This window comes from Sardina pilchardus, chromosome 15 (genome assembly GCF_963854185.1).
Source record: "Sardina pilchardus chromosome 15, fSarPil1.1, whole genome shotgun sequence".
NCBI lineage: Eukaryota > Metazoa > Chordata > Actinopteri > Clupeiformes > Clupeidae > Sardina > Sardina pilchardus.
The window spans coordinates 2,308,925-2,379,010 of record NC_085008.1 but is presented as its reverse complement, the minus strand read 5'-3'; the positions used below and the strand labels follow the sequence as shown (position 1 = coordinate 2,379,010).

General features: G+C 45.7%; 6 protein-coding genes across 9 annotated transcripts in view; 3 read left to right on the top strand and 3 right to left on the bottom strand.

Annotated features, from left to right (window-relative positions):
* The window catches only part of LOC134102549 (mediator of RNA polymerase II transcription subunit 26-like), a 3,820-nt gene extending 3,546 nt beyond the window's left edge, over positions 1–274 (top strand). The window contains exon 3 of the mRNA XM_062556681.1: positions 1–274. This exon is cut by the window's left edge and continues 1,802 nt beyond it. The gene's annotated coding sequence lies outside the window, so the exon portion shown is untranslated.
* A 1,128-nt stretch (positions 275–1,402) lies between these two features.
* On the top strand, positions 1,403–7,889 carry slc35e1 (solute carrier family 35 member E1). Its single transcript, XM_062556325.1, has 6 exons — positions 1,403–1,810; positions 2,541–2,611; positions 3,312–3,449; positions 5,096–5,221; positions 5,957–6,202; positions 6,724–7,889. The coding sequence occupies exons 1-6, from the start codon at positions 1,483–1,485 to the stop codon at positions 6,949–6,951; spliced, it is 1,137 nt and encodes a 378-aa protein (XP_062412309.1). The 5' UTR covers positions 1,403–1,482; the 3' UTR covers positions 6,952–7,889.
* A 2,656-nt stretch (positions 7,890–10,545) lies between these two features.
* LOC134102349 (uncharacterized) lies at positions 10,546–13,278 on the top strand. Its single transcript, XM_062556431.1, has 4 exons — positions 10,546–10,745; positions 11,385–11,410; positions 11,601–12,855; positions 12,895–13,278. Exons 1-4 carry the CDS (start codon positions 10,560–10,562, stop codon positions 13,201–13,203), a joined length of 1,776 nt encoding a protein of 591 aa, XP_062412415.1. The 5' UTR covers positions 10,546–10,559; the 3' UTR covers positions 13,204–13,278.
* Positions 13,279–14,015: 737 nt separating this feature from the next.
* On the bottom strand, positions 14,016–31,649 carry mknk2b (MAPK interacting serine/threonine kinase 2b). Its single transcript, XM_062556324.1, has 14 exons — positions 31,500–31,649; positions 30,305–30,516; positions 30,023–30,113; positions 29,728–29,829; positions 29,085–29,182; positions 26,736–26,815; positions 26,523–26,596; positions 26,268–26,372; positions 25,722–25,777; positions 25,501–25,596; positions 19,612–19,806; positions 18,140–18,304; positions 17,829–17,866; positions 14,016–17,639 (listed from the first exon to the last, which is right to left on the bottom strand). Exons 2-14 carry the CDS (start codon positions 30,353–30,355, stop codon positions 17,348–17,350), a joined length of 1,443 nt encoding a protein of 480 aa, XP_062412308.1. The 5' UTR covers positions 30,356–30,516; positions 31,500–31,649; the 3' UTR covers positions 14,016–17,347.
* A 4,906-nt stretch (positions 31,650–36,555) lies between these two features.
* On the bottom strand, positions 36,556–41,226 carry mob3a (MOB kinase activator 3A). Of its 2 annotated transcripts, none has more exons than XM_062556779.1 (4): positions 41,018–41,226; positions 38,867–39,437; positions 37,403–37,605; positions 36,556–36,854 (listed from the first exon to the last, which is right to left on the bottom strand). In XM_062556779.1, the coding sequence occupies exons 2-4, from the start codon at positions 39,282–39,284 to the stop codon at positions 36,825–36,827; spliced, it is 651 nt and encodes a 216-aa protein (XP_062412763.1). In that variant the 5' UTR covers positions 39,285–39,437; positions 41,018–41,226; the 3' UTR covers positions 36,556–36,824. The 2 variants fall into 2 exon arrangements, with proteins under 2 accessions (XP_062412763.1, XP_062412764.1); XM_062556780.1 differs by having other exon boundaries at positions 41,033–41,226.
* Positions 41,227–41,725: 499 nt separating this feature from the next.
* Positions 41,726–63,065, bottom strand: LOC134102510 (tyrosine-protein kinase ZAP-70). Of its 3 annotated transcripts, none has more exons than XM_062556630.1 (12): positions 62,856–63,065; positions 50,061–50,613; positions 48,211–48,371; positions 47,931–48,069; positions 46,931–47,018; positions 46,408–46,473; positions 45,921–46,113; positions 45,255–45,461; positions 43,859–44,051; positions 42,974–43,114; positions 42,379–42,491; positions 41,726–42,093 (listed from the first exon to the last, which is right to left on the bottom strand). In XM_062556630.1, the coding sequence occupies exons 2-12, from the start codon at positions 50,460–50,462 to the stop codon at positions 41,976–41,978; spliced, it is 1,821 nt and encodes a 606-aa protein (XP_062412614.1). In that variant the 5' UTR covers positions 50,463–50,613; positions 62,856–63,065; the 3' UTR covers positions 41,726–41,975. The 3 variants fall into 3 exon arrangements, with proteins under 3 accessions (XP_062412614.1, XP_062412616.1, XP_062412615.1); XM_062556632.1 differs by lacking the exon at positions 62,856–63,065 and adding an exon at positions 60,900–60,916; XM_062556631.1 differs by lacking the exon at positions 62,856–63,065 and adding an exon at positions 55,525–55,654.
* Between the last annotated feature and the right edge of the window lie 7,021 nt (positions 63,066–70,086).

Sequence of the window (70,086 nt, the reverse complement as noted above, 5' to 3'; positions counted from 1 at the left end):
TATACATATATATATATGGTTTGGGTTGACATGCGTGTTACCTACGACATTCCATTCTGCCTCCTGGTTGGTCTCTCTGTTCAATACCACAGTTTCTGACAGGGAAACAAAACTGCAAAATGTACACATTTTGACATGTGTATGTTCAAGTGTTTTATTAATTTATCTTTTGTTGTAAAAAAAAAACATAAATTAAAATGGTAAATGAGGCTATTTAGTTTCAACTTTGTACTGTGAGTAAAACAGAAGTGAATAAATTGTTTATATGCTGAAACTACACTTGTTTATTATTCCACCAGGAACATATTTTTGTTTAATGAGCAAGGCTATGAAGAGTCAGGTGAGAGAAATGCATTCTGTGGTTCTTACAGTACTGTATACACCTGCTTACTCAAGAACATATTTTTGTTTAGTGAGCAAGGCTATGCAAGGCTTACAGTACTGTATACACCTGCTTACTCAAGAACATATTTTTGTTTACTGAGCAAGGCTATGAAGAGTCAGGTGAGAGAAATGCATTCTGTGGTTCTTACAGTACTGTATGCACCTGCTTACTCAAGTAGTAAGGGAGGTGTTACAATTAGTCGTTTATCCAACTTGCATGATACTGTGCCATATGTGGCTGAGTGGTCCATGGCCCAATACATCCATAGATAGATAGATAGAAAACTTTAATGTCCTTAAAAAGGCAATTTGTTTAATCGGGGCTTCTACCCTTACCATGCAGGGGCACAAAGTGGAGTGAGGAAGTGTGCAGTAAGAGGAAACGGAGGATCTGGCTCGCTCAGCTGAGAGAGGCTGACTTGTGTCGGAAAGGGGCGTGTTCATTATGGACACCCTGTGCCATCACTACCAGTACCACATGATTGTGGCCCCTTTCTTCAATAATTTGAGCTGAACTAGTTTTACAGGTCAAAATAGCAACTGTATTATTATTAGTAGTAGTAGTAGTAGTAATAATAGTATTTATTCATTCATTCAAGGGCTTGACTATTATCCCAAAGTTGTTGTATGCCACTTGTTTGCCATCTGACCATATGGAATGCTCTTATACCCTCAAACGTCATTGAAGTTTACTGCGTCTTCTGTGGTTATGGTATTAGACAGACACATTTGTCCAAAGTTAAATTTGTCCAGTAGTTGAAAAAAAAAGGTTTCAAATGAAGTTGAAAGAAAATATATTAGCCTATCGTTGTATAACCATCATTGGATGAACAGGAAACTATTGCCTTTGGGCGTGTCCATTCATAACATATCATAGGTCTACCTTACGTTATGGAAAGTCTTTTTTAAAAGGTAATCAGTGATGCGCGGCACACTAAGTGATTAACCACATAAAAGATGTTACGAACAAAGGAACCTTCTACCTCGAGGCGTAATTCGCAGGATCCTCTTGAACACGCCCCATAACTACGTAGTTTCTGAGGACGTAGTCCCTCCACGTCTCACTGGCCCTGCCACAGCCGGTAACGAAATAGGAAGATGGCTGCGGTGGAGCGTCCGCCAGTGAAAGAGGGAGTACGGATTGGGCTTCTGTGTGTTTGCTGGTATACAGTCAGTTCGGGGGGCAACGTCGTCAACAAAATAATTTTAAATGGATTCCCTTATCCCGTCACCGTCTCTCTGTTCCACATTTTCTCCATTGTCATTTTCTTGCCCCCGCTGTTGCGTGCTTGGGGTGTCCCGAAAACAGAACTACCAGCCAGATACTATCGGTGGTATATCCTACCACTGGCCTTTGGGAAATACTTCGCATCTGTCTCTGCCCATTTCAGCATATGGAAAGTGCCCGTGTCCTATGCGCATACTGGTAAGTATGTTTTTGAGTCCATCAGACCTGTGCTTTAAAAAACACCAGTATGTATTTGGTGGCTAGCATGTTGCTAACTACCTAGCGTTAGTTACTAACCAGCTGCATCATCCTCAATTGGTAGCTCCTGCTCCCTATTTTAAGATCAGGCAAAATTAGCTTAACGTAGCAGAGGTAAGTGGTTAGATTCAATTATCCACGATGAATGAGTTCATATGATGCTTGCGGATTGTAGATCTCAGTGGCTTCTTGCAGAGCAACCGCTACATTTCTAAAATACTTACTTCTAAGTTGCTTCAGTCACTATGAAGAACCAATCCAATAAGCGGCAGCAATGAATCTTTTCCTCGACTGATAACTTAGGCTACTAGTTCCAACACAATTCGCCATCTATTAGGTGGAATTGAAAGTTGCTACAGGTTATCGAATAAAACACAGTAACGTAAGCCAATCCCTTATTGTACCCATAAATCATTACTCTAACTCAGAGGAGATGGCTTAATGTTCACACCATAAAAGTTTTACACTCCCCCTTGGTTCAGAGCAGATCAGGCGACGTGACAGAATTCTGTGGCAGCTTGAGGGACAATGATGCCATTGTTGACTGATTGTGGCATAGTTTTGACTTCACATGTGAATGGATAGTCAGTCCATGTCTGATTTCATGTTCTCAAGTGGATTAAGTGATCATCCATCCGTCTAACACAAATCTCCACCTCTTTCTCTGCAGTCAAGGCCACCATGCCAATCTGGGTTGTCTTGCTATCAAGAATCATCATGAAGGAGAAGCAGAGCACCAGGGTTAGTCATTTGATACGCCTCCAGCGGCCTCATTCACTGTGCTCTCTGCAGAGCGCTTTAGAATGAGCATTTGGTCTGCACCAGGGGTCTCCAACAGGTACCAGTAGCTCCCCACCTGTTTCTAAGGGCCCTTCTCATTCACCCTTTTTATCTATCCTCCCTTCCTTCCTCAGTCCTCGTTCCCACTGATCTAGATACAGAATGATGGGGCGACAACAATGGGATAGCCTATCCAGTGTTCTTTATAGATCAGTGGGAATGAGCCGGAGGACCGAGGTTGGAAGGAAGGGAGGGAGGATGGATAAAAAGATGAATGAGAAGGGCCCTATGTAGCTCTCCAAAAGCTTGAAAGAAACCTTGAAAAAGCATGCACATATTGTTCAGCGGTTTTGGATGGAGATCAGCTATGTGAATACATGGCATGCTACTGCTAACAAGAAAACTCTCGGCCGTGTCCATTTAGTCAAAGTAGCTCTCGGAGGAAAACATGTTGGAGACCCCTGGTTTACACTGTCCATGCCATCCTAATAGTGTGTTTTATTTGTGAGCTGTAATCAATTTACTTTAAGTAAGCAATGTGGGCAATGGCAGATAATAGCAATATGGATAATATATTGCCTGCTAATCATTATCAGAAAATAAGTCCCGATGTGAAGTCATTCTAGCGGTGTGTGTGGTGTGTGTGGTGTGTGTTTTTCAGGTGTATGTGTCGCTCATCCCGATCATCGGCGGGGTTCTGCTGGCCACGGTCACCGAGCTCTCCTTCGACCTGTCAGGACTCATCAGCGCTCTGGCGGCCACCCTCTGCTTCTCCCTGCAGAACATCTTCTCCAAGAAGGTGTGTGTGTGTGTGTGTGTGTGTGTGTGTGTGTGGGTGGGTATGTGGGTGTGTGGGTGTGTGGAACAGGCACCGTGCATATCTGGTGCTTATTATATCCGTAAAGTAGTACTGATTATTCAAACACATGCCTGGCACTTATTCTATCCATAAGGTATCCATAATGATTATACACATGTCTGGCACTTATTCTATCCATAAGGTATCCATAAAGATTATGCACATGCCTGGCACTTATTCTATCCATAAGGTAGCACTGATTATGCACATGTCTGATACTTGGAATGTAACATGTAAATGAAAACAAAATAAACAGCACACAAAATGTAGAAATAGATCAGTTGTACTACAGTATCTTAAGAAAAATACTCATTTTGAATTTGATGCCTTTAGTCAACTTCCGATAGTCACTATTTACAGTATGAACACTGTTCAACACTCCATCCACTGATGTTGGTTAGAATATGTAGTCACCAAGTAACCATATCCTGACATGATTCAGAAATGTCACCGTCGTATTTGGGCCCGAGCCCATGTAAGGACCACGGGGAAGTGGAAAACTGCTCTGTGGTCAGACTAATCAAAATGTTTTATTTGTTTCGGACATCAATGACTCAGGGCTATAAAGGAGAACGAGCATCTCACTGGCTATTACTAGTGCACAGTTCACAAGCCAGCATCTAGGATGCTATGGAGTTGTACAGTATGAGTGCCTATGGCATCTATGATGCTATGGAGTTGTACAGTATGAGTGCCTATGGCATCTAGGATGCTATGGAGATGTACAGTATGAGTGCCTATGGCATCTAGGATGCTATGGAGATGTACAGTATGAGTGCCTATGGCATCTAGGATGGTTTGGAGGTGCAGAAGTGCCTATGGAATGGGCAGCTTGTGCATCTGGAAAAGCCCAATTAATGCTGAATGATGCATACAGGTCTTAACCCGTATACACTGCCATCCAGACAGTGCCTTTTTCAGGGAAGGGCCTCGAATTCTTCAGGAAAACAATGCAAAACTGCATTCTGTGCAAATTACAAGAGTGCAGTTACTATTACGACCTGCCTGCAGTCCAGAGCTGTGACGCATGGTGCATCATGGAACGAAAAACACAATTAACAAGAAAATCCCGCACAGTTGAGCAGCCGAAAATCCTGTATCAGGCAAAAATAGGACGTAGCGTTTCATTCTTAAAACTCCAGCAAATAGCTTCCCGAGTTCCCCAAACCTTTACAGACTGTTGTTGAAACAGAGGTGATGCAACACGGTGGTAAACATGCGCCTGTCTCTGGCCTGATATGATGTGATATGACCTGATATGCTGTCAATGTTCCTTTTCCAGCTAAATATGGCTTTATGTGATTTATTTGAGATGATGAGACTCTATTCATTAACATTTTACACAGCACCCTAACTGTTTCTGGAAATGAGGTAGTGATCTCTCTAGTAAGGGAGAGAGCTCCGTGACTGATGCACCAGCACAGGAGTTATTTCCATACAGATTTACAGAGTGGATTTGGTATTTCTCTGCTTTGCATGTTTATGCTGCCGTGCAGTTGTGCTGATAACGCAGCAACTGTCTTGTCCTGCAGCGTCCAGTCCAGTTCCAGGTGTGAATGTTTGCCGTGTGTCTCCCCTCTCTCTAGGTTCTGCGGGACACAAGAATCCACCACCTGCGACTGCTCAACACCCTCGGCTTTAACGCCGTCATGTTCATGCTACCCACCTGGATCCTGGTGGATCTCTCCTCCTTCTTGGTGGATAACGACGTGGTAAGAAAGGAGAAGCATTAGCATGAGGAAACAAGGTTTTTGTCCTGCAAAAATAGGACAGGGTGACTAGACGTTGGTTGCCTGTCTCCGGGAAAATACAGAAAAACACCTATGGCCCTGTTTTTTGATCAAGTCAAACTGAAAATGTCCCCGTTTTTCCCATTTTTACATTTTTGGATCCCCAGTTTTGATCTCGGACTTCTGGTCACCTTAAAATAGGAGGACTGAAGCAGTGATAGTGGAAGTGTTTGTTTTTCTGTTTGCAATGTTGGTCATATGAGATCACATCAACTCCCTCCTGAAGGCAGAGCCAGCTATACAAATGGATCTTTCATAATATTTCTCACTTTTAATGAGAGAGAGAGAGAGAGAGAGCGCGCACGCACACACGTACGTTCGGGCTGACATGAGCTGATCTTAATGTGGTGTGTTTTTCTGTTGCACGTTCGGGCTGACATGAGCTGATCTTAATGTGGTGTGTTGTTCTGTGGCACGTTCAGGCTGAAATGAGCTGATCTTAATGTGGTGTGTTCTGTGGCACGTTCAGGCTGAAATGAGCTGATCTTAATGTGGTGTGTTCTGTGGCACGTTCAGGCTGAAATGAGCTGATCTTAATGTGGTGTGTTCTGTGGCACGTTCAGGCTGAAATGAGCTGATCTTAATGTGGTGTGTTCTGTGGCACGTTCAGGCTGAAATGAGCTGATCTTAATGTGGTGTGTTCTGTGGCACGTTCAGGCCGAGATGAGCAACTGGTCGGGGACCCTGATGCTGCTGGTGATCAGCGGCTTCTGTAACTTCGCTCAGAACGTCATCGCCTTCAGCGTCCTGAACCTGGTCAGCCCGCTCAGCTACGCCGTGGCCAACGCCACCAAGAGGATCATGGTCATCACCATCTCTCTGCTCATGCTCAGAAACCCAGTCAACTCCACCAACGTCATGGGCATGCTGACGGCCATCCTGGGCGTATTCCTCTACAATAAGGTGGGTTTCAGGACAATCTCTTTAGACTTGATGTGGTACTTCGTTCAGACTTCGGGCAGCCGTGGTGTACTGGTTAGCGCATCGGGCTTGTAACCGGAGGGTTGCCGGTTCGATCCCCGACCAGTCCACCACGGCTGAAGTGCCCTTGAGCAAGGCACCTAACCCCTCACTGCTCCCCGAGCGCCGCTGGTTGGGCAGGCAGCTCACTGCTCTGGGTTGTGTAATTCACCTCACTGTGTGTTCACTGTGTGTTCACTGTGTGCTGTGTGTTCACTAATTCGGTTAAATTGGGTTAAATGCAGAGAACTGAATTTCCCTCACGGGATCAAAAAAGTATAGATTCTATTCTATTCTATTCTATTCTATTCCTGTAGTTTCAGGTTGCTTATTGCCAATGGTGAATAAAATCCATCAGGAAAGTGTGTCTGTTTGTAGTATGCTACAGTATGTATTGTGTGGCTTTGGCAGTGGGCACTCAAATTCAATATCTCTTATTCTCTCTCTCTCTCTCCCTCTAAAAGGCGAAATATGATGCCAACAAGGAAGCCAAGAAGTTGTTGCCCGTGTCCAAACAGGATATGGGAGGGTTTGACCATATAGGGGGGGACAAGCCCCTGTCCAACGGTTCAGTGCCTTTCACACAAGGTTCAGACTCGCTGTATGGACGCAGCAACGTACTAACTGACCACTTTCAGTACAGCCGACAGGCCTACACGACAAACTACGCAGCCAACCAGTACGTTGTGTGATGTCTGACGGACGTACCTTTCAGCACAAGCTACTGACGAGATGCCCTGAAGGGGGCGCTCTTTTCAACATCCTGCTTTGTATAAAGAGGGGTGGCACTGCGGGGAAAGGCATTGGCCTTACAGCATGGGGATACTTAGACTTCACTAGTCTGCAAACTGTAACATTTCCTAAGGTTTATTATTTATTTATTGTACAATGGACATTTGGTTTACTTTTATCTTAAATCTGTGTGCAACATAATTGTTACAGTGGGGGAACGGTATGTAAGTGGGAGAGACTTATTTTAACGTCAATAGAATGTAATTAATCAAGGATTTTTTGCACCTCCACATTTCTGAAGGCAAAGACAAAGCCATGCTGAAAATGACTGACCATTTTTGTAAGCGCTGTCCCATAGCTGCAACAGGAATGTTGTCCGTCTGTCCGCCGGTTTTGTCATGCTAACACGAAAGACTGCGTGTGGGTGTAGCTCTGTGCTGCTCTCACTCCAGTATAATGTTTCTGATCTCAAAAGCTTGTTAAAATATGCTTGATAATGTCTTTTTTTTGTTTGTTTGTTTGTTTGTTTGTTTGTTTAGTTGGTTGGTTGATTTTGTTCATTTTGAAAATTGTAAGCGGTACAGAGGGTATGTAATTAAATGATCCTGGGTGGGTTTTTTTATAGGTCTGCTTATCTGTAATTCGGAACACTTGACTGTAGATATGCGGCCGTGTTTGTCGGGCAACGCAGCTTTAATATCACCTTGTGACGCGCTCCACCTGTTGGGCGTGGAGTGTGTCCAGGAAATGTTGACGTGGATAAGCTCAGTTTCTTCCCTCTAGACTCACTTTTTAATTTGTGCCAAGAGTGTTTCTTAAGAAGACTTGTAAATTCACAATAAGTCGTAGAACTTGACATTATAAAGATGGAACTATGTCATCCTGCGTCATAGCCATATCAAGTCAAAAGTCCAAAGTTCTCAAGTTAAAACTGAGAAATCAGTTTCTAAAGACTGCTGGGGCACATTCTGCCTTTGAAGCATTTATATGAGGGGAGATCCAATCAGACGTGAGAAAGCCCTCGGCATCATTTTTAGACAGTTGTGACATATCCCACAGTGTGCGCAGACCTTCTGAGCCGAATCCCTCGTGTTTGGCTTGTGACGTCGGTGTTGGTCAGCAAACATGGTGGCGTTGTGTTAGTTGGTCATCACCGCCTCTCTGACTGTTGCGGGACTTTTCCATCCCTGGACACACACTTGTGAGCCCTCTGCTGAATTTGCCGTCGGAATGAAGAGGTGCGGCGTCCTTCGGAAGCTGCACAGCAGACTTCAGGTCAGCAGGGCTCGGACCGACCGGCAAGAGTAGAATGCTTACTAACCCCGCATCATCATCATCATCTTCATCGTCACGGCGAGTCATTGGCGAGCACTTCCTCCTTCGCTTCTCCATGTCAGTGCAGATTGGAGTGTTTTATTCAACACCAGCATGTATGAGGACGAGGAGGGGTTTTATCCTTGTAGCTGAAAGGCAGTGGAGAGAGATGCAATCTCGGAAAGTCTTAAGAAAGTACACTTCCCCATAGATTGCAGTTATCTCTCTCACACTTCTCTTTGTCACACACACACACACACAAACGTAATATGTTCTCTGTAAAAATTTGATTTTTTTGAGTGTTTGCACAAATGACCTGTGCATAGACCATGTTCAGTCTGTGCTGACTTTTGCACCCATCTCTGTCCAACTAAAGGGATACTCTATCAATGTAATCACTGTTTTTATTTGACCCTCACTTTAGCCCCTGAACTACAGCGTGTATCAACCTCAAAAGATTGGAGAGATGACGGATGACAATGAGCTCCAAGGATGCTTCAGTGTAGCCTGAGCCTTTATTTTGTACTGTGAGACTTTGTTGATGTGTGGAGGTTTGCCTGACGATATGATTGGTGTGTGTGTGTGTGATCCCTGGGGCTGCCCCAGCTGGGGTTCAGCCCAACCAACTCTGGTAGATCCTGGGGGAACCCTTGGAGCATCTTGTGTTTTAAGCCCTGAAGTTGTACGTACTGTTTAAGTAACCTAGTGTTCCCTAAGTCTCCTATATGATGTGTTAGTCATGGACTAAGATCTTTAGTCCCAGACCAATATGGCCTAAGTTTCACAAGTAAGAGTTTTGGTGCCTTTCCACGTTAGAGTTGATTTCCTTGACCCGTCTCCTAAGAGTTAAACAATAACATCACACCACACACCTTGGAACTATAATAGCATTTGAATTCTTGGCAAGTCTGATGATCTGGTGTTGAATAAATAGTGATGTATCACCTACTGAGAGGTGGGAGCATGGGCCTTTTGAGAGTAGGATTTTTTTTTTTTTTTTTTTTTTTTTGAAATGATGAAAACTAACCCTTTTTTTTGTTCATGCATAGACATAAAAGGCAGTTTGGAAGTTTCCCCCCCCAAAGATTTTACCTTTCTAGCCGTCAAACAAACATCACAAACAGTTTGGTTAGGAAATCAGTTGTGAATAGCAATCCATCTTGGTGTCTTTGGGTGTGAAAGGTTACTGCAGTAATGGAACTGAACTAGCTTTGTTATTCACACACTCCGTGTGTCAGGGGGTTGTAATTCCCTTAGTTGGGACAATAAGGGGTTGGGGAAATAAATGTTTTTACAAAAAAAAGAGAAGTTTGTACATTTGTGGGCTGTTGGTATTTTAATTGTTAGGCTAGATTTGTTCATTTATAAACTATCACCTCACTATTATTCACCATTGGCACCATTCTCATGGGCCTGCCTGCTTGAATATTCTAATGGCGGCCTATAAATGTCCCCATTTGCTGATTCACTTGTGCAAAGTCAGCCTTACTAGTCTACACATAATACTTTAATTAGACCAATTAACGGCAGGTCTGTCCGTTTTTATTTCCCTATGTGCGAATAAAAACATATTATTTTCACCGAGAAGCAGGATACTGGGGGTTGGAATAGCCTCCTGCAGTTAGGATGTTCCCTAAAACAGCTAACATATGGGCCTTATATTCCGCACACGTGCTGTTGACACAACTTCCTGACTGTCTTTTTTTTAATTATTATTGTTTACAAAAATCAGCATACAGATTATAACAAACGGGGTACAAATCATCAGCACAAAGAGGACATTATATCAGTACATATACATATAGTTCTGTCAGCTTTTTGGCTGTTGAGTCCAATATTAGTGTCCATATAGAATTTGACTTCGTGTTTAAAGGCTGCAAAACAAGGTTTCCCTCCCAACCATTTACGTTTATGGATATGAAACTTTCCCAGTAGCAAGAGTAGATTTATAGTGAAAACACAATTTTTATCAATGTCTGCAGTCTCATAAAAAAATATAACATGCTTTTTTTGAAGGGTGACATTGCATGACCACACAGTATTAAACATATTTTCCAATTCTACCCAAAAAAACCTTGAGTAGATACATTCGTAAAATAAATGACATACAGTTTCAAGCACAAACTTCCTGACTGTCTTTAGAATATCTTCTCATATTGTGACGTAAAGTGGCCCATCTGGCAGGCGGAAGGGTCTTCATTTGGTAAAGAGTGTGTTTAGTCTGGCAGGCCCATGTCTCTGCCCATACCAAGAGATGCGGGAGCGGAGTGTTGGCTCTGGCTGCGCTCAAAGACCTCCACCTCCTCCGAGCTCCTGCTTAGGCCTACTGACTGAAACATTAGTCATCGTGCAACCTCTTCTGTGCTTACTGTCCTTGGTCCTCATCTTGTCATGGTTAATTCGGCGATGTAAGGTCAAACGGCGTCAGAGCGAAAGAAAGGTTAGTTGAGGTTTGTCGTCAGAAATTGTTTCAAGGTCTCGGATTCACTTTCAGTCGTCAGCTCTTTGCAGGCCCACGCCAACCGCTTTCTATTTCGGAAATTAGCATGATATTTTAAAAAGCCAACACCGCAAAAACGACAGTAGGCTAGACTTATAACGTAGCATTTGCTTCCAGAGCTCGGATTACCCCCAGATAGCGACCATAAATAGCAACATGGCAAAAAGGCCTATTTTAATAAGCCTTCACCATATAAGGCATATAGGCCCCTTTTACAAGAGCGCCACCTATTGGAAGAATTGGCTAAAGCCAGAAGTATGGTCAAGGTTGGCAATGTGGTGTCTGGGACACATGCAGAATTTCAAAACTGTGTAAACAGTGCTGACCACAGCTCACTGGTCAGGACTTTTGCAACACTGTGCTATTTCAAAAGTAACTGGGGAGAAAAGCACAGTATTGGGAAACATTTAAAACCAACTGCCACTCACTCAGTCAACCCACCATCTCCACGGAATCAAATGTCACAATGTTGGATCACATTCTTGTTTGTTCATTTCTTGTTGTAGGCTATGTACCAGATAATGTGGCGAATGCATGTCAATATGTGTTGCTCTTCTGTTTGCTTCCAATTGTTAAAAGGGTGAAGACTCTGTGAATCAAACTGTGTAAGTAAACAAGCATCTCACTGTCTTATTGCAAAAGTTTAGAAAAACAATTGACCCACAATAACAAAAAATGTAATTATATTTTGACTAATAGCTATTAGTTGTTATAGGAGTATTATTATTATTATTATTATATAAGGACTAAGGCATATCTATATATTAAGGTTTATTTTCTATTTAACTACACTAGAGTTCACCCAAAAGAAAATCCTGAGAAGACCTATTGCTACACTTTATGCACGTGTGTCCAGCGCTGCTCTGAGATAGCGGAGACTCTTGTGCTGCAGAGCGACACGCATGGGCAGGAGTATTGCCCGTGCCAGAGCGACACACGCGGCCAGGAGTATTGCCCGTGCCAGAGCGACACACTTGGGCAGGAGTATTGCCCGTGCCAGAGCGACACACTTGGGCAGGAGTATTGCCCGTGCCAGAGCGACACTCGTGGGCAGGAGTATTGCCCGTGCCATTTACGCCACCTGCACCATGAGGACCCCGACACTGCAGGTCCTCTCAGTGACCCGAGCGAGTCTGGACGTCTCCAACGCAGCTCCAAAGAGGAGCGTATCCTCCCCCACACAGGCCATCACCACGGTTACCTCCCCCACACAGGCCACCACCACGGATCTGCTGCCTGCAACATCACTGATAATGAGGGATCTGTAGAGAGGGATTTACCCAACGCATCCTCTAACTCAGTACCCTCTTCTTCTTCTTCTTCTTCTTCTTCTGGCGCTGAGTCATCGGCTCAAAGTGGTCTAAGTTCGGAGTGCAATTGCACGCAGGCTTGTACATCAGATGGAAAAACCCCCATCATTCCAGGTGGTGGAACACTCGGAGTGTCTGATAACAGAGACGTTTCTTCCGATGTCAGTGACGAGGACAATGTTCTGAGGAGGCTGGTATGCACAGTATGGAGATACATCTTACAAATCCTTCACACTATGATTGGGACACTCCTGTGGAGGATGTTACCTGCCTTCACTCACTCTGCTTCAGGGACTCTGCGCACGAACACAGGTGCTCCTGAGAGGGTAAACACCACAGTGTCTGGTGACAGGAGTCCCAATCTGATTGTTGAGAACTACGGAAGCCTGGAGGTCAAAAAGCCGTCAATAGAGATGAACTTAAGACAGAAGCATCTGGAGAACCTTTTGGGGGCGTTCACGGCCTTTAAACAGTCCGTGGAGCGTCTACCGTCTGATCCGTGCAGCCCGCCATGGCTGAGGAGATCCCAAGAGGAGCTGGAGTCGGAGCTGGCGGGTGCAGAGACTCTGTTCCTCAGCCAGGAGACCCGAGACAAGCTGGAGTTCACCGTGAAGAACAAGCTCATGCAGCGGCTTTGGGGTCTCCCTGCGCTCGTGCAGCGTTCCCAGCGCGCCTCTATTCCCGCGGCGCCAGAGCTCTGCGTGAGGAGGATGCTTCCCGAGCCAGCGTGCGGCGTCCAGGTGAGGAGGACGCTTCCCGAGCCAGCGTGCGGCGTCCAGGTGACCAGGTGTCCGGCTCCTGTGCTGACGGAGGAGCAGCAGTGCGCACTGATGAGCTGCGTGAGCCGCAAACAGGACGTCCAGACGGAGGGGTACCCCGAGATAGTGATGGAGGCGCCTCAGCCTTTGGAGATGCCGGAGGCCGTGGCAGAGAGGCTGAGGCAGGGAGACCTGACCGGTCAGGCTAAGGAGGACGCTGCTGAGGCGACTCCCGTAGTGAAGAAGAAGGGAAGATGGAGGGAGGGCAAACGTGGTTCTGCATCGCATCAAACAAAACCAAAGAAGCGTTCACAAAGTGGACAAGACTGACACCTCCTCTCCCTCTCAGCAGCCACTACACTTCACCCAAAAGTTCCTATAAGTCAGTTATTTGCTTCATTTCCTTCTGCCAATAATCAATCTGAATAAAGGACAGTACAGATGCTATGGAATTGGGTCCTTGTGTGTTTACTAGTGGTGCTGCCTGTAGCAGCAGAGGGCGCCATGTGCTAAAGTTCCTCAGAGTTGGTGCCTGTCCTGAGTCACCCAGTCAGGCCACTGTGAGGAGCACTACCTGAGGGCGATTCACCAGCCGCGTCATTACCTGATGACGTGGAACCCTCCAATGAAACATTTAGATAACTAAGGAAGTGTGTGTATTCTTGGGACGTTTGGGTTGTAAAGATTTGGCCTAACTCATAACTTTGGCATTTTGAGAAGCAGCAGCTCCCCTCCCCCTCCCCCCTCTCGAAGAGTGGCAGCTATTTCAAGGCAGTTGCATCAGTGGTCTTGTGACAGGCATGGCCCAGCCAGTTAAATCAACAATCTTTTTTTCCCTTCCTTTACTTCCGACAAGCCTCTTTCATACTGTGAAAGCAAGGGTCACATGTGTTTTTGGCTTCTCCTAGGTTTACTTAGGCTGCTTGGCGTTTGTTTGCAGGTGACACCTAAAGGTAACCTTCAGTAAGAGATAGCTGGGAAATTTACCACTGGTGACGAATAGGTAACACGTGCTTGTCTGATTACCGGAAGACAGTGTAGTCAGATAAGGGTCAGGGCTTGGTCAATGGATAGATAAGTACTCGATCTACAGTTCATATGTTCATATGGGGTGAGAGAAAAAACAGCCAGAGAGACATTCACACTTTTTATTCTTGTTTTTTTTTATTTTTTAGAAAAACAATACAAAAATCTGCAACAACAGTCATAAATTTTGCTTCGCGTGAACTGCGGTCAGTCACATGGTACAGTAAAGTGCTTCAAATCAATGTTTCTGTTTCCCAAAGATGAACATTTCCAAAATAAAAAAAAAGAGGAAAAAATTCTTCCCATGAGGATTTGGGGGTAGGAAATGAGCAGTGCCAGAAACGGGAGCATCAATAACACTCAAGAGTAGCAGCCCGAAGGCTACAGAATCAGACACTTACAAAAAAAAAAAATCAAAACCAAGAATTCAGAACAGGTACATTAAAAAAAAAAAAAAAAAAAAGTTTTGATAAATTTGAGTTAAACTCAATTTAACAGTTGGGCTACTTTCATCTAGCTGGGAGGAGAACTCAACCAAAGCCTTGAAGTGTTGCCCAATACTGTAGTCAGAACATAAAATAAACATTGACAGCTTCTCCCATGTCTCCTGGTACAAGGCAGTCCACAACTAAACGCAATGGACAAAGGGTGGCATTTGGAAGACCTTTCACCCTTTATAAGTGTTTCTGAGGATGTTGAGCCAATTGCCACCGATTTCTTTGTGCACATTTGGAAACTCCTGATCCTATGAAGAATCCATATCGGTGGTTTAAATGATCATGGACAAAACATTGAAGGCAAAAAAAAAAAAAAGTAAAGACAGAATACTGAACTAAAGTGGTAGAAGTTACTTTCAAAACCAGAGATAGCCTTCTTCAGCTTATGAATGCTTTGATCAGATTATTTTTTAAGCAAGGAAGTTTCCCAAGCAAAAATTGGAGGAAACCGCTGCATATACATTTCAAGTAAGTCTTACTATAAGACATAAACACCCACAAAGATGCGACTGTAGAAAGGTTTTTTAAAAAAGGTTTACAATCAGTGTCCTGTTATCAGCGTTTCTATGCAGAGTACCAAACAGCAGGGTTGGCAATGCCCCCACATTCAGAAGAATCTGCTAATGCTTACGAGAAATTCCGTCACCGTGGTGATTTGAGCGTGCCACGCCCAGACCCACCAGAGGGGGAAGCGGAACTCGGGTCTCAAGACTTCTCAGAAGTGCAGACTTTGGCAATGGCAAAGATGTCCGACCGAAACAGGCAGACATCGCCAGTCGAGACCATTTAAAGACCAACAGGTGACAGGGGAGACCGCACCTCACCACTCACCAGATGGGATCATTGCCAACACTCGTCTTTAAACAAAGTAGAAGAATTACATGCTGCCTTCACAGGGCAATGCTCGTCGCTTAACTATACTCTCCTCTTGAAAACATTCTTTCCTTACATTACAACTGGGATCACTCCTGATCGCCATCTTGAACTTCCATCAATATTCAAGACCATTAACATTTAAAAAGAAAGAACAATAAAAGAAAGCTTAAAAAAGAATATCTGGCGTTGCACCTGAACATCTGGACAGCACCCACTTGTAGATAAAAGCTTAACATGAATGTAAAATCAGTGTGGCACAATGTGAATCTGACATGGAGTTGTCCCATCAACATAAGAGAAGTAAACCTTAAAAGGAACTTATACATATCCGTACAGCTACATTTTCTTGGAAGACTTTTTTTTTGTAGTTTTTGTTTTTTTTGTTGTTTGTTGTTGTTGGAATGCTTTCCCAGGTTTTAAATTATGTTTAAAACTATATTCCAAATTATTTCCTGGATGTGCCCCTTCTCTTTCAGTCATGGTAGATCCCCACTCTGACAGCATTGGTAATACCTGGGGGCTATTGTCACAGCTGCAGAGCTGTGTTGCCCAATGTGAAGGTAAATCATTGCTCTAAGTCACGTCCGGAACAATGTGCTTGTCTTAACCTTTGAACACTAGTTGTGAGGCTGACAGCAAACGTGTGCATGGCGCCACTCACGCTTGGCAGCTCTGACAGGCTCTCGGCTGCGTCATCCTCAGGCTTAAAGCTTAGGGGTTAACATGGGCCGTTTAAATGGCATAGCCTCAAAGCATAAGGGAACCTTCAATTCCATTAAACTCTTTACGTCTTTGCTCAAAGAGGCAGAGACAGAATACCAATTCCAAGCATGGCCTGAAAGCTCACTCCGCCTAAACAGACCGCTCGGTGGAGTTCATTAAGGGTCCCAGCAGACACCTTATTAGCAGTGCTAAGGACACGACTGCAATTCTCTATCATTTTGGAGGGGAGAGCTCACAGTAGTTATTATTATTATCGTTATTACTACTATTCCACTAGAACCAGTTTCCTCAGGGACTTACACTAATGCGTCTTTAAATTATACTAGAGACTCTAGTGCAAAATAATGGGCTTTATTTTCTTCTGCCAGCCTGGATGTGTGTGAGGGGGTCAGGTCAGGTCAGGTGTGTGTGTCTCTCTGATCTTCCGTCCGATGCTGGACACCGGGGACGTTGCGCGTGCGTGCGCACGCGCGCGAGACAGAGCGCTGTGTGCCGTGAGACGGGGGGCCGTGCGTGGCGGCCGAACAGCAGGAATACATTCCACATAAACTCAACTGACCAGCATGGCCAAAGGGAATGAAAACAAAAATAAAAAAATATCTTAAAAAAAAGATGGAAAAAAAAAAAGAATAAATTCACAGTGGATTTTTTTGTTTCTATGGAAGCAGCAACGGGGTGTGTATGTGTGCGCACGCGTTGTGTAGACGGGGAGGGGGCCTTTGGTGTGTGAGCTTGCTTCCAATACTCTGCCATAGACTGGACAAATCAAAGGCTACTTGGGCACTCCGTGCGAGTACGATCTAGGGGGGGGCGGGGGGGGCCCTGATCCCTACACCTCTGGACACTCCTGGACACGCCGGGCTGCTGTGCTTTTCAAAGTGCTATGGAAGCAGAGGGCAGCTGGGGAGTGGCATGTGTGTATGGGTATGCAGGTCATGGGTGTGTGTGTGTTGTTTGGGTATGCAGGTATTGGATGTATGTAAGTGTAAGGGATGTATGGGTGTGCATGGGTGTGTGAGTATGTATGTAAGTAAGTGTGTATAAGTATGCATGTAGTGTGTGTGTGCACGTGTTTATGTGTGTGTGTGGAAGCTCAGGGTCCAGGACTGCAGAGGTGTGTGGACCAGGCAGGGCTGTGGGTCAGGCGGCTCTGAAGCCATAGGGGTCGGGGGTCAGGGCTGGGGCCGGGGCAGGGGAGAGGGGGCAGTTGGGGTGGGGTGGGGTGGGGTGGGGTGGGGGTAGTTTCAGGCACAGTCTCCCATGATGACGAGGGGGGCGAGCAGCTGGCGCAGTAGGGGCAGTTGGGGCAGGTTGGGGCAGTTGGGGCAGGTTGGGGTGGGGTGGGGGTAGTTTCAGGCACAGTCTCCCATGATGACGAGGGGGGCGAGCAGCTGGCGCAGCTCGTTGGCGGAGACGGGCGCCCCCTTCAGCAGGCTGCCCCTCTGACGTCGCCGCGCCGCCAGCTTGGACTCGGAGGGCGGAGACAGGCGCATGGAGGCGGAGCCAACGCCCACCGTCACCACCAGGGGGCGCCGAGCCCCCTCCTGCTCCTGCTGCTCCTCCAGCACCTCCTGCTCCGCCAGCTGCCGGTTCATGGCTACCGCCTTCCCAGCAAAGAAGGTCAGGTCCCTAGCACTGCTGTTCCTGCTCGGAAGGAGAGAGGGAGGGATAGGGAGGGAGGGAGGGAGGGATAGAGAGGGGGGGGAGAGGGAGAGATAAAGTTTGTATGAGTCAAGGGATGTCACGTTTCTCTTATCAATAGATTAGAGAAGCCGAGGCTGATTATGGGCTGAGAAATGTAGGCAAAGGTAAACAGTGGAGTAAAGGCCTTACCTCTGAAGTAGAATGGCGGAGAGGGTGTCGATAGCACCCTATAGGAGGAGAGAGAGAGAGATGCAGGTGTTAGATTCCCAGCATGCTGATAACACTGCTGACCTACTGTAAAATGCACGTGTGCGTGTGTGTGAATGACTATGCATACAACAGTGTGTTTAAGAGTGTGTGTGCGTGTGTGTGTGTGTGTGGGCGTTGTACGAGTATGAATGTGTGCGTGTGTGTGTGTGTGTGTGCGTGTGCGTGTGTGTGTGCGCGTGTGTGTGTGTGTGTGTGTGTGTGTGTGTGTGTGTGTGTGTGTACGTACTCACCCCCTGCAGCCATGGGTGGCGGAGAACCTGAGCAGCGCTGAGACGGAGCTTGGCGTCCCGGACCAGCAGTTTGGAGATGAGGTCTTTGGCACTTGAAGAAATGTGGGCCCATTCCTTCTCAGGGAACTCGTACTTCCCCTCCTGAATGCTTTCAAACAAAGTGTTCTGGACACGACAAAAGAACAAAAAGATTACACCGTTAGTCTCCAGCGCCTTCTGTTTATAGACACTCCAGCCACAGCCGCATCATTCCACAAGCTACACTGTATGAGCGGACCTGAAGACCTGCTCCAACTCCCCACAGGTTCTCAACATCTCAACAGGTCTTCATACACCTTCTTTAGTATCGTGTAGCAGCATTGCCTATTCTACTACAGTGACTCTGCCAAGAGTTCCATTTTAATGGCGTAGGCAAGGCCCTTCAAATGAGGTCTGTTAAGCCTTAAGGCCAACGGTTTAGCTGTGCTGTCTGAGAGCCTCGTCAGAGCCTGTCCCTGCGCTCATCTGCAAGTATAAACAGCTCCTGTTCCTGCTCTGTGGGGCAGCCGGCGTGGCTAAACGCTGACCTCCAGAGCCCCACTAATGCAGCAGACGAGCGGCTCCAGCACTAGCACTACCAGCACCACACATGGCCACGCTGGAGGGGCACGCCCAAGGCTGCGTGTGTGTGTGTGTGTGTGTGTGTGTGTGTGTGTGTGTGTGTGTGTGTGTGTGTGTGTGTGTGTGTGTGTGTGTGTGTGTCCTCCAGAGCCCCACTAATGCAGCAGACGAGCTCCACCACCACCACCAGCAGCAGCACCACACATGGCCTCGCTGGAGGGGCACGCCCAAGGCTGCGTGTGTGTGTGTGTGTGTGTGTGTGTGTGTGTGTGTGTGTGTGTGTGTGTGTGTTACACAACGGCCTCCTGAAAAGGGGAACGGGGAAAACACCAGCATCCTCCCTACGGGCTCAAGGCTGTACTGACAGGAACACTGCATGCTTTTACTATGACTACGGTGGACCCAAAATAAAGATGCCCACAACATGTTGTCATTGCTAGGAGGCCCTAGACACAGCTCGAAGCCGCAATTACAGACTGAACTGTGTCAAGGCAGCAACATGATCGTATGAAAATGATTATATGTAGTGAGTTGTGCTGCTGTTGTGCAAACACGGCTGCTTTAGAAGGACAAACACAGATTGGGGAAATCGCATTAACCACAAAGAAATCAGATAATGGTGTTGACATAACTTTTACATGTTTTCAGTCTAATCCCTGCTGCAGATAGGAGCAGAGAGCTGGTATGCATGCCATGTTTGTTCACTTTTTCACTGTTTCACTGCGTAGCGAGGAGCATTATTTGCACACATGCTTCAGGGACTGGAGGGAACTATGCATTTTCTCACGTTCCCATTTCTACAATGAGAGTGAGCTCCATGTATATGTGTGTGTGTGTGTGTGTGGGCCCCCGGGTTGGCGTTGTGGGCTCACCTGGCAGGCGTGGCACGGTTCGCCCATCTCCCAGCCACAGTCGCTGCCGCAGTGGCCCACGAAGGGCGGGTAGCCGCTCAGCATGATGTAGAGGATGACCCCCAGGCTCCAGAGGTCACAGCGCTTGTCGTAGATGGTGGCCTCCTCGCTAAACGCCTCCACCACCTCAGGAGCCATGTACTCTGCAGAGCCGCACTGGAGAGAGGGAGAGAGGGAGGGAGGGAGAGAGCGAGGGATGAGTTATTTCCTTCAGTACCTGAGACGATTTGCAAAGACAGCAGTACATGGAGTCCCATCACGGGTCGTGAACAGAGAGCTGTAGGAAATGGTGCAGACTACAGAGGAAATGCTGAGCTGTACTGAGCTGTTCTGTGTGTGTGTGTGTGTGTGTGTTGTCTACTTAAGTCCCGTCTAATTCTTCTCCCTGACCGCATTCCTGCTCTCAGCTGACTCCTCGTGGCCCGGGCCGAGAGCAGAGAGCAGTGTGTGTGTCACATGGTAGCCAGCAGGGCCAGGTCCACACACACACATACACACACACACAGGGGCCAGAGCAGATTAGCCACCATTAACACACTGCTATTCATTTGCAGGATATACATGCACACCACAGACTCAGTTACACACAACATGTCCACCACACACACACACACACATACACACACGACTACTCACTTATACACACACAAACTTTTTGCAGTCAAGCCCCTTAAACTCGTTTAACACACACACACACACACAGGACGGAGTGCTTTAACGGGCTGGTATGCTAACGAGGCGGGAGCAGCAGCGGGCGGAGGCGTCGGCGGAACAGAACGGAACAGAACAGAACAGACGTAACAGACGTAACAGACGTAACCGCGGCAGCAGATGGGGCCCTTGAGCCCAGACCGGGGACGGGGACGGGGACGGGGACGAGGACGGCCCGGTGAATCATGGAAATTTTTCAGCACTCAGCTGAACGAGCAGGCTGAACAGCCCAGATGAGGAGGGGAGGGGAGGGGCGCTATGTGAGAGTGTGTGTGAGTGTGTGTGTGTGTGTGTGGACGACCAGCCCGCCTGCCCGCCGGCCCTCCTGCGCCAGGACAGACTGAAATTAGGCCAAGCGCCCGCTCGCTCGCCCGCCCGCCCGCCCGCTCCCTCTCTGCAGGACAAGAGGATTGGCCGCTCCAGGAAAAGCCCTGCTCTGCAAAAAGCTGGGACACGCAGCACCGTTACATAACTTCCTCAGCGCCATGAATGAGGGAAAAAAAGAAGAAATAAATAAATAAATAAAACGCTAATACACGCACACACACACACACACAAAACAACTACTAATGACTTCTTAAATACGAACTGCAGAGGGGAGGGGGGGGGGGGGTAAAAACTAAGTTGTGCTGAGATGCAGGTCGGCAGTTCATGGGGCCAGGAGGGAGGGAGGGGAGTGGAGGCGTTTCATAAGCGAGTGGGCACAGAGGGCGGCACAGCGGAACTGCGCAGCGCAGCGGAGAGTGTGTGTGTGTGTGCTGCGCGCCACCCTCCCCTCCCCTGCCCTCTGCTGTTCTCCGCTCCGCTCCTCTCAAACATGCCCTGAGTGCAGCCAAGAGTTTAGCAATGCCCGCTGGAGCCCAGCTCATTCCACTGATGCCTCCTCTCTGGGCTTTGCAACTGGCTTGGCACTGGTGCCGAGACTAAATGTTTCTGTTTAGATTTGGCAGGAAAAACAGCAACAAACCTAACAATAGCAAGGACAGAAAAATAATGAAATACCAAAAAAAAAAACCTGGAATGTTGGCGACTGCAACAAATCCTTGCAGTCATCATGGTGCTCCCGTCAGATTAAAAGGTCTCCCTCCGTCTGACTGAGTTGGGGTTCCAACTAGTCCATGTTGTTGTTTATTTGCGTAAGAGGAGCCCATCTGTGTGTGACGAGGGCAGGATGGGGGCGTTTGTGACGAGGGCAGGATGGGGGTGTGTGTGACGAGGGCAGGATGGGGGTGTGTGTGGCGAGGGCAGGATGGGGGCGTTTGTGACGAGGGCAGGATGGGGGTGTGTGTGACGAGGGCAGGATGGGGGTGTGTGTGGCGAGGGCAGGATGGGGGCGTTTGTGACGAGGGCAGGATGGGGGTGTGTGTGACGAGGGCAGGATGGGGGTGTGTGTGGCGAGCGAGCGAGCTGCTTTTGTTCTCTCCGAGCCAGCTGTCCCTCCTGCTTGGCCCCGCCCTGCCGCTGCCGAGGAGACGGCGCCCTTATGTAATGCGCCCCCCCCCCCCCCCGCCCCCCCGCCCTCCTCACAGTGCAGGAATCCGGCCCCCAGACAAAGAAACCCACTGTTGCTCAGCTGCATGGCCCACCATCCCCCCACTCTCACACACACACTCACTCATACACACAGGCGCTGAGCTAGAGCTGCCCTTGCCTCTAGCAAAAATACCCCCCCCCCCCTTCACTCCACTTCACTCCACTCTCCCCCCAGACAGCAGATTCAGGTCATGACATCCAGGCACAGAACATCCACAAGACATGAAAACAAAAACAGAGGAGGAGGCCAAACAGCGCCAGCTCACAAGGGGCACGCTCAAGTACTCGAGGGCCTTTAAAGTGCAGCCAGCGCACGTACAGTAACGCTCCCGGCCCACGGCACCACTGGCCCAGATCTGGCCCCGATCTGGCTCAGGTGCGGTCCACACACACACACACACAAACACACAAACACACACTTTCCAGTCTCTGCTGCCAGCAAGCTCCCGTTTCACAGCCATCAACACAACATTAAATCATCAGCCGACAGCTAAAAGCCCCAGGCACGCCCTCTTCAGTCAGACCGAGTGAATGAGAGTGTGTGTGTGGGTGTGTGTGTACGTAAAGTTATAGGAATATAATCAGGTTAGCTAAGTCAGTGTCCTCTGGTAAGTCCCACCACAAAATACCGGTTTATAAAAAAGCCACTCCTTTTTTTAATTTTTTTTTTTTTAAGTTTGATCGTGTCTTGTATTGATTTTATGACACATCGACTTATTTGTTTTCTTTAAACCTGTATGGCCTTATGACTTTATATTACTACTTTACACATGTAACAGTTTTATTACATTTTATTATTACGCTTCGCTGCCTTAATATAACTCTTACTTAGTAACTTGGTTTTTGAAAAGTGCTATAAAAAGAAAGTTTATCATCATCATCCATAAATGCACTTGTGTGTGCGCCTGTGTGTGTGTGTGTAAGGTGTGTTGGTAAGGTGTGTGTGTCGGGGGTCGGTGCCAAGTCATATGAGGTGGCAGGCAGGCGGGCAGCAGGCAGCAGACTGTTGCTGTAAAGGAGCGCTGCTGTTGCATCAGTCTGCTGGATCTGACGCAGAGCTGCTTCAGCTGCTGATTAGCCGCCCAAGGACAGGCAAGGCACACAGATGCAGCCGGACGCGCCACCACACACACACACACACACACACTGAAAAGAACGTCTGGGGCTTTCCAGGCTGCCCGCATAGCAACGGCACAGCGACGACACAGCAACGCAGTGCAACCACATGCCACAGAGAGAGAGAGAGAGAAAGAGTGGGAGAGAGAGCGAGCGAGAGAGAGTGGGAGAGAAAGAGTGAGAGAGAGAGAGAGAGAGAGAGAGAGAGAGAGGAAACTGCTGTTGAGAGTGTCTCCCCAGGGCAGAATGTTCTCTTTCTTTCTCTCTGACACACACACACACACACACACACACACAGGAAACCACATGTGTGTTTCTGAGAAGCAGGGGTGGTTCAGTGGAACGCAAGCCCTCACCTGCCCTGCACAAGCACACTTGCACAGACAAAAACACACACACGGCCTTATTTCCACTGAAAGGCTCCGCTCGACCCCAACACACACACACACACACACAACCTGGGCTTCAGTTCAGCTCAGAGGAGGCTGAGGGGCATATAGGGAGGGGGCCGGGGCAGAAAGAAAGAAAGAGGGAAAAAAACAGAGAAAAAGTATCTGATAAGATTATCCCTGGACAGGAGCCCAAGAACAACAAGCAGAGCGCATGAGCGCATGAGCGGGGAGCTGTGCCCTCCCCCTCCCCCTCCCTCCAGCCCGGCCAATCACAGAGCAGTTGCTAGGTGCAGGAGGGGAGGAGCTGCTGGTTGCAACACCGAGAGCCTCCTGGGCCGTCTGCCAGCTAGTGCCTTTGTTTTGACTCCTCTCATACAATACTGGGGGCCCGCAGATGGACAGAACAGAGAAGAGGGGGAAAGAACAGAGGAAAGGGGGAAAGATAGAATCAAATGGAGAGAGAGAGAGAGAGAGAGAGAGAGAGAGAGAGGGGGAGAGAGAAGAGTGAAGAGCTGTGGCTCTTCCGTTAAGATCTATTTTCTGCTTCTGTGTTGTTTTCAAACTGCAGTAAGTCAGGAAGACGCCCTGAGGTCAGAGCTGAGAGCCGAGAGGGGAAACCTGCCGTTCCAGCGCCGCTGTTTTTCTGCTGCTGCACTTCCTGGTAGGCGCTTGTTTGGCACGCACAGGAGGTTGAGCAAGCCTGGCCCATACACCCCTCTGCTCCACAGCACTTCTGCACAACAACAAATCACTACATCTCCCAGGAAACTTTATGTCCCTCTCACACACATACACACACACACACACACACACAGCGAGCGAGCTGAGAGGTGGGGGAGGGCAGCTCGGAGCATGAATGGAACGCTTCAGGCCAGTCACATCCAGCTCATCCACCTCACATGACACACACACACAGCGAGCGAGCTGATAACACACAGAACCATGCGGAGCCTCACAACTTAATGCCTGGGGGTACTGTCTGCCCACACACACACACACACACACACACACACGCTCTCTCCTTCAGGACTGACACAAGCGAGACTCATTACCCCTTTACCATTCTGTCCACAAATAGCCCCCCCATCTCCCATCTTTCCTAGGAAGAGAGGAGAGGAGAGGAGAGGAGAGGAAGAGTGGAGTGGAGCGATTCAGAGCTCGAGTTACTCCCACAACATAGCTTCCTAAGCTCTCCCCTCTGCATTCTTCCATCCATCCATCCAGTCATCCATCTATCCATTCCTGCCCTCCTCCTGCCTCGCTCTCTATCCATCTATCCATTCCTGCCCTCCTCCTGCCTCCCTCTCTATCCCTCGCCACCTGTTCCCTTCCATCACACGCTACCACAGAGCCACATGGCCATCATTCACACACACACACACACACACACACACATCAACAAACCCCAGCATGCACACCCAGACCGAGTGCGATCTACATTTAGCTTTGCCTTTGACTGTTAGAGGCAGTGGGTTCAGGGTGGGGCCGCCCCCTCTCCCCTTATGGCACGGGAAGTCAGTCCAGATGATTGACAGCGATACCACACACACACACACACACACACAACTGGATCCACGTGCTGAGGCCATATCGAGTCAACAAGGCCGAGGAGAGAGTGGGAGAGGAGAGCCACCCTTGAGAATGCTGTTATCAGAGGCTGAGCCGTATCTCAAAGCCCTCAGCCATAACATTTCAAAGTCCTTGGCCACCACCATTCCAGACTTCCCACCAATGGGGAGGCCCGGTCTATGTAGCACCACTGCGGCCGGCCAATGGCGTGGCGGCGAGCTGCATCCCGATAAGCAGGGTTGGGCAGTTTTACAACACCTCCCCGGCAGCGTGAGCAAGGTGAGTCATCTAACCGCGCGTAACCTCACAGGCCAGCCGCTGCTCCAGCCACACAGGCCAACCTGTTTACTCAGACCCCACAATCGACTCCCACAATATCCCCCCACTTCTATATATACTCTCCAGGTCAACTTACAATTAGCACAAGGGTAACCTGGAAAAAGTCCCCAACATTGACACACACTGTCTCACACACACATAGACACAGACAGACACAGAAGCGGAGTGTAAAGCCGGGCGAGGTGCTCACCGGGGTCAGCAGCTCGGGGGTGGAGATGGGGGAGCTGTCGCTGTTGAGCTTGATGCCGCTACCAAGGTCAAAGTCACAGATTTTAACAGGGGAGATCTGCAGGAGAAACACAAGTTACATTAGCTCAGGTTTACGGGACTGGGCTTACTGGACTGGTTTAAACTGGCTAGTGCTTTAGAAGCGCAGCGTAGAGAGGTGGTTTTGCTGGGTCCAGGACTTACCCGATCTTCATGTTCACAGAGGATATTTTCAGGCTTCAGGTCTCTATGGGCCATTCCTGGGGGGGGAAAAAAAGATAAATACAGTCATTTCCACTCTTCTCCACTTCAGAGGTTTCATGTGTGTAAAAGTGTGCGTGTGTGTGTGTGTGTGTGTGTGTGTGTGTGTGTGTGTGTGTGTGTGTGTGAGTGTCCTAAGATTGGGTCACTTGTCCAGCGGTGAGTGTGACCCTTCACCCCGCTATCACACGTGTGGGCACGTGAGCTGTTTTTAGCCTGACCGCTATTCCTACCCAGAAAGGCAGAGCCCAGCCCCTCACCCTGGCAACCACGGGCTCCACAGATCAGCTTTCACACTGTAACCCCCCCCCCCCCCCCCCCCCCAGAATGCACACACACACACACACACACACGCCCGCCACACAACTGGACTCTAATAGACTCAGAGGCATTTATCTTTCCAGTAATGAGTTGACCGACTGACTAACACACACACACACACACACACACACACACACACACACACACAAGTGCTAAGTAGTAACTTGCCTTTGTTATGGAGGAAGTCCAGAGCACTGGCAATGTCCTGCACCACAATGCTGGCCTCCTGCTCGCTGAAGTGCCGCCGCTTATGGATATGGGCCAGCACAGAACCTGAGAGAGACCGAGAGAGACCGAGAGAGACCGAGAGAGAGAGAGAGAGAGAGATGCGTTTATGGGTCAACCAATCTGCCTTCATATTCACAGCCACCCGCGGGAGCCCACGGTCGGGTCACAGGTCACAGGTCATGGTGGTTCACCTACCTCCTCTCAGCTTCTCAAACACCAGGTAGAACTTCTCCTCCTCCTCAAAGAACTCCACCAGCTCCAGGATGTTTCTAAGGGGGCACGACACAGGAAGTCAAGTTGGGCTACATACACACTCTCTCCAGAGCATTCAAAGGACTTGTGCCGGGCTACACTGTTTGGAGTAGCGTGTGTGAGAGTGTGTGTGTGTGTGAGAGTGTGTGTTTTTACCTGTGTCCCTGACACTGGTAGAGCATCTCAACTTCCCGGAACACTCTGCTGCGGCTATGTCCAGGTCTTTTCTCAATTATCTGCATTTCAGAAAACACAAGAGAACACACTATATTTAATGTCATATTTCATAACACACAGACAACAACACACTATATTTAAGGTCATCCCTCATAACCGGCTGAATCCCTATAAATCCACACGGCAAGACTTCTCTAAACACGAGGAGGAAAGTTTACGCCACAGGCTCCAACTGCTCGCATTCCTGCGCCAGGTTCTCAAGTCTCTCCCCCACTTCAACCAGCGCCACCCTGCCCTACTTCACCCGTCGGGCGTCTTGCGCTGCCGCGCAGTCAACAACACCGTGTTGTTTTTCCGTCTCGTCGTAACCTATATGTTAGCCCAGGGCCATTGAGACACTATGGAACTGGAGAGGGGAGGGAGATAGTGAGCGAGCAAGTTGGAGCAGTTCACTTGAACTTCCCCACAGATGAACTATATATAGGGACACTGGGCCCCACTGCGGGGTGTGGGAGCAGGACAAAGAGAGGAGAGAGGGGGGAGAAGAGAGAGAGAGAGAGAGAGAGCGAGAGAGAGAGGAGAAGAGAGAGAGCGAGAGTCAATGACTGCGCATTCCCAAACCGCCCGAGCTCAATCTAAACAGCAACTTCAGCAGTTTTCTGTTGAGCCCGTTCAGAGCCGCAGATTCACGCTCAAACCACAGGCGGGGGAGAACACTTTCAAAAAGTTTTTATTTATTTATTATCGTTCCTTTGAAAGCCGCTCAAAAGCCTTCAAACTCTCACTTTGGGCAAAGAGTGTGAAGACAGACAGCAGGGCCGTAAGCTTGTTCTAGTGGGGGGTGGAGAGACACGTCTCCTCTCATTCTAGTGGGGGGTGGAGAGGCACGTCTGATCTCTGTGGCCGAGCTGTAAAGCCCAGATCCGGGGGCGGCGAGGGCCTGCAGTGGGCGCTAGGGATGGGAGGGAAAGGGGGGGCTCATATCAAATGGTGGCTTGTAAACACCAGGACCTGGCACAGAGCACGTCTGCCCTGTCGGCTCCACAGCCTTTTGTTTGCCACCCACCCCATCCCATCACCCAAATCCCCAGCGGACAGGCCAGGGGGGAGGGAGGGGGGGGGGGGGTTGCCCCCGAGACATCTGGTGGGACTCGTCTGAGCTCTGCTCTGGCCTGAGCTGGCCTCATGTCTGCGACCCCCACTCCTATCCGCTGCTCTCCGCCACCTCCCCCACCACTTCAACAAGTTTCTCAGCTCAGCATGTCTGCCTTCGCCTCCACTTACTTAGGCAACTTAGTCCTTACTTAGACTAAATGAGTAGCAGATAAAAACAAATACTTTTTTCTATTTTTTCTGTTCTACTACTTTGATTACCAATCAGATATTTTTTTTTTTTTTTAAATGAAAAACGAAAAAAAAAAACCCTCTACAAAAGCACAGGAATTTGCAGAGCTAGTTATTTCCTGTGTTGCAACATACAGCTATGTCGAGCAATCAAAACATTCGGTTTCACAAGAGACAGAAAAACTGCTCCTCGGGAGTGCTCAAACAGGTTGAGAGGAGAGACGCCCAGAGCCTCAAACGCCCCTGGACAGGAGAGAAAGGGAAGGCAAGCCCTCGGGTCACGACCCAGACCCACTTCTCCCCCTCCGTTTGGCCACAGTTCTGTTTTTGCATAGCTGCCTGAACACAATGTTCCCGCCACTGTGGTCCCTGCTGACCAATGAGAGCAGGAGTGGAAGGGAATGTTTCCGCCCCACAGATCTGATTGGCCGGTGCACAGCACAGCACTAACAAAACAATGAAAGGAAGTTTCTGTGCTGAGCCAGCGCTGTGGGGCCTCTTGCTTTCACGCCAGAAAAACACAGCCCTGCATAAACAGCACTCGCTACCCCAACAGAGGGCCTGGGGCCTCGCCACACACACACACACACACACACACACACACGGAAGTGGTTCAACACACATAACACACACAAACACAAAATCAGTCTGCCCTAAATCACAGGCAAATATTAATAATGCCCTCCCTAGGTGTGTTGCCAGTTGCAAATGCAACACCTCTGTATAAAGTCACACAGCCTGACACATGAGTCAGTGAGCTGACACAAGCCAACTTAACAGGAACTTGTCAAGAATGACAGTTTCTTATTCTTAGACTGTTGGCAGGCCCACTTCTGTTATTTTCATGTCAACATTGCACATCTTACTAACCGAAGAACATCCCTCAAATACAAAATGTCTGTATTGCCCGTCTTTCCTGAACACTTATTCATCAACAGACTACATACTGTAAGTATGCAAGTATGACAATAGTTCAAATCTTACCTTGACAGCATATTCCTTGTTGGTAATTTGGCTGATGCAGGTCTGGACTCGGGCATATGCACCTTCTCCTAGGATCTCCTCCTGGAGTCTGTACACATCTGAAGATAAACAAAATATAGAAATCTTCAATCAATGTCCTCCTCCACAGTTGATATATTGGCCCTCTTCTCGTCTAGCATGCGTAGGCGTAGCCTAGAATCCAGCACCACCCCCCCCCCCACACACACACACACACACACACACTTCTGGCCAGTTGTGAAACCTGAGAGGACCTAGCACCTCCACTTCACACACAGGTATGAAAATCACTTCTACTACAACTAGGGTCAGCAAATGTCAGAAAACTGCGCAGGTTAGCAATACCATCCCGATTGCCTCAACATTGCAACACTCACACGTGAGCTCGGTTGGGACTTTCCTAAAGAATCCAAGTGACCTCCTGCAACACCAAATATGTACATCTTGGTGTTGCAGTGCCATCTTTATGACTCACAAAAGTAAAGTGGGACTCTGACTGCAACGAACGACCAGTATACACTCCAAAGAGTCATAAGGATAAATGAATGTAGGCTATGCAATGATGTCCTATGCAAAGTCACACACACTAGTAGCGAGTCATGTGTCATGTCACATCTGCACTCACCCTCAAATCGTCCAGAGAAGCTATCAGTTGCCCGGCACCTCTTTTTCTTCTTATTCCTCTTCTTGGCATCTGGTATATCAATTGGCTGGCTGGATGGCATGTCTACAATTTCAAAAGGAGGAGAATGCTTATTTATGGACGATGTCGTCTCAGGCCTGAGCTATATGCATACGACAGGAAATAAACCTCAGACAGCCTGGCACTGCATAAGGCAGACCTGCCATAGAAACGCCTGAATTTCACCCTCCAAATGTGTGTTTACATCAAATCTGTAAAACAAATTGTCTAAGCTTACCACGCCGGGCAGAGCAGTCAAAATTGAAGGTCGAATCAAGGAGATGGGATCCTGTTTTGGAGAACTCATCGGATTCAAAGGGGTTTTGGCCCTAAGGAACAGACATCATAGTATTGTTATTAATGAACTCAAACGCCACAAGGCAACTAGTGGCTGAGAAGGCACACTGTTGCTACGTGATCGTACCACAATTTAGTGTACTTATTAACCATGCTCGATTACTGTTCACCCAACAACAGTTCCCAGGTCAGGAGAGAAAACGAATAGAATCCTTAACATTACCTTGAATGACCGATGGAATCCAGTTACTTCTGTGATCTTGTTTTGGACCATTTTGTCCTGGATTTAGGGGCGATACGCTTCGGGTCTGTTGCGGTGAAAGCGGTGGTCGAGATGTATGGCAATTTGCAGTTAATTCCAAAACAGTGGCCTGTTTCAGAATCAATGCAGATTACGGCGGTAGGTGGATGACTGTGGTGTTTTGAACGGGAACCCTGTTCAAACATAAGGAAAAGTTCGTTTAGTCTAAGGCTTAGAGACTAAGCTACTCATCTGTTGGCTAACGTTAGCTGACTGACAATACAGGCCAAAAACTTAATGACAAGTTTCGGTTTCAATCGAATTCTACCGTTTCTACGTATAATTTAAAGTTATTGGTCCACAAATCTGGATCAGAAATCCATAACGTTATGCTAAGAATGACATTCACCAACGTCATACAAACGTGCTCTCAAACGTTAACGCCGTTTATAACAGATCTGCATTAAACATTAACGGTGACGTTATTCATTTATGTTCCACCATGTCAAATTCCATAAGAAAACACTAACCGACTAAACCCAGACATTCTGGGTTAAAAACACATTCAATCTGGTACAAACTTCAACATGAATTACAGAATTATATCCATCCAACCACCATTGATAAACAAGCCCTTTGCTTAACTGTACACATTGTGATTCAATGGACTTGATGAGACTTTGCCAATGTTAAATGAAGGCCACAAACTGTTAGGACACTTTGCAAAGAGCCCGTGAGCATTCTCCATGCCTTTTCGGTAACCTAGCTAACGTTAGCTAACGTCAGCGTTCTGTCTGATATGAACTTGCAAACCAAGTCACCCGTACTACGACACAAGCTAGCCAACTAGCTACCGACAGATGGCCAACTGCTGATAACACTATCGCAACAAAAACGTTACAAATTAATCACATAAGTCCATAACAAATTATACGTAGCATCATACGTTGGTGACAAGTCCACAGAAGCTAGTATTGCTAACTTTGCTAGCTAGCAACCAGGCTAAATAACGTTAACCGTCACTGGCCAACCCAGAATGACTGTCGTTTTCAGACAATAAAAACACAACAACAGAGCACAAGACGTTAACAGGATACATTTTGGTATAGCTAAACACGATAGCCTTAAGTTAATATCTCCGATCTCCTTTGTCAATTTAACGTTTCCATTCACGTACCCCGTTATTTTCTTTAAGGCTCCAGTCTTGACGCCGTTGTTTGACCCTCTGCTTCAAAGCCGCAGATGTCGACCGTACAGTCCTGGTGGTGTTTTCGTGGGGAAGGTGCTTGTTTATGAGCCGCCCAGCTTTTTATAACCTCACGTACCTCTCCACCCCTCTCACTGGCTAATCCTGCCCCCTTTGGCTGTGAGCACGGCCCACCCCATCGCCTACGAGCACAACACTGCAATTCGAACAGACTGTTAGATCAGCTCGGAGGATGACGTAGGCAGACCAGCGAGATCTGTACACAAGACCGCATTGCTTTGTGCCTTTCAAGAAAGAAAAAAAGGGTTAGGCCTAGTTTTTCACTGCCAATTTCAAAGCCATTACATCAAACTTTAAAAAATCTGTACAGAAAACAACACAATTCAAAGTTCAAACATTTGTTTGCAAATTGCTATAGACATACAATTAACTAAAGCAAGGACATAATATGTAATGTAATATATATATACATAATACTATTAATATATAGTATCAGAAAAGTTAGTAGAAATATTCACTTATTTACCTAAAAGACACCCATTCCCCTAAATTCCCCTACCATTGTCAGTCTGTTAAGATGCTGAAAGGGTGTCTTTTCTCATTTAGGCCTATTTGTTATGGTTAAGGTTATGGTTATGGTTATGGTTATGGTTATGGTATATGGTTATTGTTAGGCTATTTAGCAGACGCTTTTGTCCAAAGTGAATTTGTTCATGCACATATAAAAGTATTTGGGTCATATTGTTAAGTAGGACATATTTATCAATTACGTTGGGTAGAAGCAACAGCAGCAATTCATTTTTAAAACCCCTTAGTCAACACACATTCATGACACTGGAATGGCAGTGCCTCTTCTGAAGTAGTAGTTGCATGGTGTCTTGTGCGTGTCTCGTGTCTCGTGTCTTCCTCATTGTCACGTTTCATTCCAGACTGCATATAGGACGTGCATTCTGTCAGGGATACGATAATTAAAATACCCTCATCTGATGATTCACTTCAGACATTCTTTGTTAAGTTAAGTATGGACAGGCCTATATGCCTCATAAAGGCATGATGCACAGCCAGTCACCATATGATATTTCAGCTATCAGTTGTTGTTGATCTCTCATTAAACATTTAAAAACTATTTGTAATAATCACTTTTTCACTCAGTGCATTATAATCTGTTGTTGGTTGTATTCAGCTCTTCCTAATTCAAGCTATTTCGCTTCAATCCATTTAAGTAAAGTACACTAGAAATAAAGCTATATAGAACTAAAAATAGTTCTATTTGCTTCATTCTTTAAACCATTTTGAGGTACTAAGAGGGTATCAGCGAAAAAACAGTGATGCTCGTACCTGCGGCCATGTCATATGTAGTGCAATACCAGATGGATGTGCACGTTCTATTCTCCTCATTGTAAGTGAGAGTAGCATCAAAATAAATCTGGAGCTGCTATTTGATATACTGATTTATTCTGGATTTTTGCCTTTTTTTTCAGATGGAACAGTGAGGAGAGACAGGAAGCCAGTGAGGAGAGACAGGAAGTCAGTGAGGAGAGACAGAAAGCCAGTGAAGAATGAAGCCAGTAAAGAGTGATAGGAAGCCAGTGAGGAGAGACAGGAAGTCAGTGAGGAGAGACAGAAAGCCAGTGAAGAATGAAGCCAGTACAGAGTGATAGGAAGGTAGTGAGGAGAGAGATAAGAAGGGACTGGGAAATGACCACAGTGTAGATTTAAACCTGACTTCTTGTGAGCTCGTGCACCACAGCTCCCCCTAAGCTTGTTTAACAGAATTGTGTTGCTTAAATTGTTTTTTTTTCTTGCTTTTGGTTAGTGTATATTTAACTCTTCCCTTGCTACTCAGGCTTGTATTGTCTGACTCTATTTGCCGAAACTGTAAAACAATTAGGGTCAAGTCCTGTTGTTTTCAAATGTCCTATAACTTGACTTGACTATCTATTTACACAGCTTTAAGCACACATTTTAATCCTTTTTATCCCTCCACATGTATCATGTGGTGTACTTTTATTTCTTTATTATGTGCACGAGGCATTTGCAAAATGCATGGCACCTCATGTCAACCCCCAGGCAGTCTTTCCCCCTGCATGGCCTATATACGCAGGTATAAACCAGCAGCAAACATTACGCAAACGCTTGGCTCCTGCGCAGGCACAGAGGAGCACATGATGCAAGGCCAGTTCTGTTGAAAAACAAGCCCACCACGGGAGGAGCACAGGGTACTCCAGGGCAACACGAACGGGGCCAAAACAGGGCCTCCCATAGGACACCAGATTCCTACACACACACACACACACACACACACACACACACTCATTCACACAAACACACACACACATGAATGGGATCAGAAAATCAATAGCGTCCCGTAACAGAGCACAAATTACATGCATGGAGGTCTAGTTTGCAGACAATTAATGTGATTAGCCTTTTGAGGGGAAAAAAGAACAGTCGATTTCTTCTTGATATAAACACATATAAAGTGGAATTAAGTTGCACCACAACATCAACAATGTTGTCATGTTTGTGTGACAGCGTAAGACATACCATACGCACCTGTGGGACTCAACTGGACAAGTGTCGCCCCCAGGGTGAAGCATTCTTGGGACATTCACGTGCGTGGAACCATGTGAATGTTTGTGTGAATGTGTGAGGATGGGCTGTGAGGATGGGCTGTGTGTGTGGGTGCGTGTGTGTGTGTGTGTGTGTGTGTAACAGTGTAATCTAGGGTGATATGGCTACACCAGTCATAGGTCCTATTCTGTTACCCTTTGCCTTGATGCATTTTCCGTAGCGTCAGCTTACACACCCACATAGAGTTAAGATTTATATTCTCCACTTCCTAGAATGGACTTCCTAGGGACCGTATAAGAGCAATCCGAGTCGCATCTCTTAAAAGCCTGTGTCTGTTTCACAACAAGCTCAAGTCACTAGAGAGGGACTTCAAACAAGTTGTACCACACATCTGCAACTCATGAAATGTGCAATCCTTTGAACATACAGTAACCGGGGTTATATAGCACCCCCCCCCCCCCCCCTTAATTGTTACTCTTCTGTTTTCCGCTGGGGAAAAACATTAATTGGGCTAACTAACGGAATGAGTCTGTGCTCCAAAAACACTGACTATGAACTTGAAGAAACCGTCATGCACGCAGGGAACATTCTCTGAACTTAGATGGGGAAACATTTCCTGATGGTCACAGAAGAACTGTCCTGGTATGCTGAATGGAAAATCGCCCCAGTTTCCCATTTTTCCAGCAGGTTTAACTGGCGTTTAGTTCCTACAGGAGGAATTTCATCCACCCCAGAAAATACTCTTTCGATTAAGCAATACTCCCCCCTCTAACCCCTCAGATTATGTAACCTTGTTTCTACCCTCCGAAATGTCTCTGGACTCACAACACTTCTGCTGTGAACCTTCACTGTCTGTCCAAATACATCTCAGTCAAGGTCAGTTTTCATAGCAAAACATAGATCATGCTGGCACAGAGGCCCATAGGAGATGAGCTCTGGCCCTGTGGAAGAATGCAGGACACAATCTGTAAAGAGATATGAATTCCATAAAACACGTTGACTTAAATATGATATGAATATATATATAGGCCTAAAATATAAACATTTGAACAGATTTCTAAATTGGTTTCCCTTTTTTTCTGTATGTTCTGCGTGGTACAACTTCCAAACTTGCTCATTTTACAGTAAATGGCCCTTTAGGAAGGATAACCAGGAGGGCTTGTTTTGTAAGTGAGAATGCACCCTAGATAGCAGTTGAGAATGCTTCACCAGAGGACGTTTTTAACTGCACATATGCACAGATGCACTCGCTCAGAATCCGTTGGTATGCATTGCATTGCAATGTTTCTTTCGATTGAATCATCATTTTACTTGGACTAGCCCACTTCCCCATCCAATCCCCGCCCCTTTGACGTCTCACTTTCCTCGATTCACCCAGTACATTCCAGAAGCGCAAAAGAACAGAATGTAGAGCTCGATCTGGCTTTCTGCACGTAATGCATGGGGGGAATAGAAGGTGGAGGATAAGCCATGACTTCTGAGGGGGGAGGGATGTTTTGAACATCCCAGACTAGTTGAGATGGCCTCGCGGAGACGGGCTCATGTTGTTTATGACATAAGGGTTCCTGGGCCTCTTTCTCTCCCAGGTCCCGAGAGGGCTACGGCGGTGTTCTAAACACCAGGCCGGCTATCATGAGTGCAGGCCTGGTTTAGTTTATAGCGTGGCATGGGAGGACACAAAGGGATACGCTAACAAACACACTATCTTATCATGTCAGTGTAAGCAGTGTCATGTCAACAAACTAACACATTCTTGCTGTCTGCTTGCCACAAAGGTTTTAACAGTGGTTAACTTTATGCTGATAATACACAACCCCCTGCTATTGATGCACTGAATTAGGCTATTGGCAAGCAGATGATTTCTCATATTAAAACTTCAGTCAATAGAAATGTCAATAAGCAGTTTAGCCTACTGTTTCCCAGAAAATGAACAAAAGTCCTTTGTTAGAGTCTGCGAGCTTCAGACAAGGCCACTAGTACAGACTCGAAGCTTGTTGCATAATCAGAACCATGCCTCACTCGTTCAGTGTGTTATGTGAAACTCATGGCCTGATTACATCGTTGGGGATTTTTTTTTTAAATTCGATGCATTTCATTTAATTTTCGATGTGACTCTTGTGCCCCCTGCTGGACATTTACCTTTTAGTACCAAGGACAACTCTCCCACAAATAGTCCTCTGCCAACTAAAATAAAGTCTGACTGCTGCTGTTGCTGACTGAAAAACATGATTTGATGTTACTTATAAATGTAATTAATATAATTAATCAGATTATTAATAATTTAAAATAAATTATTGCTCATTTGGTGGATCTATCCATCAATAAATCCACTAAAGCAGATTAGAGGGTTTTACATTTTCAGATAGTCTGCAGAAGAAGTTTATACTTATTCATAATGCAGCCGAGATACCTATGATCACGATTTAATAACAATAATTGCGACAAACAAATATGAAGCGAGAACATTTGCTTTTAATGTAGACTATCCATAACAAATATCGCGACAACAAACAACATAAAATAATACTGAGTTAAAAAAAACGTCCCAACACATGTAAAGAATAAAGTTTTTCATTTACACATTTCTTTCTAAATACGTAGGCATTAATTGTCTTTATAAAAAATAAACTCTTGAAGATTCTTTTTTGTTTGTTTGTTTTGTTTGTTTGTTTGTTACACCTGGGGTCGGTTGATGGGATCGATGCGGTCGATGGCTTCCTTTCAGTGGCACATACGAGCAGTCATCTCTTTCTGTTGAATGGAAGGAGGGAAACAATTCAGTGAAGGCATTACTGAGCAAATGCAGAGTTCTGAAACACAAACAGCTGCTTTTGGTCTCAGGCTCCTCGTGACGTTGTTTACCCTGCCTGTGTGTGTGTGACGGGCTCGTCTCCTGTAACAGGATCTGTGGAGGACACCTGACTCGGTCGCTAGTGTTTGAGCGTTTGGCACAAAGAAAAAAAACAATGAAGCATCAAGTTTCCTCTTTGCCCGATACACACTGCTGATATCAACCAATGCAAACGCACGCACCAAACACTTCCTTTATACTCACTAATGCCACTCAATAGTTAACCCTTTAAGCTTGTTGAGAAGGGTTACCCTTTAACTGGGGTTACTCTTTTACCCGTTATTCAACTGTCACATGTAGCCTACATACACACACACACACACACACACACACACACACACACACACACACACAGTGTCACACGCACACACACATAATGATGTACCACACTTACACACACACACACACACACACACACACACACATGCACATACACACAAAGTCCTACCAGTGGCTCCAATTCTTTGTGGTCGGTCAAGTTGAACTCGGTCACGAAGTAGTAAAAATGTTTGTAGCAGGTGTTGACATGGGCCTCCGCTCCCATCTGGCTCACACGGTCAAAGTGATGGATGTACACGTGGACGAACACTCGGAACAGGCGTGACAGGATCTTCTTCGCTACCTGCATGAACGTCTTGGGGAAGGGAGTACCTGAAATATTAAATAGAAATAAAACTAATCACAACTAATTTTCTATGGAATACCTAATTAAATTGGAATAAAAGGATGCGAACAACACAGAGTAATTCATTAGGATGTAAAAAAGGATGAAGAGACTAGATGTATTATAGTGCTCTAACACTGTAACACACTATCACAGTAAGGCTTGGACATTATGAGCATAACGGTGGATTAAAGACAATGAAGCTGTCAAGACACGTGCTTGGATGAGGTAGATCTTTTCCCTATCAGAGCGTCTCACTCCTGTTGAGGAGTGAATTATTTTCCTAGTTCCTTCTTGAATTCAACTCAAACAATCTATAGTTTCAGTGTTCTGTATACAGTCTGTGGGGAAAATCTGAGGGTTGCATCATAATGCGGAACTCACAGTTTGCCGAACATTCTAATCACATATTTGTGATCGTACCCCTCAACAGGATAAGACCGAGACTCATACTGTGAGTGTGGGCAGGTCATAGTGATAAACCAGCCTATGTGTCAGCCTCTCTGACAGACCAGCATGCCCTGCCTTTTTAGTCAAATCTTGGCCCTTACACAAACTGGAGTTATCTTACTGCTTTCTAAGAATCCGTTTCCCCTGCAATAAGCACAAGGCCTGGCTATTTATATCTCACTGTGCATTCAGTGACCTGACCCGTCTAATGGCAGCGCCTCTGTCTCCTGCCAGGGAGCCTATTTAGGACCCACAGCCCTGATCCTAAAATGGCATCTAGGCCAGCAATACTAATGCATATTTCTGCTGCACGTGTCGTGCGTGCACGTATGGATTCACGTTAAGCTAAACCATTATTCTAAAGGCTGTCTGAATTGTCCTCCACAAGTGTCCCATAGCAACACTGAGAGAAGGCAGGAGGAAGACGTGGGCAGAGGTGGAAAAGTCCAGCTTCAGAGAGTAAAGGTCCGACCCCATATCTGTGCCAACCGCTCACTTCAACAGGCTGATTCCAACTAGCACAACTCTTCAGCCAGAGAGAGCAGCTAATTGGGTGAGATCACCTGTGTTACGTGCACAGGTACAGTAGAACCAATACATGGGTTTCATCAGGTCCCTTTCCACAGGTGTATAAAATCAAGCATCTTGATTATCAATGCAGACTGCATGGTGCTTGATTAATACACCTGTGGAAAGGGACCTGATTGAAACCCATGAATACATGGTTGGACGTTTACTTTCCGAAGCTGGACTTCCCCACCGCTGGACGTGGGGTGCTGCTGACAGTGCGCCTCTCACCGATGTTGGTGGGGAAGATGTGCTCGTTGTTGATCTGGACCTCGATCCAGTCCATCAGCATGTTCATGTACTTGGGGGCGGGGAGGGCCGTGGGCTTGCGGTACTTGTTCTCGTCCTGCCAGCGGTACTCGTACTTGGGACCGCCGGACATGACGGGGCAGGACTGGTCCGTGCAGGAGTCGCTGACGGTGCCGTAGATGAGGTTGATGCGGTTGAAGAAGTCCACCACGTGCACGGCCACCCAGTCGTGGAGGTCCTCGCCGTGCGGCAGCTGCACCGCCTGCTTCAGGTCCAGGCCCGCGTTGAGCGACGCCTGCGCCTTCTTGTGCAGCTCGAAGCGCTGAGTCCCGGGCTCAAACTTGCGCTTCGGGCGGAATGTCCTGTCTTTGTTGAAGACTTGTTTGAGTGCCAAGGACATTGTTGTTGGAGAGTGTGAAAGTGGCGAGTTGGACTGTTTTTTTTGTCTTCTGAAAGTACTCGTTTCCTGGTCAAGCTCCAAGACAACAAGGCGTGGAACCGCTGATTCAGCACTGGCGTTGTCACGGCGATCGTTCTCTAATTGTGCTGGACGCTGTGTGGACACAGGGAGGATGACCACGTCAGTCAGAGATAAACCGTGAGACAGAAAGAGAAGTGAAAGGCAGTCCACAGTTATCTGGAAGTTCAAAAGCATGCGTGTAATATGCCTTCATTGGGATATTACACCAGCTGCTTAATATACTTTATAGATTTTGTTTGTTTACATCTAAAAAACACCAAATATCAAATAAATTATAGAGTAGAAAACAGGAGCCAAGATGAACTAATTGCTCTATCTGACTTCTTGATGATTATCTTGATGGAACCATTCTTCAGGGATGAAAAAAAAAAGACTTTTCACGGCCAGGTTTTTGTAAATTACAACAATAGACCTGGTTAGAAGGCCAAACAAGGCTGAGTGCCTCCAGGTTTAGCTGCTGGAGGTAAGGGGTGGGGCAGAGGGCCCTTCTCTCTCCTGTGCTGTGTGTGCTCATCACGGCTGGATGCAACCGTGTAAACACCGCTCAAGGAGACACACTTCAGTTCCACAAACACCAATGCGTCTACACTTAAAACGAGTATACATGATTCTGAAAGCATGATTTAAAATACACTTTTAACAGTTTTTCTTCTTCTTTTTAAATTCACATTCAGTCTCAGGCATTTATTTGCATTCTCTGGTGCTGTCTGAAATAAATAAATGTATAACTAATGCTATAACTAATGCAAATTGCACTCAGGAAAAGATCATTATAGGCTACTGTAGTTTGTCTTTAAACATTTTCATTTCATAGGCTACAGTAAAACTACAAGTGGAAGCAGACAAAATTATGTTGGGATGAATATGAATGAAGTGTGTGTATATCTATTTATGAATCTGCCAGAGAAATTATGGACCCTTTAGGTCAGTGACTCTGGAGCAAGTTCTGTGCTGATATAGTGCAGAACAGACAGATGCTCTCCAGCGAGGCAGCTGTTCTGAGAGGTCTGTGAGCACTAATTGAGCACAATATGAGTCTGTGTTCTGTAGTAGCCTGCGTATGAAGACGACAGATTACTTTCTGTAAATACATCTTGGTTTCAACTGAACTGATCATTAGCCTATATCAGCCCACGAACACTGATGTGTGATGGCCGAGTGTGACGACAACAACTGTGACATTGAAGTCAAATCAGGCCTCACTATCGTCTGAAGCTCGCCGGGTTAGCCAAACACATACTCATCGCTTTTGGGTAAGCTAGTCTGCATTAAAAGTGATCAAGTAGCTATGTGGGCCACTGGGACAGACATAGTGATACATTAATTTACTCTTTAAGGATATAAAATGTTACACTAAAATGTCAGTTCCGATGTGGCTATAGCAACCAGAGTGTGGAAAGAACATAGCGGGCTGATAAAATGGCTATGCGAGCGAGCGCCACAAACTTTCAATTGCCTCATGCGGTAGTTCCGCGTGACAGCGGCTACAAAGTGTAAAACTCTTATTCCAACCTCATTACATTGTAGCCTACTGATAATTAACACGGAAGATACTCTGGGCCTTCGAATTATTTCACAGGTCTACTCAAATTACATACTAAGAAGAAATAACGGACTTGTTCACGGAAACAGGGAACATAAGACGAACTTACCCAAATTATACCTACGTTCTTGTTCCGCTATGATGCTCCTCTCCAAATTCTACACGATTACGACGCAAACCAATTTGAGAAGTCAATAAGACTAACTATGCGTAATTATTGCTAAATTATTAGTCGTAAATTTCCCTTTACAGTCTGTAATGATGCATTTTCTTTGAAAACTTAACAACAAGCCCCTCCCTAGCTACACAAAACTTCACTTCCTTTGATGAAACGTCATATTGATGAAAACCACAGCAGAGAGCAGAGCGAGACTACGTGTTCTTTAATGGTCCTCTTTGCTTCCCCTGGATGTTCTACTGTTGCGATGAAGATAGCCTACTTTACACACCAGGGGTGACAACATAAGACAGGTCATTTCATCAATGGTATGATCTATTATGCTTTATTGCAAAAGCATTCCTAAAAATTCACGCCACACAGTACAATATTTTCACATCATTTTTTTATTTTCCTCTTTTTAAATAAGCACATGAACTCATACAAGCATGGCCAATAAGTAGCTACTTCAGAGAGAAAAAAGGAATTAATGAAATAACTCTATTCTGCTTAGAAGCATGATACAGATGACAAATACAGAAAAACAGTAGGCCTAGGTTAACATTCTTTGCTTTTGTTTACATATAAGGCACATTGAGTTACCCCTGCTTATGAAATGCACTGTATACACCAACTTGCCTTGTCTTGACGATTGGAGAATTCTTTCCTTTATTCAGTAAAACAGTATTATTTGAAAAGCAAAAATGTGCCGACCTTTTCATTTGTTTTAGTGCCTACCAAGCAAGAAACTCAATTCATGAGCTGTAAAAAGAGCAATTAAACCAAGCATTTAATGAGGACATGGCTTCAGACTCATGGTTCGTAAATGGTTTGCTAGCTGGCATTGGCTACATAACATAACAGTGCTACAGATTGCCATGGCACATAACTCAGAGGGCAGCGGGCAGCGCTAAGCGACAGGATCCGTGACCCCGGGCACGGCATCCAAGGAAGTCTTATTGGAGATGGAATAGTAGTAGGTCCGCATACGCTCCTCCACCTTGGCAAAGCAGGGCCTATCCTCATGCCTTACACACACACACACACACACACACACACACACACACACACACACACACACACAGACACACACACACACACACACACACACACACACACACACACACACACACACACACACACACACAGATAGAGGGAGAGAAAACAGGGAGAGAGAGAGAGCAGGGAAAAAAGATAATTTCTTAATGCATATATAGTAGGAATTTGTGTTTTGACATTAATTCGCTGATCAGTCATAAGTGTACATGTACAGTATATACAGTATGTGTAGGGAAGGGGGAATGTTCTCATACTTGTAGATCCAGCAGTCCAGCATGACCTTGTACATAATGTCAGGGCATCCTGTTGGGTTGTCCATTCGACTGCCACTCTCAATAAAACTAATCACCTCCGGGCCTTTCATTTTCTACACATTTAAAATACAACAACAAGCATGTTCAGTCAAAAATAAACATCAATAAACAATCAACATGTTCAGTGTCCAGAACCACTCGTGATTGGTTCTTCTGTTGACGTGTTGGGCAAAAATTATGGTTCTGGAGGCAGAATAAGATCGGGCCAACCCATAGAGCAGAACTCTGTAAATACGTACAAAATAAATAGATGTGTCCATATACACACATAGTCCAATTGATCAAATATCTAAATATGTTTCTGCATCTAAGTATTTAACACACAATTTTCTCAAAGGAAGTTCTACAAGAAGACACAGTGTTTGTGATTAGTGTGTGTAATATCTGGAAATGAAACTCCTATAGCTTGATGTAGGTCGTGGTACGTGGGGGAAAAAGTTTGGGAACCGCTACCCTGAGTGAGGTTGAAGTAACATAATGTAAAGTTGGGCAGCAGCCAGGGTCAGAGGTCGCCTGGATGCAGCTGTGCTGGTACCTTATAAGGCTTCCCTCCGAACGAGAAGGCCTCCCACATGGTCACGCCGAAGCTCCACACGTCACTCTTGCTGGAGAACTTGTGGAAGCAGATGCACTCTGGGGCGTACCACTTCAGCGGCCACTTCCCAGCCGAGCGGGCCTGGACCGGAGACAGCACATCAGATGGACCACTACAGCCTGTTGTGTAGCTGAACGCTAAATGCTGCTTTGCAACAGCTTATCACCACATCTATAACAGCTAATAGACTTGTGTTATACTGATTTTGGAATGGATCCATACTATGGGCATCCAGGTCTGTTTAAAATGTATACTTTGTGCTTTGAACATATCTAACAGGTGGATAAAAGATAAATACATAGATACATTTTAGATAAATGATCCTCTACATACAGATTTCGGTATAAGTTTACACTGTACTTATACTGAAACCTTGTAAATTATCCTCTTCATACAAGGTTTCAGGGACTTCTCACAGATGTTTTGAGAGAGCTGAGGAAGAAGTCATGGAAAGTCTTCCCTGGAATTTCCCTTTGGACAAGGTGAGCTCCCCCTGTCCCTATTGGCTTGTGCTTACAGCGTTGCGTCTCTGCACCCACACCCAGGCATTAGGGAGCAGTTAACGCTGCGCATCACGCCACGACTGCACCCAAACCACAAGGATGGTCTGAGCTGCGTCTAAAAATAAACGCAAACCTCCACCCACCTCCTGGTCTGGCTTAACAATTAGCTTTGGAGACAAACTTCAACAGTGCTCCCGTTTGAATTTTAGACTAGATATGCAAATGCAGATAGAGAGATTAGATCATGTAAATAAACTGTCATGTACTCCAGCGTGACGTAATCGGTCGGCAAAAATGTATCTTATCTTGGAGAACGTCTAACCTTGTAATAGTTGTCGTCGGCGCCCAGGGCCTTGGACAGGCCGAAGTCGCTGATCTTGGCGTAGTGCTGGTTGACCAGCAGCACGTTGCGGGCGGCCAGGTCTCGGTGCACGAAGTTCTTCTGCTCCAGGTACAGCATCCCCAGAGACACCTGGTGCATCAGCTCCACCACGTTCTCCGCCGTCAACTGGTCCCTGGGGGGGCAACGGCACGGTCACAGCTGGGGAGGGGGCCGTTTGGGGGGGGCAAGATCGGGGTTATGGCTGGGGAGGGTGCAATTGGGGGTGGGGGGGGGGGTAACAGCAGGGTTACGGCTGGGGAGGGGGCAGTTAAAGGATGCAATGGGGCAATGGCAGGGTCACTACTCAAGAGGGGGCAGTTAGGGGGGTAACCGCAAGGTTATGGCTGGGGAGGGTGCAATAGGGCAACGGCAGAGTTATGGAGGGGGCAGCTTGGGGGGCAACGGCAGGGTAACGGCTGGGGAGGGTGCAATGGGGTAACAGCAGAGTTATGGCTGGGGAGGGGGCAGTTTGGGGGGCAATGGCAAGGTTATGGCTGGGGAGGGGGCAGTTTGGGGGGCAATGGCAAGGTTATGGCTGGGGAGGGGGCAGTTTGGGGGGCAATGGCAGGGAGTAGTGTACTCAGTGTCCTTTTGGTGTAGATCCAGTGACTTTCTTTATCAACCACACAAATAAGCCTGTAAGGAGGTACGTCTTGCAGGGTGATATGGATGAATGATAACACGGCAGCCATTATGCACCAGAACAGTCACCCAATGAACCAATCACGTGTGGGGCTGCTCAGGGGGCTGATCAGTGAGCCAATCACACGTGGGGCTCATCAGGGGGCCAGACTGAGTGAGCCAATCACAAGTGGGGCTGCTCAGGGGGGTGATCAGTGAGCCAATCACACGTGGGGCTGCTCAGGGGGCTGATCAGTGAGCCAATCACATGGGGGGCTGATCAAGGGGGCTGATCAGTGAGCCCGGTCGGGAATTTAGCCAGAAAGAGCTGCTGTGTTGCTTGTGCACACTGTGTTGTGGAGACCTACTTCTTGCTGGAGAGGAACTTGTTATAGTGTGATATGAATGAACTGATCTGCTGTGAGGCTTTTGCACACTCTGTGTGTTGTGTGTTATGTGTGGAGACCTACTTCTTGCTGGAGAGGAACTTGTTATAGTGTGATATGAATGAACTGATCTGCTGTGTTGTTTGTGCACGTTGTGTGTTGTGTGTTGTGTTGTGGAGACCTACTTCTTGCTGGAGAGGAACTTGTTATAGTGTGATATGAATGAATGAACTGATCTGCTGTGTTGTTTGTGCACGCTGTGTTGTGTGTTGTGTGTTGTGTGTTGTGTGTTGTGTGTTGTGTGTTGTGTGTTGTGTGTGGAGACCTACTTCTTGCTGGAGAGGAACTTGTTGAGTGGGCCGGCGGGGGCCATCTCCATGACGAGCATGAGGGACTCGGCCTCGCACAGGCCGATCATGCGCACGATGTAGGGGTTGTCCAGCTGGTGCATGATCTCCGCCTCACGCATCATCTCGTCCTTCACGCCCTTCTCGTTCTCGCTCTTCAGAACCTTGATGGCCACGTCCAGGTGCTTCCTGATGTCCAGCGGAACACAAGCGTGTCATCAGAATCAGGATCAGAATGGGTCATCTCACTGAGGTTCCACGGAGGGTCCGGTTGACATGTTATAACACTAGAATGCTACATGATCTGTCTCTGCTTCTGAATCTGACACCTCAGGGTGCTTTCCATATCTATTCAAATAAGTCATGAATACATACTGTAGCATGGCACTGACAGGCCTTACTTTGTGTGTGTGTGTGTGTGTGTGTAATACACAATAGATAATATCTACAGACTGATTACAGCGTCTGTAGATTACTTCACTGGTCTGATATTCTAAGCACCTTAATCTGACCACACACACACACCTACACACCTACACACACACACACACACACACACACTTATCCCCATCATTGTGAAACAACACTTCAGTTCACTGGACTTCGGCACGTCCTATGGCTGTCGCTATGCGGACAGATCACACTCACTTCCTCATCTTGTAGACGCCTTTCTTGACGCAGCCAAAGTTCCCGGAGCCCAGCTCCACCTCGTCAATCATCAGCTGCTCCCTCTTCAGGAAGAGCTTCTTCTCCTTCAGCTCCTCGGGGTCGTCGTACGGGCTCGTGAACTCGCTGGTGTCCATGGGCATGGCCCGCCGAGGCTCGTCCGCAATGGAGTTCACTTCATCACACACACAACAGCAACAACAGGGTCAGGCTAGCGCACTGGATTTCAGAGCAAGATATTGTCACCTTGGTGCCAGTTTGATATGTGTTTATGCTTAAGTATGATATTAGTTCCCTTTGTGTATTCACAATGTTATGTACCACAACAAAGATGTATTTTCACTGGATTTTATGTGGGTCATTCCTTTTTTTCCATACAGAAACAACACTATAAAGTCAGAAGTGGAGGCAGGCCAGAGTCTCAAGTGTCAAAGCCAGCATTATGCGGGATGTTATGTCAACAACTCACCACGGGGAGGCGGTGTGTATCCATTTGATCCTGGCTGCCTCTTGTACTGCGGTACAACGGGAGTAGCTGTAACCGATGGGTAAAAACATAAACATTATAAAATAGTATGTTTATAACAGCCACCATGAATCAGCACAATACTCTCCCAGAGTGCTGTTTCATAGTCCATTAAGAAATACACAATGTGCTTATCATGTGAATGAATGCTGCTAAGAGATGCACTTGGGTGTGTGGCAATATGGAGATACATTGAGAGAAGTAGTTTAGTAAGATCCAGTAAAAACTTGGCGATGTATAATAAAGTAAACTGTTTTTTTAAAAAAAGAATAAATAAAATATTGACAGTCCTGAGAAATCATATATTTATTTGACAGTGAATGGTGTGAAATGTCAAGATACTGTGTGTGTGTGTGTGTGTGTGTGTGTTTAGTGTGCATGTTCAGTACTGAGTGTGTGCATTATTGAGTGTTTAGTGTGTGTGTTCAGTACTGGATGCTGCGTGTTTAGAGTGTGTGTTTAGTACCGACTGCACTGGCGTTACTGCGGTTCACACACGGATCCTTCAGTACCGTGACCAGTCCGTCAGGTTTCATCTTCAGATACTCCACCAGCTGCCCAGGAGAGAGAGGAACACAGACAGCTTTGGTTATCTGCAACAGTCGAGAACTAACTGGAAAGTTGGTTCCCGATCATTGCATGACTGCAGTGCCCATAACCATTTTCATTTCTGAAGTAAATCTTTGTGTCGTGTCTTTAAGATAGTACCTTCCATTCTGTTCTATTCTGTCTGAAGGCTGTTCTGTTGGTGATAGTTTTGGCCCACAAAAGGTCTGTTAGTGATTATTTTTGACGGTAAATAGTCTTGGTTGTTGACTGGGTGAAATCCCCTTCCTATACCACTTGGCAAGTCTGGCAGATTGAGGGGACCAACATTTTGAATGTATACAACTCTCAGGCCCCTCCCCCACTAACACCGTGCACCCTCCCATTGAGTTTGTTCTTGTTAGTGACTGATCACGAACTGTGATTGACAGTCAGATTTGCCAATTGACAGTCAGATCTGCCGTGGCGCGACTGGCTGGGGCACCTGCACCGGACACCGGCGACCTGGGTTCGGGTTCCCACCCCTCAGTCGTTTCCGGATCCCACCCCGACGACTCTCTCTCCCACTTGCTTCCTGTCTCACTCTGTCCTATCTGATTAGAGGCATAAAGCCCCCCCCCCCCCCCCCCCAAAAAAAAAAGTCTGCCAATGATTACACAGCCCTGTCCTTATTGGACAAGAACAACTGGGAGCGGTGGTTTTAAACAAAACAAATAACCGGCTCTAGGTGGAGGTAGAAGCGTGGCTTTTTTTCTATAACCGGCTGATTTATGTTGTTCTGTCGGAGCATACTGTCAGTTTCAGGGACGAATCGATGATCACAAACATCTAATACGGCACCATTCTCGCCTGTGTAGACTTCCCAGACTGAAACAATATTGCATGGGTGTCCCACTGGATGAGTGCTTGCTGAAACCTACCTGCCACACGGTGTCGAACTTGGTTCCCTCTGGCATGAAGTACTTTCCTGATTTGTCCAGCTGGATCTGGTAATGGTAGACGGTTTTCCCGTACATGAGAGAGAGCGCGAAGGTGCCAGTGCCTTCTTTCTGTCTTACCCTGCAGTCAACGAGTAGAACAGCATCTATTAGAGAAGCATGACACCTCGGAAACAACGCATCAGCTCAGACAAAGGATGCGGCGGTAGCTTGGGAGCGCGTAACCGTGGTGATGGGAGGCCTGTAGCCGTTGTTGACTCACAGGAACTTGCCGTCGGGCTGGATGCCGGAGTAGAGGCGTCTCTCGCCCTCCTGACGGGCGACCTTTCCGTGGAACCAGGTCATCTTCTCGTGGGCGGTGGTTGCAATCAGCTTCTCCAGCTGAGGAGCCTGACTGATGATGGCCTGTTCCATGGCCTCTCCCTGACACACACACACACACACACACACACACACACACACACACACACACACACACACACACACACACACACACACACACACACACACACACAAACACACACACACACACACACACACACACACACACACACAGACACACACACACACACAGTTTGTTAGCTCCGTTTCCACGTACTGTAGGTCTATGTTTGGCATTCACAAAATGTCATTTCCATCAGATCTTTATCATCCTTCCAAATGATGTTCTTAACCGCATGATGTATCATCTCATCAGATACAGTCAGTCTCATAATACTTTGGCCAAATCTGCATGCTATCTTTTGGGTTAGAACAATTTCTAACTTACAGTTAATGCCATTGGGAAAACAGTGGAACAAACTCAGACTTTTTTAGCATTGTTTGCTACATCTTTCTGAAATCACTTGAAATCATGAATGCCAACTTGCCAAGTTTGAGTCACTCACTCCTGATCTATGAAAACTGTCACTTTTCCCTCCCTCTGTGTGTGCTGTGTGTTCTGAGTAAAACCGAAGCACTTTGTGGGTGAAGTAAGTGAGTCAATAAGTACGTAAGTATAACGCTTTTCAGATAAAATCCCAAAGTGCCTTACAGTACATAATAAAATAACAAGAATAAAAAGCCAGGTATAAGATACGCACAATAAGAACAGGTCACCAGAGAGTTAAAAACGGATAACCTTCAAACTTTAAAAAGAGAATAAATAAATAAATGAAGAGAAAAAGAAAAAGGCAATAAATAAATAAATAAGGAACTAAAAAAAGTGTCACCGGTTTAAACAGGCCGTCCTGAAGACGCCCATTGTTGGCTGCGGAATATGGTGAATAAAGAGGTCAATAGTGCGTCACTCTCACCTCCAGGTGCCAGGTCTGCCTATCCACCTCATTCCTTAACCCGGAAATATGTATCGTTGCGATGGTTACGATACTGTTTTCAACTTCCGTTCATTCTGTTAACATGTGCGTTCTCCGTAGCTAACTAGATTATGCCTCAACTTAGATTTCTTTCGAAATGTTGACAATTCTGCCCTCAGCATGTATATACTACATCATATATAACCGATATAAAATAGAAAAGTTGACTTTTATATGCGTTATGATATGTTAAGCACCGTAAACCGTCACGTTAAAACAGATACAATGCAGCTTCGCCGGAAATAGAAAACCGTCTCGGTGTCATGGCGACCCCCATTGTTGGCTGCGGAATATCGTGGATATAGAGGTCAATAGTGCGTCGCTCTCACCTCCAGGTGCCAGGTCTGCCTATAGAGAGGTCAATCGTGCGTCCCTATAAAGAGGTCAATAGTGCGTCCCTATAGAGAGGTCAATCGTGCGTCCCTATAGAGAGGTCAATCGTGCGTCCCTATAGAGAGGTCAATCGTGCGTCCCTATAGAGAGGTCAATCGTGCGTCCCTATAGAGAGGTCAATAGTGCGTCCCTATAGAGAGGTCAATAGTGCGTCCCTATAGAGAGGTCAATCGTGCGTCGCTCTCACCTCCAGGTGCCAGGTCTGCCTATAGAGAGGTCAATCGTGCGTCCCTATAGAGAGGTCAATCGTGCGTCGCTATAGAGAGGTCAATCGTGCGTCCCTATAGAGAGGTCAATCGTGCGTCGCTCTCACCTCCAGATGCCAGGTCTGCCTATAAAGAGGTCAATCGTGCGTCGCTCTCACCTCCAGGTGCCAGGTCTGCCTGACGTACTCGCGCAGCATGTTGTCGCGGAGCGTGTCGAAGACGCCGGGGCGGATGGGGTTCTCGGGGGCGCGCAGGCAGGGCCTCTTGAGGGGGCACACCAGCCCGTCCGCGTCCTTGCTGTAGTACTCGCACAGCTCGGCCGGCCCGCAGTGGGGCTTGCCGCCGGACACGCAGTAGGTGCCGTTCATCTGCTTCTCCACGGGGTAGTGGTGGAACTGCAGGTCCCAGACCAGCGACAGCACGTAGCCGCCCAGGCTGCGGAGGCACTGGCGCAGCAGGAAGAGGCCGTCCGCCATGCCCGCCAGCTTCAGGTGGTCCTCCGCCTCCGCACGGCTGATGCTGCCGAAGTAGAAGGGCAGCTCGGTCGCCGGGTCCGACATCGTCAGCACGCACACACAAACACACACACACACACACACACACAGAAGGGGACACACACACACTCACTCACAGAGACGACACACTTGATCACAGAGGACACACACACACACACTCTCAGAGAACACACACTCACACAGAGGACCACAAACCCTGTAGGGAACACCAGTAATTAATATATAATACAGTAATTACACTGCACTAATATTGTTACAACTAATACTCCTACTCTCTCAAGACACTTTCTAGAATACACTTTCTGTACTTTGCATAAACACAACATTAAAGAAGAGAAACTGGCAGTGGAGCTGTGAGAGCTGAAAGAGCTGAGAGAGCTGAGAGATGTGGAGGAGCTGAGAGAGCTGAGAGAGATGTGGAGGAGCTGAGCTGTGGAAGAGTGGAGAAAACTAAAAGAGCTGAGAGAGTTTAGAGAGGTGTGGAAGAGCTGAGAGAGATGAGAGAGATGTAAAAGAGCGGAGACATATGGAAGAGCTGAGCTGTGGAAGAGTGGAGAGAGAGGTGGAAGAGCTGTGAGATGTGAAAGACTTGAGCTGTGAGGTGTGGAGGAAGTGTGGAGGAGCTGTGAAAGTGAGGGTTTTTGCTAAGTGCAAAAGTGCTGACTGAGTGCATGTCCTTGTCTGGGTTATCATGTGCATCTCACAAACAGCAAGAGATCTGCATGCAGTACTGCACATGGGGGTGCATGCTGCCATATTAGCATTGGGTTTCCATGCAAAGTTAGCATCAGGCTACACAGTTTTAAAATGAAGGAAAATAGTAATAATAAACAATACTATCAATTCAATATCAATGAACAATAGCTTAACAAAACAAACAAACACCATAATATTCAAACCATAACTCGTAATAATCACTTAATTCATTAAGTGTATGCTGAACAGATATGATCAGTGGAGGGCACTGGGCAACTCATTCCACCAACAAGGACACAAGAAAAACAAGCCTACAGCCTCCAGCACCATTTTCCAAACAGATCTAATGATCTAAGGAAATGACAGGTCTTGAATTTGTCGAGTATTTATGGCTGGACGACACAACAGTTGCTCATCAGAAGAGAACCCACTGAGGTCTTGTAGGAATTAGTCAAGTATATGAGTTATAAGTTGGTTTTATCTCAGGATATAGTTTAGGGCACGCAAATGCAACCTCTGGTCTGGTGCGTCACACTACTGTTGATAACGTTGGTCAGTTGGCATCCCAACATGCTGTCATTGCTATATTCATATTCTTGACCGTAGTCGATTGCAAGAGATTAAGAAGCAGAGCGCAGGATACGCATATCCAACAACAGGTGCTCGATCAAAACTAAGCTGAAGGAAAAAATCAAAAGAAGGATCTGTACACTGTGTTTCGACACTCCCATAAACTTTAAATCATAGCAACATTTCAATTTTATAGATCTTGGTAGATTTATGTGTAGATCTTCTGCTCTTCACCAGGTCTGATGGGTAGAAAGGTATTGTTGCGCTCTTGTAATTGCGAGCATTGAGAAGAGCCGGAGAGGCTGACATGTCTGCTCCCTTCTAATAAACTGTTCCTTTGCAAAGACTTTGTCTAGCGAAATGTTTCAGTGTGTGAACCACCCCAGCCTTTTCCTCTGATGAAGAGCTATAACATCAAAACGTAGCTAATTACATTGGAGCCCCTAACACTGAGTCCAGATCCTTCTTATCATTTTTATATTTCATAACTCATGCAAAGTCTGCTTGACAGACGCCAGTGATTACGAATTAAAGGTCCTGACAAAATACTGTATTTGAGCTCAACAGCATCAATGACACCTCTTCCTACCCTGCTCCTGAAGCAACATTATGATTGGCTGGAGCAAATTATGGTACATGATGATTGGTTGGAGCAGAATATGGTTCAGTCATTTGTATCCTATTGACAGAACAACGTCCATGAGAGTTTCGCAATAGTGCAATAGATCATCAATGTTTTTCTGATCGTGTCTGGGTATAGTGCCTGGGCAAGTGTAGATGTGTGTGTGTGTGTGTGTGTGTGTGTGTGTGTGTGTGTGTGTGTGTGTGTGCGTGTGTGTGTGTGTGTGTGTGTGTGTGTGTGTGTGTGTGTGTGTGTGTGTGTGTGTGTGTGTGTGTGTATGTGTTTGAGGATCTCTGTGTGTGTGTGTGTGTGTGTGTGTGTGTTTGAGGATCTGTGTGTGTGTGTGTGTGTGTGTGTGTGTGTGTGTGTGTGTGGGAGTTAAGCATTGTTCTGATGCTGACTGCTGCTGGAAAAGCAGCCTAGCCACAACAGGAAGTCACTGCCACGTCATCTCCACCCCAACCCCCCCCCCCCCCCCCCCACACACACACACCCCAAAAATTCTCTCCCCTGCAGGTGCTGCAGCTAGAACGCCTCGAGTTCCTCTCTCTCTCTCTCTCTCTCTCTCTCTCTCTCTCTCTCTCTCTCGCTCTCTCTAAATTCATAAACCATATCGTCAAATAATGATAATGTTTGCAAACATGTTTTACAGAGGTATTGCACTCGTCATAAATAACTTTGCTGCATTTCTAAAGCAACACTAAAGCACTTTTCCACTGCTCCATTTCTTTATTCAGCAAATAACCATGTCCACAGACAAGGTACAGTATGTTGCATGATTTTATGAAAGTATGATTTATTGCGACATCGAAGCGAGTCAAATTAGTTGTTTCTGATGTCTCGTACCATCAAATTATTTGGTAAACTTACATACAGTAGTGCGATTATAGCTGATAGAGGGCCACAAAGTGAATGGAGAAGTGTCGTTCACCCTGTTATGAGTTGAAGAACCACTGAAATTAATTTGGAAACATTATTTTAAGGTACAAAAAACTCTTTAGTGTTGCTTTAAGCACTTTATGTTAGAAACCAGATGGTGGAAATGCTTTGGTGCGTTTTTAAGCCCCTTATAGTAGAAACTATATGGTGGAAACCAAATGAGGAAAGATTGAGGGTATGAGTAATACAGCATGTTTTACATAGAAAAATACGCTCGTCCACTGGGACTTTACCCTCATAGTTTTCTTTTCCTTTCTATTGCACTCGTTTACCCATATACTAGTGCTCTCTATCCCTTTCTTCTACATTCGTTTACCCACAGCTCTTTCCCTTTCTTCTGCACTCGTTTACCCACATAGTGCTCTTTCCCTTTCTTCTACTCGTTTACCCACATAGTGCTCTTTTCCTTTCTTCTGCACTCGCCCACATACAGGCTCAAACCCTGAAGCACCATGAAGGTCAACAACAGAACACATTCACAATATCACAATATTTATGTCGTAAACACTCTCTCCACACACACACACACACACACACACAATATTTCTGTCGTAAACAGAATCTGTCCATACACACACAAACACACAATATTTATGTTGTAAACACTCTGTCCACACACAAATAGGCCTGTCACGATAACAAATTTTGCTGGACGATAAATTGTCCCAGAAATTATTGCGATAAACGATAATATTGCCGTTCTGAGATCATTTTTATCTAATATAATGATAATGGCATAATAATGCAGGTACACCTTTTCAAAGATCAATAACTTGTATTTCTAAAGAATAAGGAACTGGAATGGGAAGACATTTTTAAATATCCACAATAAATGAACAAAACAACCAAAAACAATAAATACAATGGACTCTCAGTCTCTACTAACACTCTGTTTAAGGGCCAGCAAATTAAAACGTGACATGCAACAGGGGGCGTGTAGAGTGACAGTTGCTAAGCCTTATGCACGGAACTAAATGTCATCATAGCTGATCAATTAGGCCTACGCAGTCAGCTAAACATTTGAAACTTGCGCAAAACGGCATGAACCCAGCATCTGCACGTCACATAAAACACAAATTGAAGCAATAAGTTGGTCAGCGGATAATCCTACTGCAAAGCCTTTTCACAGGTATGCTACGTTTATGACATATAACGTTGATTACGAACACATTTCACCACAGCTGACAATTAGCTTACGACATTTTAACCGGAGCTGCCGGCTGTTTTGGCTGATTCTTGAGCTCTCAGCGGAGTGCAGACTTTGCGGAGTGTGTCTTTATCAGATGATGAAAGAACGTAGCTTATAAGCATGCTTTTCTGAACTGCATTATCACTATTTTTACCCCCATACCTGTCAAGCTACAACAGAAAGCCTCTTCAGTGTGCTTAGGCCAATCGCCAAAGCCTCGTCTAGCCTGTTAATCAAATGAATGTAAGAAAGTAAAGTTGTCCGTCATGTTATTGAAAGATACATGTCTGACAAGTGACTGACATGAGGGTTCACTCCTCGTTAGGCTGCGCTAAAGGAACCGAGAGGGGTCGCCGTGGTTATCCTCTCTTTCGTAGAGAGAGAGAGAGAGACGAGAAAAACAATCAAGCATGAAAATGGAAATTATCGCGGCCGGAAAAGTTATCGAGCTCATTTTTTTTATCGTGCGATTTATTGATTTATTGAATATCGCGACAGGCCTACACACAAACACACACACACACACACACACACACACAGTATTTCTGTTGTAATACTAGTCTCTCCACGCATATACAGTCATAAACACTTAGTTTCTCCATACACTCTCCACACACACACAGTGTTTATGTCGTAAATACAAAATTTCAGAAAAGATCATTTTGTTGAAGTTAAAGCAACTTCTAAAATGTGTAAAATGTTGATAGTTCTAATAAGACGTAAAGCAAAACTAAAGCACTTTTCCGCTGTCGCAAGCACGCTATTTGTTTATCCAGCGAATAATGATGTCCACAGACAAGGTAGAGTACAGTATGTTGCATGATTTTGCGAAAGTATGATGTATTGCGACATCGAAGCAAGTCAGATTTGTAGTTTCTTATGTCTCATTCCACTGAACTACAGATCCGCTACCTGATCTGGTAAACTTACATAGTGCGGTTATAGCCGATAGAGGGCTGCGACATGAACACACAAGTGACGTTCACCCTGCTACGAGTTGAAGAACCACTGAAATTATTTTGGAAACATTATTTTAAGGTACAAAAAAACATTTTAGAGTTGTTTTAAAACAATTAATAAAATACACAAACCTACAAATTCTTGCCGTCAGAATAGGGAAGACGACAGAATATCCGCCACAATCAGAAGAAATCTCACAAATGAAGTGACGAACATCAAACCTCAAGATGACTGTTTATCTTTTACAGAGGAATCAGACATTAGACACCCGCGGCTCGGAGAACTGCTTCATCTCTCTCATCTCAGAGCTTCGTTTTTCCTCTTATGAGTACATCTCCAGCACACGCTTGCCCTTTATCATTTTTCCAGTAGGAGGTAACACACGCTGCTTTCTTCTAACCATTAATATAAGCCTAATGTATACCCGGCTCTCAGCAACAACAACAACAACATCAATGCAACATCGCTGGCGCCAACGTAACACCAAAAGGAACATGCTTGTTGTGTTCATGGTTGTTTGCTGCACTGGAGAGCGTTGAGCGTTGCATTGATGTTATCTCTTCACCTGAGAGACAGAGGACCTCACCTCGCTCAGCCAAGCCAAGGCACGGCGAATATGTCACCTTCAAGTTCCTCCAGTGGCCAACACCACTTTGATTTAAACCACAGCTAACTTCCTGGACACACCTGTGTGTGCCTTTGCCCACCCACAGCGGACACACAGACACACACACACACATACACACACACACACGGACACACCACAGGCTTAAGTCACCACAGGCCGCATGCACAGGCCACACTGAGGAAACCAGGACCAGAGACACGACCGGAGTACACGAGTAAAACACACGCTAGCTCTGAGACAGTAAAACACACGCTAGCTCTGAGACAGTAAAACTCAAGCTATAGCTTTGAAACACAACACAAAGTAAAACACGAGCTAGCTTTGAAACACACAAACACCATTGAGACACTACACATAGTAAAATATGAGCTTCCTTTGAGATACTTCAGAGAGTAAAACACAAGCTAGCTTTGCTTACAACTTCAATGCATCTCAGCACACTCACTCTCTCTCACACACACACACACACACAAATTGTGATTGTGAATAATAAATCACATAATGCTCAGTGTGAGTGTTTGTTTTTGCCCTGTTTGTAACACTGTCGTATAGGTTCACTGTCCCATGGTGGGAAACATGTTTGTCTGTACTTGTTAGCCAGCGTAAACTACATCCATTCCCTTGATGGTTCTGAGCTAAAAGAGGTTATTAACAAAATTGTGATTTTGTTGGTTCAGGTTATGAAGCAACATTAGTGTTGCAGTGTGATATCTAAAGCTACAATGTTATCAGCATTTTGTGTTGTGAATATGTCAATCTGTGCAACATGTGAGCATCAGCGCTTGCAATGGAGAGGATATCTAATGATCTTACGCTCCATTTCCGCTCTGATTGTGATATGCTGCAGAACATTTAGTCTTTCTGTCTTTCTGCTCTGTCACACTGTGAATTCACTCTGCTCTAGCTCATCATGTTATCTCTGCAAGTGTGTGTGTTACAGCAGCAACCGCAGTGTCCACACTACATGGTTTCATGTGTGTTTGTGCATTGTGATTCACTGCCGTCACGCACTAAAGTTACATGCATCTCCATTAAAGGCACTAAGTTACACTACATGCGTCTCCATTAAAGACACTAAGTTACGTGCGTGTCTCCATTAAAGACACTAAGTTACATGTGTCTCCATTAAAGACACTAAGTTACGTACGTGTCTCCATTAAAGACACTAAGTTACGTGCGTCTCCATTAAAGACACTAAGTTACGTACGTGTTTCCATTAAAGACACTAAGTTACGTGCGTCTCCATTAAAGACACTAAGTTACGTGTGTCTCCATTAAAGACACTAAGTTACGTGCGTCTCCATTAAAGACACTAAGTTACGTACGTCTCCATTAAAGACACTAAGTTACGTACGTGTCTCCATTAAAGACACTAAGTTACGTGTGTCTCCATTAAAGACACTAAGTTACGTGCGTCTCCATTAAAGGCACTAAGTTACGTGTGTCTCCATTAAAGACACTAAGTTACGTACGCGTCTCCATTAAAGACACTAAGTTACGTACGTGTCTCCATTAAAGACACTAAGTTACGTGCGTGTCTCCATTAAAGACACTAAGTTACGTGCGTCTCCATTAAAGACACTAAGTTACGTGCGTCTCCATTAAAGACACTAAGTTACGTGCGTGTCTCCATTAAAGACACTAAGTTACGTGCGTGTCTCCATTAAAGACACTAAGTTACGTACGTGTCTCCATTAAAGACACTAAGTTACATGCGTCTCCATTAAAGACACTAAGTTACGTACGTGTCTCCATTAAAGACACTAAGTTACATGCGTCTCCATTAAGTTACGTACATGTCTCCATTAAAGACACTAAGTTACATGCGTCTCCATTAAGTTACGTGTGTCTCCATTAAGTTACGTGTGTCTCCATTAAAGACACTAAGTTACGTACGTGTCTCCATTAAAGACACTAAGTTACGTGCGTCTCCATTAAAGACACTAAGTTACGTACGTCTCCATTAAAGACACTAAGTTACGTGCGTCTCCATTAAAGACACTAAGTTACGTACGTGTCTCCATTAAAGACACTAAGTTACGTGCGTCTCCATTAAAGACACTAAGTTACGTACGTGTCTCCATTAAAGACACTAAGTTACGTACGTGTCTCCATTAAAGACACTAAGTTACGTACGTGTCTCCATTAAAGACAGTAAGTTACATGTGTCTCCATTAAAGACACTAAGTTACACTACATGCGTCTCCATTAAAGACACTAAGTTACGTGCGTCTCCATCAAAGACACTAAGTTACGTACGTCTCCATTAAAGACACTAAGTTACGTGCGTCTCCATCAAAGACACTAAGTTACGTACGTCTCCATTAAAGACACTAAGTTACGTATGTGTCTCCATTAAAGACACTAAGTTACGTGCGTCTCCATTAAAGACACTAAGTTACACTACATGCGTCTCCATTAAAGACACTAAGTTACGTGCGTCTCCATTAAAGACACTAAGTTACGTGCGTCTCCATTAAAGACACTAAGTTACGTACGTGTCTCCATTAAAGACACTAAGTTACGTGCGTCTCCATCAAAGACACTAAGTTACGTACGTCTCCATTAAAGACACTAAGTTACGTGCGTCTCCATCAAAGACACTAAGTTACGTACGTCTCCATTAAAGACACTAAGTTACGTACGTGTCTCCATTAAAGACACTAAGTTACGTGCGTCTCCATTAAAGACACTAAGTTACACTACATGCGTCTCCATTAAAGACACTAAGTTACGTGCGTCTCCATTAAAGACACTAAGTTACGTGCGTCTCCATTAAAGACACTAAGTTACGTACGTGTCTCCATTAAAGACACTAAGTTACGTGCGTCTCCATCAAAGACACTAAGTTACGTACGTCTCCATTAAAGACACTAAGTTACGTGCGTCTCCATCAAAGACACTAAGTTACGTACGTCTCCATTAAAGACACTAAGTTACGTACGTGTCTCCATTAAAGACACTAAGTTACGTACGTCTCCATTAAAGACACTAAGTTACACTACATGCGTCTCCATTAAAGACACTAAGTTACGTGCGTCTCCATTAAAGACACTAAGTTACACTACATGCGTCTCCATTAAAGGCACTAGGTTACACTACATGCGTCTCCATTAAAGACACTAAGTTACATGCGTCTCCATTAAAGACACTAAGTTACGTGCGTCTCCATTAAAGACACTAAGTTACGTGCGTCTCCATTAAAGACACTAAGTTACACTACATGCGTCTCCATTAAAGACACTAAGTTACATGCGTCTCCATTAAAGACACTAAGTTACGTGCGTCTCCATTAAAGACACTAAGTTACGTGCGTCTCCATTAAAGACACTAAGTTACGTACGTCTCCATTAAAGACACTAAGTTACGTGCGTCTCCATCAAAGACACTAAGTTACATGTGTCTCCATTAAAGACACTAAGTTACATGTGTCTCCATTAAAGACACTAAGTTACGTGCGTCTCCATTAAAGACACTAAGTTACATGCGTCTCCATTAAAGACACTAAGTTACACTACATGCGTCTCCATTAAAGGCACTAAGTTACGTGCGTCTCCATTAAAGACACTAAGTTACGTACGTCTCCATTAAAGACACTAAGTTACGTGCGTCTCCATTAAAGACACTAAGTTACACTACATGCGTCTCCATTAAAGACACTAAGTTACGTGCGTCTCCATCAAAGACACTAAGTTACATGCGTCTCCATTAAAGACAGTAAGTTACGTGCGTCTCCATTAAAGACACTAAGTTACGTACGTGTCTCCATTAAAGACACTAAGTTACGTGCGTCTCCATCAAAGACACTAAGTTACATGCGTCTCCATTAAAGACAGTAAGTTACGTGCGTCTCCATTAAAGACACTAAGTTATGTGCGTCTCCATTAAAGACACTAAGTTATGTCCGTCTCCATTAAAGACACTACTGTAAGTTACGTACGTGTCTCCATTAAAGACACTAAGTTACGTACGTCTCCATTAAGTTACGTGTGTCTCCATCAAGTTACGTGTGTCTCCATTAAAGACACTAAGTTACGTGCGTCTCCATTAAAGACACTAAGTTACGTGCGTCTCCATTAAAGACACTAAGTTACGTACGTGTCTCCATTAAAGACACTAAGTTACATGCGTCTCCATTAAAGACACTAAGTTACGTGCGTCTCCATTAAAGACACTAAGTTACATGCGTCTCCATTAAAGACACTAAGTTACGTGCGTCTCCATTAAAGACACTAAGTTACGTGTGTCTCCATTAAAGACACTAAGTTACATGCGTCTCCATTAAAGACACTAAGTTACGTGCGTCTCCATTAAAGACACTAAGTTACGTACGTGTCTCCATTAAAGACACTAAGTTACACTACATGCGTCTCCATTAAAGACACTAAGTTACGTACGCGTCTCCATTAGAGACACTAAGTTACGTACGTGTCTCCATTAAAGACACTAAGTTACGTATGTGTCTCCATTAAAGACACTAAGTTACGTACGCGTCTCCATTAAAGACACTAAGTTACATGCGTCTCCATTAAAGACACTAAGTTACGTACGCGTCTCCATTAAAGACACTAAGTTACGTACGTGTCTCCATTAAAGACACTAAGTTACGTGCGTCTCCATTAAAGACACTAAGTTACGTGCGTCTCCATTAAAGACACTAAGTTACACTACATGCGTCTCCATTAAAGACACTAAGTTACGTGTGTCTCCATTAAAGACACTAAGTTACGTGCGTCTCCATTAAAGACACTAAGTTACATGCGTCTCCATTAAAGACACTAAGTTACGTGCGTCTCCATTAAAGACACTAAGTTACATGTGTCTCCATTAAAGACACTAAGTTACGTGCGTCTCCATTAAAGACACTAAGTTACGTACGTCTCCAAATAAGGCACCAACGCTGATGCCAGGCGACTCTGAAGTGGAGCTCAGCCAGCGTGGGATCAGAGCCTCTCTGTAGATCTGCTGCCAGGCGTAGGCTACACGACACCTTTGTGTAGATTCACTGAAACGAAGAGTGAAGTGTGAAGGTGACAAGAGTCCATTTCTCCAGAAGAAAGGACTGGGGTGTCATGAATGGACCAGAGTGCCCAGTGATTACGTGTGTCTTTATGTGTGTGTGTCTTATTATGTGTGTGTGTCTTTATGTGTGTTTTTGTTTTTTGTTTTTAAGGAAAGTAAGAAAAAACCCTCACAAGTGAGATCCTTTAAAAGGGATTTAACAGTGAAAACAACGGCATGCTTCTCCTACAGCTGCACACTTGATCCTGATCATATACACAAGGCTGCCATGACCTTTCACTCGGTCGCATTATTTAGCAGCTGATAAAAACCCATCCAATGTGCAGGACCATCTTAGACACAGACCCTGCAGACGTGATGCTAGCTTGTGCAATCGTATTTGCATATTTAAAGTCAACAAATGGCCTGAAAATGTAAGATTTCTACCAATTCCAGAAGGCCAATTCTTAAAACCGTTCAGTCAGTTGAGTATTTCAGAGGATGTTTCTGCATCAAAGAGCTTTGTGATGTGCGTCACACCAGGCTATCTAATGCACTCGGCTAATAATACGACTGAGCCTGTTTTTCAGCCATGCTTCCGGCGGAAAATAACCTTTCAGCCCATCTTTCAGCCCATGCTACCACTAATATCATTACAGATCGCTTTTGTAGTATTTGTTCTATTATATTAATTGTGGTTATTATTTGAGAGTATAGACTATTTAAAAAAATACATATTAGAGAATTGTATTGCAAGAAATGGTATGTCTTACAATCTAATTTACAAACCAGTTATGCAGCAGAATTGCAATATTACCTTGTGTGTGTGTGCGTATGTGTATATCTTTCGATTCGGCTCGGTTTATGATATGACTTGCTTTTCAAAGATTTGTGTCTTGCAACTAATTGTTATTGTCTTTGAAATGTATAGGATGTATAGTTGTGTTGTGCGAGTGTGCCACACTCAGTGTGCTTGTTATTACTGTAAGTTATCCCTTTTTGATACGTTTAGAAACTTTACAAGTCCATGTCAGAAACTATCACAAATCCTGCTATTATGTAAAATTACAGAACTATCAACATCAAAAACCAACATGAATTAAACTACTGATAATAACAGCAAAGCATGAGGAAGTGTGCTGCTGGTGTCTGTCACTTACACCCGTTACAAATAGAGAGAAAGTACACCATTTATGAAAAATACTAATTATATGGAAAATACAGTCCTAACAATAAGATACTAATTACTGTAAATATACAGTTACTCATGAGCATGACAATAGAACTCCCTCAGATTTAATTGTAGCACTTGTTTTAGTTCTTCAGTGAGTTGTAAAGGCATTGAGGATGCTCTATTTAATTTGCTTGCAAAGATCCTCTGAAATATCATGGCTCATGGCTTTTTAAGAAAAACACAATCACAAGTTATCATTTTTCATATACTTTTGGAAAATGTTGTCGTCTTCAAACATTTTTTATGTATTAAAGCATGTGGGTTAAAAGCAGAAGAAAAACAGTTTACATTTCCAGAGAGAAATATTTGGGACTACGAGAAAGTGCACCCAGATGACTTTTTCCGAGCATTTAGTGTGAAAGTGCCACAATGTCTGGCATCAGAGCATTTAGTGTGAAAGTGCCACTATGTCTGTTTAAAGATTTAACATAACTTATCTGCTTTCTGTATTTGATCCTTTTTGTAGAAAAAAAAATAATAAAAAAGAATAAAAAAAGACACTCTCTGCCCTCAACTTCTCTCAGACTGCAGCATGTTCTAGAACATTCTCGAGTACGAGACGAACGAGAGGCAAAGTGGACGGCTTTGCAGACACTCACCTCAGAACGAGGCCTTGGAGCCCCGCAAGGAAACTCTTGACCTCTGCAGGCCGCTGTGAGGGAGGGATAGAGGGAGAGAGAGGGAGAGAGAGAGAGAGAGAGAGAGAAGAGAGGGATCTCTCGCTTATTTTGTCTACTGAGGAGCTGCGTCTCCCTCGTTCCAGGCTTCTAAGCTCTGCAGTGGAGGAGTGTCACACAGCTCTGTGTGTCAGAGTGTATTGGCGTGTGTGTGTGTGTGTGTGTGTGTGTGTGTGTGTGTGTGTGTGTGTGTGTGTGTGTTTGCAGGTGAGGTGCAAGAGCTGTTGAATGAGTCTCTGGGTTGACACAACTTCTCAGAAAGAGCAACCTACTTCCTCAGCTTCACCCCTCCAAACTGCCAAAGGGTGTGTGTGTGTGTGTGTGTGTGTGTGTGTGTGTGTGTGTGTGTGTGTGTGTGTGTGTGTGTGTCTTCTAATCAGCTGTGCGCCGGGTAACTGGCATGTTTTCCATTTTCAGCATTTAGGAGCAAAACTAACTCTCCAGTTAATGTTTTACTACGGAAAATCTAGCCGGATGCCCCAAAGGACAGTGCAATTGTGATGGACTGAATACATATTTTCTCTCAAACAAGAAAGAACTGTTCTGTTTCAGCTGTATTTCATTTACATACATGTTCTGTAAAAAAGATATTCGTGATCATGTGAAGGATTTGAATAATAGATAGATAGATAGATAGATAGATAGATAGATACAATATTGATCCCCAAGGGGAAATTCAAGTATCGTATTGTTTTTAGTTCCTTGAACACACAGAGAGGCAGGAGCTTACGGTGCATATGCTAGTCCATGAGAGTAGGACCCCACGCAGGCTTCCTCTCTGCAAGACGTTGCTGGATGGCCCACAGATGACGTGTGGGGTCTTCGTGTCCCCCCCATGGTGTTCTCAGCCCATATGTTTCTCTACCTGCACTCAATTAAAGACTGAATACACTAAACAGGCCAATGGTGTTCTCTGCCCATACGTGTTTCTCTACCTGCACTCAATTAAAGACTGAATACGCTAAATAGGCCAAGGCCTCATCTGTTGTTTAAAACATTTTCATTGGATAAACAGCATAGGCTACAATTGATACAGCCCTGGTGAGGAAAATTTTAACACTTTTGAATATATATATATATATATATATAATATATATATATATATATATATATATATATATATATATATATATATTTAAATATATATATATATATATATATATATATATATACAGACACACACACACACACACACACACACACACACACACACACATACAGGCTATATACAATATATACACACACACACACAAGGATACAAGGATGTTTATTTGTCACATGCATATGATTACTAAAGTAAAGAATGCAGTGAAATTGACATTGTCAGTTCCTTAGATCATTAGATCTGTTTGGAAAATGCTGGAGGCTGTAGGCCTGCTTTTCTTGTGCCCTCAGAATTAGCATACAATGTAATACAACTGCAAAACATTTTTTGTGTTTTCACTTTTTTAGCAATCTTTTTGGAAGCAGTCTATAATAAGATGCCATGCTCCACCACTTATTCATGAGTTACTTTCAAACGAGTGTTGCAGTACCCCAAAGCCATGAACCTTTTTCATAGGGCAGGAGTTGCCCTATTTTGGATCAGGGATGTAGCTCCCTCTTGCGGTGAAGCCCTAGAATTGCTTTCCGGACTTCCTGCCAGTTTCTGTGTGCGGCGCTTCCAAACCCAAACTGCGTGAAGATATCAGCGCTAACTACCGCTCTCTATCAGTCAAGGGAGAGGAGCAAGAAAATTGCCTTCACTTCTTCGTGCCACTTTACAGTTATGCGTTAGACGACCAGTTGGGTTTGAACGAGACTTGGAGAAACACAGACGTCTGAGAATATCTGTGTAACGTTAGACCGGGACAGCCAGACGAACGGAAAGGTAACTTTAACTGCTAGTAGCCTTACCCCAGTCTAGATATGGGCTATGCTGCTTTTTACGTTATCATCACCACTTAGTTTTGATAGCATACCCTATTTAATCGCACCATTTACAGATTTGCACAGCCTAAGGTATGGAAGCTCACAGCTTTGCATGAACCAAAGTCACTGCGAACGCTTTAGTACGAAATAAGATTGACCATAGCTGAAGTTTGAGGAATAGGAGGCTTGAGAATGATATTCTCAGAAGAAGCGTCAACTATTGCGGGTTTTCCTGAGTGTGATTTACTATAGTGTAACACTGACCTGAACTGATTTCAGGTGATTTGCAATCTTTGCACTTTCGGTCGTTGGGCAGTAGGTTGCTCAAAATCAGTGTTAACCTACTTTTGACATTAACTCGTGAAGTTGCGCCGGCCTTGCGACAGGATGGGTGGCTTTTCTGTCAGAGTCGAGCTGTTGAGAAAGAGCTGAACCTTCACCGCGGTGAGACTGAATGAACTTCAAAGGAGTTCTGTGATTCCGAACTCGGTGAACCCCTTTGTGGAGCCTACCCTTTCACATCCTAATCTCGTGTAATTGCGAATGTGCCAACTAATGAACTCTTGAGTATTTTGGCAGAGCGAATGGGAGAAACGGAGCACGTTAAGAGTGCTGCGTGGAATTTGTCATAATTAGTAGCATTGTGTAAAGAGCGGCGCTCAAAGGGCCGGATCGGTACCGGACCAGGGCCGGATCTGGGCCAGATGCCCTAAGGCAGATGCCCTCTGAGATGGTGCCCCCATACTGTGACTGCCCGGTCACTTCTTGACCAACTCCATTTTGTAGCTTGCTGAAGTTGTAGGTCGTGCTGTGAACCCCCTTTCATTATGTCCTGCTCTCGCCGGTGCCGCAGACTTCACAGGAAAGACTGTGTATATATTTCTGCTTGAGAGACTGTATGGCCGCATGAGCCTGCCAGGACGCTGCCGACAGATTCGGAGTGTGCAGTGGACTTAATGCTCCGTAAAGGCGCATTCGCTGAGTGTGCATGTGTGCACGTTTGACAGCTCGCTGTTTATGTTCCCCTTCTTCAAGCGAGGAGAAATTGTATGCACACAGACAAGCGTGACATCTTTATTCGCTAACTTGTATCAGTCAACTCAGCTTTGATATTTTTTTAGTGTCAGTCAGAGTCAAGACCTATGAAAGGATTTATCTGTTCGTCTTATTGTCATTGTGTGTGTGTGTGTGTGTGTGTGTGTTTGAGAGAGAGAGTGTGTGTGTGTGTGTGTGTGTGTGTGTGTGTTACCTGAGCTATGTGTTGTATTTGGCCCTATTCCACCATGCCTCGGTGTGTGCCAGACGGAACAGCTGCACTCTCCGAGAGCAGCTGATGCTGTAGGGATCTGGGCCGCAGCTCAGCCGGATCCGGCCCGTACCTGCCTCCTGGTCAGCTGCTCTCTGGACCTGTTGGTACCGCTGTCATGCTGACAAAAGAAAGACAGAAGTGGAGTTGGTTTGGAGATCTTTTATGGGGAGGGGGAGTCAGGACAGCTCAGCAGTTTTCACGGAGACCAGAGGGATGTGGATTTGAGTGCTCTTGGTGGGCTTTGGAGGGGGAGGGGGCAAACCCAACATCTTGTCTCTCCCTCTTTCTCTCTCACTCTCACTCTCTCCCTTTCTCTTTCCCCTCTCTCCCTCTCCCTCTCCCTTTCCCCCTCTCGCTCTCTCTCTCTCTCTCTCTCGGCTTTATGTTCAGACCCAGTCATATGGGTTTAATTAGAGTGGTCTGTCTGTGCCTGCCCGTTCTCCTTCTCCTTCTCTCTCTCTCGTTTTCTCTCACTCCCCCCTCTCTCTCACTTCCCCCCCTCTCTCTCTACCCCCTCCCTCTCTCCCTCACTGCTCTCTCTCTCTCTCACTCCCCTCTCCCTCCCTCTCTCTCTCTCTCTCCCTCACTCCCCTCTCCCTCTCTCTCTCTCCCTCTCTCTCCCTCACTCCCCTCCCTCTCTCTCTCTCTCCTTCACTCCTCTCTCTCTCTCTCTCTGCCTCAGTTTAAACACAAGAGCAGTGTAGTCTGGTGGGGCAGCCCAAACTCGGCTGGCTGTTCACTATCTCCTCGAGACCCAAGGCTCTTTACGTCCCCACCGTACGTTCTAAATACGCCCATTCCTCAGGAGGCTTTGGTGCATGGAGCGCGCCCGTTCCCAGCTGGGGCTGTGTGTTTGTCTCTCGCTCGTGCCTCTCATAGTTTCAGAGTAGCCGCCGTCCAAGTGGCCTTTAACTTTCCTTGAGATAACGGGCGAGATCTCGGCGCTGCGGAGAGCATGTTACGAAACGAGCCTCCAGACAGTCTTCCGCCTGGGCCCCTTTCTGCTGCCCCTCCAAACCAGAGCTCTGTTTAGAGCACGTTTCTGGGGCTTTCTCTTCAAAAGAAACACGCTTGAGAGGAAAGCAAACCTGCACACAACTCTGGAGAAGGAGAGGAGAGTGTTTGGTGCTACAGCACACACACATACGTCTCTCCCGCTCTCTAATGGCAGACTGAGGAGCAGCGGCCTGTAGCCAGACACACACTCACGTTGGGAATAGAATCAGAGCGAAAGACACAAACTCACTTTGGGAATAGAATCAGAGCGAAAGACACAAACTCACGTTGGGAATAGAATCAGAGCGAAAGACACAAACTCACTTTGGGAATAGAATCAGAGCGAAAGACACAAACTCACGTTGGGAATAGAATCAGAGCGAAAGACACAAACTCACGTTGGGAATAGAATCAGAGCGAAAGACACAAACTCACGTTGGGAATAGAATCAGAGCGAAAGACACAAACTCACTTTGGGAATAGAATCAGAGCCAAAGACACAAACTCACGTTGGGAATAGAATCAGAGCGAAAGACACAAACTCACGTTGGGAATAGAATCAGAGCGAAAGACACAAGCTCACTTTGGGAATAGAATCAGAGCGAAAGACACAAACTCACTTTGGGAATAGAATCAGAGCGAAAGACACAAGCTCACTTTGGGAATAGAATCAGAGCGAAAGACACAAACTCACGTTGGGAATAGAATCAGAGCGAAAGACACAAACTCACGTTGGGAATAGAATCAGAGCGAAAGACACACACTCACGTTGGGAATAGAATCAGAGCGAAAGACACAAACTCACGTTGGGAATAGAATCAGAGCGAAAGACACAAACTCACGTTGGGAATAGAATCAGAGCGAAAGACACAAACTCACGTTGGGAATAGAATCAGAGCGAAAGACACAAGCTCACGTTTGGAATAGAATCAGAGCGAAAGACACACACTCACTTTGGGAATAGAATCAGAGCGAAAGACACCAACTCACGTTGGGAATAGAATCAGAGCGAAAGACACAAGCTCACGTTGGGAATAGAATCAGAGCGAAAGACACAAGCTCACGTTGGGAATAGAATCAGAGCGAAAGACACAAGCTCACTTTGGGAATAGAATCAGAGCGACTCACTTTGGGAATAGAATCAGAGCGAAAGACACAAACTCACGTTGGGAATAGAATCAGAGCGAAAGACACAAACTCACGTTGGGAATAGAATCAGAGCGAAAGACACAAACTCACGTTGGGAATAGAATCAGAGCGAAAGACACAAACTCACGTTGGGAATAGAATCAGAGCGAAAGACACAAACTCACGTTGGGAATAGAATCAGAGCGAAAGACACAAACTCACGTTGGGAATAGAATCAGAGCGAAAGACACAAACTCACGTTGGGAATAGAATCAGAGCGAAAGACACAAACTCACGTTGGGAATAGAATCAGAGCGAAAGACACAAACTCACGTTGGGAATAGAATCAGAGCGAAAGACACAAACTCACGTTGGGAATAGAATCAGAGCGAAAGACACAAACTCACGTTGGGAATAGAATCAGAGCGAAAGACACAAGCTCACTTTGGGAATAGAATCAGAGCGAAAGACACAAACTCACTTTGGGAATAGAATCAGAGCGACTCACTTTGGGAATAGAATCAGAGCGAAAGACACAAACTCACGTTGGGAATAGAATCAGAGCGAAAGACACAAACTCACGTTGGGAATAGAATCAGAGCGAAAGACACAAACTCACGTTGGGAATAGAATCAGAGCGAAAGACACAAACTCACGTTGGGAATAGAATCAGAGCGAAAGACACACACTCACTTTGGGAATAGAATCAGAGCGAAAGACACAAACTCACGTTGGGAATAGAATCAGAGCGAAAGACACAAACTCACGTTGGGAATAGAATCAGAGCGAAAGACACAAACTCACTTTGGGAATAGAATCAGAGCGAAAGACACAAACTCACTTTGGGAATAGAATCAGAGCGAAAGACACAAACTCACTTTGGGAATAGAATCAGAGCGAAAGACACAAACTCACGTTGGGAATAGGATCAGAGCGAAAGCTGAGCTTGGAGCAGCGGCAGGCGGAGCCAGTGCAGTGGCGAGAGGAGAGAGAGCGTGGAAATGGAGAGAGGGATGAGAGAGAGGAGGAGAGAGAGAGGAGGAGAGAGAGGAGGAGAGAGAGCGTGGAAATGGAGAGAGGGATGAGAGAGGAGGAGAGAGAGGACGAGAGAGCGTGGAAATGGAGAGAGGGATGAGAGAGAGGAGGAGAGAGAGAGGAGGAGAGAGAGGAGGAGAGAGAGCGTGGAAATGGAGAGAGAGGAGGAGAGAGAGGACGAGAGAGAGGAGGACAGAGAGCGTGGAAATGGAGAGAGGGAGGAGAGAGAGGAGAGAGAGAGAGGAGAAAAGAGAGGAGGAGAGAGCGTGGAAATAGAGAGAGAGATGAGAGAGGAGGAGAGAGAGGAGAGAGAGCGTGGAAATGGAGAGAGGGATGAGAGAGGAGGAGAGAGAGGAGAGAGAGCGTGGAAATGGAGAGAGGGATGAGAGAGAGGACGAGAGAGAGACTTCTTTGAGCAGCAGTGCTGCAGTGCAGCGTTAAAGGACGGCCCCCAGTCCTCTTTAATTCAAACTAGAGACATGCCCCCAGTCCTCTTTAATCCAAACTAGAGACATGCCCCCAGTCCTCTTTAACTACAGACATGCCCCCAGTCCTCTTTAATCCAAACTAGAGACATGCCCCCAGTCCTCTTTAATCCAAACTAGAGACATGCCCCCAGTTCTCTTTAACAAGAGACATGCCCCCAGTCCTCTTTAATCCAAACTAGAGACATGCCCCCGTCCTCTTTAATCCAAACTAGAGACATGCCCCCAGTTCTCTTTAACTAGAGACATGCCCCCAGTCCTCTTTAATCCAAACTAGAGACATGCCCCC

Bases quoted from the DNA above. Each gene is read 5' to 3' on its own strand.
- slc35e1 (XM_062556325.1), top strand. From the start codon at position 1,483: ATGGCTGCGGTGGAGCGTCCGCCAGTGAAAGAGGGAGTACGGATTGGG. The intron at 2,612-3,311 runs GTTAGTCATTTG...TGTGTTTTTCAG, and splicing joins AGGAGAAGCAGAGCACCAGG to GTGTATGTGTCGCTCATCCC. The intron at 5,222-5,956 runs GTAAGAAAGGAG...TGGCACGTTCAG, and splicing joins TCTTGGTGGATAACGACGTG to GCCGAGATGAGCAACTGGTC.
- LOC134102349 (XM_062556431.1), top strand. From the start codon at position 10,560: ATGCGGGAGCGGAGTGTTGGCTCTGGCTGCGCTCAAAGACCTCCACCT. The intron at 10,746-11,384 runs GTTAGTTGAGGT...AATTGTTAAAAG, and splicing joins GGCGTCAGAGCGAAAGAAAG to GGTGAAGACTCTGTGAATCA. The intron at 12,856-12,894 runs GTGAGGAGGACG...TGCGGCGTCCAG, and splicing joins AGCCAGCGTGCGGCGTCCAG to GTGACCAGGTGTCCGGCTCC.
- mknk2b (XM_062556324.1), bottom strand. From the start codon at position 30,355: ATGGTCCAAAACAAGATCACAGAAGTAACTGGATTCCATCGGTCATTC. The intron at 26,597-26,735 runs GTAAAAACACAC...GTGCCCCCTTAG, and splicing joins TACCAGTGTCAGGGACACAG to AAACATCCTGGAGCTGGTGG. The intron at 18,305-19,611 runs GTGAGCCCACAA...TGTCGTGTCCAG, and splicing joins AACCGTGCCACGCCTGCCAG to AACACTTTGTTTGAAAGCAT.
- mob3a (XM_062556779.1), bottom strand. From the start codon at position 39,284: ATGTCCTTGGCACTCAAACAAGTCTTCAACAAAGACAGGACATTCCGC. The intron at 37,606-38,866 runs GTGAGAGGCGCA...TTAATATTTCAG, and splicing joins CATCTTCCCCACCAACATCG to GTACTCCCTTCCCCAAGACG. The intron at 36,855-37,402 runs GTAGGACTTTGT...TCCATTCAACAG, and splicing joins ACAAAGAATTGGAGCCACTG to AAAGAGATGACTGCTCGTAT.
- LOC134102510 (XM_062556630.1), bottom strand. From the start codon at position 50,462: ATGTCGGACCCGGCGACCGAGCTGCCCTTCTACTTCGGCAGCATCAGC. The intron at 46,474-46,930 runs GTACTAAACACA...CATCGGTTACAG, and splicing joins CAGTAACGCCAGTGCAGTCG to CTACTCCCGTTGTACCGCAG. The intron at 44,052-45,254 runs GTAGGTCTCCAC...TTGCCCCCCCAG, and splicing joins AAGTTCCTCTCCAGCAAGAA to GGACCAGTTGACGGCGGAGA.